This window comes from Tyto alba, unplaced genomic scaffold (assembly GCF_018691265.1).
Source record: "Tyto alba isolate M040663 unplaced genomic scaffold, T.alba_DEE_v4.0 Super-Scaffold_39, whole genome shotgun sequence".
Taxonomy (NCBI): domain Eukaryota; kingdom Metazoa; phylum Chordata; class Aves; order Strigiformes; family Tytonidae; genus Tyto; species Tyto alba.
In genome coordinates this window covers 14,783,386-14,853,581 of record NW_024881314.1, presented here as the reverse complement: position 1 = coordinate 14,853,581, position 70,196 = coordinate 14,783,386, and the positions used below count along the sequence as shown (strand labels likewise).

General features: G+C 49.2%; 4 protein-coding genes and 2 pseudogenes across 4 annotated transcripts; 4 read left to right on the top strand and 2 right to left on the bottom strand.

Moving 5' to 3' along the window:
• Window positions 1–1,248, top strand: part of LOC122154359 — a 9,094-nt pseudogene extending 7,846 nt beyond the window's left edge.
• Window positions 1,249–29,043: 27,795 nt separating this feature from the next.
• Window positions 29,044–37,439, bottom strand: LOC122154380 (PHD finger protein 7-like). The gene is made up of 14 exons (XM_042802585.1): window positions 36,962–37,439; window positions 36,164–36,234; window positions 33,812–33,912; window positions 32,683–32,815; window positions 32,132–32,263; window positions 31,887–32,011; window positions 31,523–31,617; window positions 31,327–31,428; window positions 30,913–31,037; window positions 30,663–30,825; window positions 30,470–30,573; window positions 30,140–30,253; window positions 29,870–29,988; window positions 29,044–29,703 (listed from the first exon to the last, which is right to left on the bottom strand). Exons 6-14 carry the CDS (start codon window positions 31,936–31,938, stop codon window positions 29,126–29,128), a joined length of 1,452 nt encoding a protein of 483 aa, XP_042658519.1. The 5' UTR covers window positions 31,939–32,011; window positions 32,132–32,263; window positions 32,683–32,815; window positions 33,812–33,912; window positions 36,164–36,234; window positions 36,962–37,439; the 3' UTR covers window positions 29,044–29,125.
• Window positions 37,440–39,516: 2,077 nt separating this feature from the next.
• On the bottom strand, window positions 39,517–46,522 carry LOC122154358 (annotated as a pseudogene).
• A 3,185-nt stretch (window positions 46,523–49,707) lies between these two features.
• On the top strand, window positions 49,708–51,345 carry LOC122154357 (uncharacterized protein DDB_G0271670-like; the record flags this gene model as incomplete). The annotated part of the gene is made up of 2 exons (XM_042802314.1): window positions 49,708–49,799; window positions 50,505–51,345. Coding segments are annotated over 2 exons (933 nt in total), but the record flags the coding sequence as incomplete, so codon positions are not given.
• Window positions 51,346–61,708: 10,363 nt separating this feature from the next.
• On the top strand, window positions 61,709–62,566 carry LOC122154389 (uncharacterized protein DDB_G0271670-like; the record flags this gene model as incomplete). The annotated part of the gene is given in 1 exon segment (XM_042802590.1): window positions 61,709–62,566. A coding segment is annotated over 1 exon segment (858 nt), but the record flags the coding sequence as incomplete, so codon positions are not given.
• Window positions 62,567–64,080: 1,514 nt separating this feature from the next.
• On the top strand, window positions 64,081–65,206 carry LOC122154387 (uncharacterized protein DDB_G0271670-like; the record flags this gene model as incomplete). The annotated part of the gene is given in 2 exon segments (XM_042802589.1): window positions 64,081–64,279; window positions 64,410–65,206. Coding segments are annotated over 2 exon segments (996 nt in total), but the record flags the coding sequence as incomplete, so codon positions are not given.
• Window positions 65,207–70,196: the final 4,990 nt, after the last annotated feature.

Here is a 70,196-nt window from a genome sequence, read left to right as displayed (position 1 = left end):
TGACATGAGCATATGGAGAGGAAAAAAAGCCAAACCAAATTTGGGAGGGAAAAAAATGGGGAGAGTTATTCTTTTGAGTTAATTTCATTTATTTTTACTGTGTTGTGTTTTTCTTAAGGTCCAAGTTTCCCTGCAGTGCTTCATCTTACAGTAGAAGTTTGCATAGCTACTCCGAGGCAAGATCGGGTTCTTCCCGCACTCGCTCCTACTCTCGATCGTTTCGTCATTCCCGTTCTCGTTCCTACTCGCGATCGCCACCGTACCCAGGAAGAGGCAAAGGGAAGAGGCACAACCATCGTTCTAGGTCAAGGCCATGTGGTTATGATCAAGGTTCAAGGTCAAGATCACCCACATCCAGAAGGTCCCATTCACGGTCAAGGTCTCCAGTATTTAAAGGCCAGCCTCCCCCTAAACTTAGAAGGAGAGAGGGAGCATTTTAACAGATATAAAGAGCTCCACCATATGATATGAAAGCTTTTTATGGCAGATCTGTTGGCTTTAGCGATCCATTTGACAAAGGACTGACACAGAGAATGGGAAAGGAACTATAGGGAAAAATTTTACAAGGGCTGTGCTGTTGACACTCAAACTTGACCTCCAGTAAACAGAGAGGACTTTTCTCCAGCTGGGTTTGGTCCACTTGGGACGAGATGGGAGGGCTCACCAAATGCTCGGGAATGTAGGAAGGATTATTCTGGTGGGCAGAGCTACCAAAGTCATAATAGAGCTGGAAATTACGCTGAAAAACCGTCTGGAAGAGAGAGCGATGGCGTCAAAGACCCTACAAAATCCAAAGAGAAGGCGGTGGAAAAGCCACTGGAAGATGACGAAGGAAAGAAACATAAAAATTACCAGAAGAGAGGACAATGGGAGGAGAATTAAGGATTTCCCAGTCCTGAGTGGTATGGGAGATGGGAGACAACCAAGGGAACCAGTTACAGCAGCAGATGTTAAAACAAACTCTGTTCCCAAGCAGAGATGATGCCACCCCTGTGAGAGATAAGTTATGGAAGCAGATGCTATTGCTTTCAGACCAACCTCTGAAAAGGAGAAAAAAGAGAAGAATAAACCAAAAGAGAAGTATAAGCCAAACCCAAAAATTGAAGCGGCAGAGAAGAAAGTAGAAGTGGCCGTTCCTCCCAAGAAAGTCAATATAGTAACTCCAGCTAAAGTTCCCAAGAGCAGGTGGACACCGATCATGAAAAATCTCCTTGACAGGAACCTCCTGTGAAAAAAGTGGAGGAGTAGACAGCTTTAATTCCTTTATGTTCTTAATTCATCTTCATATGATCTCTTGTCAGGCATTTTTGAACTTGTGCATGCTCTTTATTTTGAAGAGAAGCACACAGCATCATTTCTCTTTTCTTGGTATTTAGCTACAGCTGCCAACCTTTCCAGAGCAGAGTTATGCTGTAAAACTTATTTTTTTTTTTTTTTTTTTTGTGGGGAGAGCAAGAGCAATCTCAGGAAAGGATCTGCCCTGTAACAGTCACATTAAGAAGAAGTGGTAATGACTGCAAACGTGACTTTCAAGTAACTCAGCTGGGCTAATAGATGTTCAAATAAGCTTACTGCCCTCAGACCAAAATCTTAATTGGAACAGATAATTAAACGGGCATCTTGCTCTCTAGATTTCTTATTTGTGAATTCATAAGCACTGATTATGTATTCATGTAGTGGTTTGGGTAGTCCAACATGTTTGTTAATTCTGACTTGGGGAATTGCTCTAATTAGATAGCACTTGGTCAGTGCTGTTTTGGTTCTAGTTTGATTTGAGTTTATAATGGCTTTAATCTTCCTAATACAAGTCTTGGGTTTTTTGTTGTTACGTTTAATACAAATATGAAGACATGACTTCAAACAATAAACAACATGTGATAGAAAGAAACCTGATTCGGTATGTCTTTAATTAGATGTGTTGTATATTACAAGCCATGACAGGTCACTGGAAAATAACTTGATTGGTCAGTCCAGTAGACAGCTCCCTTTTACGTTTGTTTTCTTTCTCGTATTGGATGCATCAAAAAACTCAAGAAATTAAGGAAATAGGCTTGAAAGGTAAAAATAAAAAGAGGCGATCGTTATTAAAGGCATAAAACTAAGAAAATTGGCGTCTTTGGTGAAGAAAGAGCAGAAGGTGGCTGACAAACTCAGGATGCAGCAAGTATATTCCTTCTCCATGTTTTAAGGTTTCTCAGTATTTGAAATGAGGCTTGAAAGGCCTCTATGTTTTTTTTCCTCCTTCAGCTCCAAAGTAAGCTTTTTATGACTTCATCATAACATTGCTGCCATACAGCTTTGAAGAACGAAGGATTAAGGGTGAACAGTGAATGAGTATTTTTTCAGGAGTGGGGTGGTGGGTGGGCGTTGAAGGGAAGAGCTTCTTCTTGATTCTCTAGCAGTCTTGGTGGACACTGGCAGGAGAAAGCATTTAATTGACTTCTTTATGTATTATTATCCAAGCTGACATAAAACCTAACTTGGAGGAAATCATACACATGCTGCATCCACAAGCCCCTTTGCACTAAACTCCAGAGGAGAAAGGAGTCCCTGCTTCAACAGCCGTACAGCTCAGGCAGGTGCTACCAGGGTTCCTCCTGCCCCTCCTTCAAGAGGAGCAGCCCCCCACGGCTTCCACTGGCGCAGGTGTCCATGTGGATGCTCCAAAGCAGGCCTTGGTTCTGGTGTGCAAAAAGGACAAGGCTAAACAAGTTGAGTTCCCTGAGTTTGTCTTTAAGAGTATATTTAATTCATTTCCTATCCCTTCTGTTATATAGCAGAACACAAGAATGACACAGCAGATGAGACACTGGCTTAAACTGATTAAAAGAAAAAAACAAAATAAAACAACAAAGAAAGAGAGAAAGTGAGGATTTAAAAGATGTGACTCACTGCCCAGATGTTGTTCATTTCTATCAGTTATCAGTATTTCTGTAAAGCTTGTGGCTGGGGATTGGGACATTCTTGCTAACCCTGGTTTTAAGGCTGCAGTGACATAATACGCAATTCAAGCAAATCCAGCCAAGGTGCTCTCAGGAGCAGCAGTAATGTGCGTTACAGAGCACCTCTATCCCGTGCTGAACAAGGGTGGGGAAAGACATAGCTCCCTTTGGGAGATGCACTCACATCATGTTGAAAATGTTGAATGCAAGACCTCGCTAAATTAGCTGCTGGTCTCACTTAAGGCTGAGCAGCTGTCACCTGCCTCTGTGAACAAGAAAAATTAAGTCAATGAGGTGGATTCAGCACACTGTGGAAGAGAATGAGTGCGGAGCCGCGGACGAACGACACGCCGAGACAGGTTCAATGTGGAAGATAGAGCATCAATCAACGCGTGTCTTTATTGGTCCAGGGTACATATATTTATACAGACAATGATAATTATTATGCCTACTAGTCACTAGCTGATTGGCTTAAGCTCTAAAGGTCATGTTTGCACGGTCCACCTACTTGCAGTTAGCTTACAGCACAAGCTTCTCATAACACTAAGTTTCTCATGCTACTATTTCTAATTCCTCTTGTCTTGTTTTCGATACACGACAGTACCATAACACAATGTTTCTCAGACCACCGTTACCATAACACTAGGTTTCTCAGACCACTATTCCTAATTCCCCTTAACCTGTTTTCGACACACCACGGTACACAGGGCTGAAGCATCCTTGACATTCTTCATGTATCAGCAGCTGCGAGCAGCTGCAGGCAAACCCTAGTGAGGCCCAGCATCAGCAGCTAGAGCAGGCTCTGATCATACAATTGCTCGGTGGGCTCAGGACCCTTGTCTCTGAGCCATTCTCCAATAATTCCCCCCTTTTTCTTTTTGTATGAGCAGAGCCTGCCCTAACGTTCGTTCAAAGATTTTCTTAATACATGACAAGGCACAATTTAAGCATGCAGGCTTACAATCTATTGGCTAAAGGCACTCATCACGCAGCTGGGAGTGCTGTGATAGGTCAGCATCGTTAGCACGCGTGAACAAACTAAACCTATTTTGCGGTTAGTGTATCCAGGCATTCAAACTGGAAGGAAGCACTAGCCTGACTTCCTCATTCTTGCCCTTCCAGGTGACCTCAAGGGCAGGATTACCACGTGGCAGTTTTCTGCTCAGAGACCCAGCCTGGATTGTCCAAACCCTGTAGGATCAGTGCATAACCCTGATCCCCCCCCCAAAAAAAAAATTCCTACCAGCTTTTCCTCCTTTTTCTTTTTTGGACAATCCAGACTCCTTTTAACATTTGAATCATAGCATTCATAAAGCATTTCCACACAGACCCCAATACCATCATGACAAGCATAATGACAATCAGCATTACCAGTCCATGCATCAACAAAGCTTTCAGCCACCCAGTAATTTCCAAGTTTTGTAGATTTATAACCATTCTGTCAGTCCATTTTCCAAATTCCCAAGTTTTGTAACCATTCTGTCAGTCCATGTTCCAGTCTTATGCAGTCTTATGTAGCAAGAAAACCATCCTTACAGTTTTAAAAGTGTCAGCAATTGTAACAACAGAGTATGCAATACAGAATGTAATACAGGTTTCTCCATGCTATGTTTTAAACATTGCAATGAACCCACGACATACAGTGGATCTGATACTACATGAACAAGTTTTTGATACCAGTGTTGATGTTGAACAACATACAATGACAGTTCAGAGTTCTAAAGTTCGTAAGGAGTCTCCAGACCCCCTGAGGAGAATCTTGTGATCTTGAGTTCCCAGGTGTCCCCCATTTGTTGTCACTACCAGGCAGGCCAACGCTCCAGCAGCATGCCAGTCCCCTTCTAACAAGGCATCACGAATCACCCCACTCCATCGGGACTGAGCTAAAAGCGGAGCTGGTTCTGGTGAGGGTGACGGGAGTGGGTGTGGCTGGGCTGCCGGCAGCGCTTCCTTTTCTTGTAATTGTAAATGCAGAGTTCTGTTCTGTAGCTTAACTTCTGTAATTTTCTTTCAAGTTCTCGGACTTTGTCCCTGTCCCTTACCGATGTGTGACCCTCTTGCTTTAATTCAGACAGAGCCGCTGTTTTTCTCTCCGAGTCAGACTCTGACGCGCCGTCAGGGGCGGAACCATCCGAAGGGGGTGGGGGGGGGCGGCCGGCAGAGTTTATGGTGGCATGCCACTCCATCCGGTACCCCCGCGCCGCCTGATTTCTCTGCGGCTTCTTGCACGGTGGAGCAAACAGGAATACTTGGTGACATGCCCTTAATAGAGCGCAGCTGCTGATTAACCCCGAAGAAGGTGGCTAATCGTGACGGACTGTTGCTTTCGGCAGGGACCGGCGGAGATGGTAGAGCGCCGACAGCCGCCGTAGCAGCGGCAGCTACTTTATTTTCTGCTGGCATCTCCCCCAGAGCTTTTACAATTGTTCAACAGACCACCCCTTGCTGTCGTGCTTCACTGCCTTTATTGCCTCCAGTGATAGTCTCGTCCCACAATAAATCACCTACTTCGCGCCACTCCTGTTGGCTAAATATTAGCGAGGGGCCATCGTCCCTCCACCCCTCCGCCTCCGAGGTGGGGGGGGTGGGGGGGGCATGACTGTAAGGGCACTGGGTGGGGCTGGCCTCCGGACTTCCCCTACTTATGTTAACTGAAACCAGCACTCCTGTTGATGGTACAGGAATACGATCAATGTCAAAAAGCATAGATCCGGATGCCTCACTATCTGGGGTAACAGTGGAACTTTCCCCCCCCAACTTTGTAGTTGCCACAGCTGCAAGGTTCTTTTCAAGCTGATACCGCTTAATAGTATTCACCATGTCCCACCACGGGTTCATCATTTTCCTTGCAGCTTTATCCTCGTCAATTACCATATCCCATAAAATATCACCTAATCGTCTCCACTCATCGACATCAAAAAGAGAATTAGGATCTTGAAAACATCCTTTGACCCGTCCTAACGCTACTAAACCCATGAGTGATTTTATACAATCCACTCCCCGCTTTTCTAAAAAGCGCTGTAATAAATCCAGGGCTACCTCCTATTCCATCTCGTCAACCTGGTGCTTTGATTAAGGCACCTTCGGTCCTGTGCTCCCTGGATAAGGCACAGTACCATTACTGCCGACCCACCCCTGATTAAGGCACTGTCGGCCCTTTGCTCCTTGACTAAGGCACAAAAATACTCCCGCCGGCCTGTGCCCTGATTAAGGCACAAAAAATACTCCCGCCGGCCTGTGCTCCCTGTTTAAGGCACTAAAAATACTCCCCGGCCTGTGCTCCCTGTTTAAGGCACTAAAAATACTCCCGCCAGCCTGTGCTCCCTGATTAAGGCACAAAAATACTCCCGCCGGCCTGTGCTCCCTGATTAAGGCACAAAAAATACTCCCGCCGGCCTGTGCTCCCTGATTAAGGCACTAAAAATACTCCCGCCGGCCTGTGCTCCTTGATTAAGGCACAAAAAATACCCCTTACTTTGATATGTTGCTGATGCTCCATGATTAAGGCACCAGTTGCAGCTCTTTCCAGCAGCCCTTGCGGAGAGTGACGCTCTATCTCGGTTCAGGTCCTCGGAACGACCCGTTGGAGGCCCACTGTCCGATCGTTCTTGATTCGGCTAGGCGCTGCTGTATCTGATGTTTCCCCACGTTCGTTTCTGCCGCCGCTGTATGCAGCACCTTTCCGCGTCAGTTCCGGCGCCCCTCTGCATCAGTTCTGGTGCCTCCCTGCTTCCGCTTCCGGGACCACCCTGCGCTCGCCTCCAGTGTCCCCTCGCATCCACCCCCAGGGCCGCTCAGCGTCCGCCTGTGGCGTCCCTTCGCGTCCGCCCCTGGGGCTGCCGCAGTCTGCTCCTTACCACGTCAGTTCCGGCGCCTCTCCACTTCCGGTCTCGGGGCCACTCACTTCCGCTCTTCGGGCCGCTCCGCCTGCGCTCTGCGGGGCCGGTCACTTCCACTCTCGGGGCCACTCCAGACGGCTTCTCTCCACATACTCTCCTGGGGCTGCTGGGGCCGGCGCCTCTCCGTCTCAGCTCGTGGACCCCAGATGCTGCTGTATTTGGTGTTTCTCTGGGTCCGTTCTCGAATTCCTCGGTCGTTGCTGTTTTCTCCGGGTCCGCCGCTCCGTCCGTGTTATTCTTCTATGCAGGTCCCTGTTCGGGCGTCCTTGCGGAGCCGTGGACGGGTTCAATGTGGAAGATAGAGCATCAATCAACGTGTGTCTTTATTGGTCCAGGGTACATATATTTATACAGACAATGATAATTATTATGCCTACTAGTCACTAGCTGATTGGCTTAAGCTCTAAAGGTCATGTTTGCACGGTCCACCTACTTGCAGTTAGCTTACAGCACAAGCTTCTCATAACACTAAATTTCTCATGCTACTATTTCTAATTCCTGTTGACTTGTTTTCGATACACGACAGTACCGTAACACAATGTTTCTCAGACCACCGTTACCATAACACTAGGTTTCTCAGACCACTATTCCTAATTCCCCTTAACCTGTTTTCGACACACCACGGTACACAGGGCTGAAGTCCTTGACATTCTTCATGTATCAGCAGCTGCGAGCAGCTGCAGGCAAACCCTAGTGGGGCCCAGCATCAGTGAGGCAGCATCAGCCCTTAGAACAGGCTCTGATCGTACAATTGCTTGGTGGGCTCAGGACCCTTGTCTCTGAGCCATCCTCCAACAAACGAGCACTTCAGGCTGAACCTCAGCAAGACATGAGACACTGAAAACAGATTCTTCAGTGATGCCTCTTACCAGAGAGAGCTGCAGGAGTTTCAGCACGTCTAGTGGAGAACGAACGCTCTGTGGGTCCAAGCATGCCAGTATCAGGAAGGAAAGGTGGGCTGTAATGGTTTAATGGTCTTTATTAAGTTAAAAAGGGGAAGCCTAGCAAGGCAGAGCAAAGCTTCAAGTCACCAGTGCCTGGGGAACTACTTCAACAAGGAGGTGACACCGAGCACACTCTCGGTGGTCTCAGTCCAGCCGGGATCAGGGCGACGCACTGAATAATGACAAGTTCTCTTCAGTTTGTGAAGGGGGAACACTGTCAAGAGGCAATGCTGCCATCCTGTATGCAAGCCCCCAACTTATTACCTCCTATTTACATCTTTCATTTCTGTTTTCCCATCCTACTGACCTTCAGATCTAGCCTCTTTACTGACCACTCACTCATCCCACGCTCCACAGCTGCTGTTCCGACCTGCAGCTTCTCACGCTCGCAACAGAGTGTTCCGCACTCTTGCTGCATTTACCCACAACCATCCTTCTAGTCTGAGGGTCAGTTTACAATTTTGCTAACCACCAATAATTCATTCCCACATATCCCCTTCTTCTTTGTTAAAATTTCATTTTCAAGGTGACTACTGCGGTCCATCACAGTTTGGCCTTCCACACTGTAGACAGGAGGCTTTGTGTTCATCGCAGGATGGCAAGTTGGCTGATTTGGTTGAAATTGGGGCCAAATAAGTGAAAGAAGTCATTGAAATCTGTCACGGTTTGATGCGGAAGTCTTGGACACAACATACATGATCAATGTGATCAAGTTAATGCCACTTTATTAAAGGATACACAGCAATTTATACACTAGCACAAAGCGCACGCGTTACGTTTTGAAAGCTGCTTGTTCACACGCCTTGCTCTGCCGTACCTACATTCTGTTTCTCCCTCTTGTTATCTTGTTTCTTACATTCCAACCTCCTTACCTCTTTGCAACATAGGCAGTTTCTCAAAACCCAACTTCCTTATCTTTTTCGACCTTGCATATGTCCTTCACAACAGCTGCAGATGTGAGGCCCCTCGGTCTGCATCGCTCGTAATGCGTCTATTTGCTTCCAGCCACTCCACAGAACTCTGTGCTTCCAGGGGACAATAAATAACCAAGAGAAACCTATTCCTGCAAGCACAAGCTTGGGGCAGGCTGCTCTGTCACGGGAGAGGTGAGAAGAGCCGAGAAGTGCCTGGTTTGGGGTGGGAAGTGCCTGGGCAAAGGGAACCCCAAAGTTAGCTGAGCTGTGTGACCATGCAGGGTAAGGACTTAAACCAGGGGGGTTGTGGTGCACAGCCAGGGATCACGGATTGGAGCCGAGACATGCAGGCAATGCAGAGAGGAGGCTGGACTGGAACGGTGTTTGCAGCTCCGTTGCTTGGCCATCCAAGTGACAGGGTGATGATGGGACCACAAAGCAGCATCCAGAGGGTGACAGCAAAGACAACTACAAAGAAGGAATTCATGTTCATTGTCTTCATTGTGCAGGTATGATTTGGGAAAGGCAAAGCTCACCTGGAGTTGCTTGCAAGCAAAGTCAAGAGCAAAATGAAGAGCTTCAGTTGCTCATGAGAGACCAAGGCTGAACAAGGAAAATGCAGGGCTGTTGCTGAATGGAGAGGGCAAGTGAATAACAGCAGCCAGGGGTGGGGCTGAGGGACTCAGTTTGCCATTACTGAAAAGGTCTCCAGGCCTGCGTGCAAGGTGGTCAGGGGTTAGAGCACCTGGCCTGTGAGCAGAGGCCAAGAGGCCATGAGGGAAGGCAGAGGACAATCTCATCACAGCTCACCTTTCCTATGAGAATATTCCTATTCATGGAGAATAAAGAGCCAGGCTCACAGTGGTGCATGCTGGAAGGACAAAAACAATGGGCAGAAGGTGAAAGAGGAGAGGTTCAGCCTAGACATAAGGAAAAACTTCTTCCCCATCAGCTCCATCAAGTGTTGGAGCAGGTTATCCAGATAGGCTGTGCAGTCTCTGTCCTGGGAGGTTTTCAAAATCCAGATCGTTCAAGATCGAGCTGAAACACCTGGGTGTTTTTAATAAAATGGCAATGTTTTCCCACCATGGCTGTTTTGCCAATTGACGGGGTTAACACAAAGGACACAGACACCAAGCTAAAGAAATAGGCTTATTTTACTTAGTAGAAATAGAAATTTTACTATAGTAGAAATAGCAGAAAGAATAAGCAAGGTAATGCACCTAGACATTACTATTAAAAGGTAACTATAGTGATTAAGAAAGATACATCACCAATTGCCCTCATACTTTACCATCATCCAGACCCGTGCATCAGCTGGGGAGCCCCGTCACAGCGAAGGGTCGGAGAGCCTTTCCCGGCAATTGGGAAGTCCTACGCAGTGCGTCCACTCGTAGGTGAGGTCTCCGTCTTTGCTGTGAGAGGGTCCAGCTTTTATACAGTTTAACAAACAAGTCTAAACAAAATGCACAGGAGATATCTGGTAGATTGATATGCCTCACTCAGGCATGTCCGGATCTGGCCAGGATCTGGGCATGTCTGAGGAGTTTCTGTTTTTCTTTACATTTGGGATTTATAGTTACTTCCTATTGTTTACTTATAGTTCCCAAGGATTGTTCCCAGGGTTACATTTTCATGCTGATAAGATACTGGTTGCTTCAGTCTGCTGATAAGATGCTGATTGCTGGTCGGGGAATTCACTCAGAAGTCAACTTTGGTTTGAGGCCTATTGTTTGGGCCCCTTTTTGTTTCAATCGGTCCTTTGACTTATGAGTGAAGATCACGACCCTTTTGAAGAGCCCAATATGTTCGCTCTATCCGTTTGATACGATACCATACATAACAATTATATAAAGTAATAATAATAATGATAACTAACAATATTACAAGAGGATGTATTAAGAAATTCAACACTTGGGTTGCAGAGGATGAATATCCAGTAAAGATGTCCCACCAGTGGTGTGCAGTCTCCTTTTCCATCTGGCTAGCTAGCGACATTAGTTGATTCTTTGTGATTACAGTCTGTATCACAGAGTCTGACAGAGTTTTTTTCGTCGTTCTAGGTGTCGTCGCAAATGTTCTGATTGTTCCATGATGGTTTTCAGTGGAGTCAGGGATAAGCTGATTCCATTAAGTTCTAAGCTTTGGGGATGCCAGTACATGTTTAGTCGTTCTTCATGTGTTGAATAAAAAGTATACATCTGTCCGTGCCAGATGAGATAGAATACATTTCTGAGGCATCCCGAAAATGGAGTACTTAGATTATACATTTCTATAATATTTTTATCATTTGTTACTATACAAACATGTTTAGCACTAATTTCTACTAACATATCAAAGCTTTTGGGCAAAATTGTCCATTTACACAGATTCACTGAATGTTCCAATAAACACGGTTCATATAACCGCAAGCTTTGTCCACACAATAAACCATTTGCTGTGGACGTACACAAATCTAATTTATGGGTTCGATTCCTAGAGTCTATATAATCTCCCTCCAAGTGGGGCAGCCATATTCTGGTTCAAAGGGTGGTTTTTTCCCCAAAAATTACAGGCAATACTAGAAATTTACACATAACTTCAGGTTGGCTAACATCGTAGTGGACTATTTGACCAGCACAGAATAAATCTGTGCACTGCACTGTCTGTGGAGATAATTTGACCCAATGGGTTTGAGGAATCCATTTCTTAAATACGTTTCTCCATAACAGCTCATTATTAGCTATTAAGTACTAGATATAGTGACATTTGAATTATCTGTAGGACAGGTTACAAAAAGACGTCCACGATCTCTCCATCGTGATGCTGGTCCTGAAGGCCACCAGTATGTACATGTTTCGTTATACTGAGTACTGAAAGTAAGATTGGCTATGATACAGGCAGAATTGGCTTTGCATCGGAAATCATCCTGTTGTCTTGTCTTGGTTGCATTTTCCATTGCCACCTAAGCGGTGTCTCTCGTGGACCTTCCAATGGCCATCCTGGTGTGAAAGCCTTTCCCAAATGGACCATGATGATACACAGGCAAATCCATCTTAGCAGGATCTAAAAGATAGAATCTTAAGACATCTAGTTATTCTCGCAGATAACATTTAGTCGCAGGAACATATTCCCATTTTTCCTGTCCAGGTTTCATGATTAAAACAGTATTGTCTTTTCCTGTGGCTATTACTTCAGCTGGTTCAGGAGGTCCGCTTGAACTCTGGACCCATACTTTAGCTCCATTATTGAAATTAGTTGATCCAAACCCTTTATCTCCACGAACAGTGGTAACTTGAGGTGGATCCCCTTTTTTCACAATTGCTTTCAAAACTGGCAATATCAATAGTTGTGCTATTCTGTCGTGGGGATGAATAATCAATCTTGTTCACCATTGTTTAACAGAATTACTTTAATTTCTCCTTGATAATCCGCATCAATCACTCCCCATGACGTGAATACTTTTCAAGGCTAGGCTCGAACGGGCAGTTATCAAACCAAAGTGTCCTGGAGGAATTTTAATTCCTATCCCAGTATTGATAACTTTCATCTGGTTTTGGTTTATCCTGATCAATTCCAATGCATAGAGATCTAGCCCTGCAGCCTCTGGAGTGGCCCGGTAAGGGGCCATCGCACCCGGAACAATCTCCCAGTAAGTCAAAGTCTCACTTACTGTCAGAGGTTTTATTTGTAAATTGGGTGTAGTCATGCGCATCAAAGGGGTTTCCATTTCCCCAATGGGCCTATTGTTAAGAATATGTAGCGCATCTGTGAGATGAGTTTTCCATCGGGATAGGTTCCCATCTCCTAACTTCTTCAGCTGCTCTTTCAACAACCCATTCATTCGTTCAATCAATCCTGCAGCTTGTGGATAGTACGGTATATGAAAAACCCACTGAATATTTTGCTGTTCAGCATACTGTTGAACAAATTTGTTTTGAAAATGAGACCCATTGTCAGTTTGAATCTGCAATGGTATTCCATAGTACAAAAGATTATGCCTATAGTACAGATAGTACTATGATGAGTAGCTTTCTTACAAGGATGGGCAATCAAATATCCAGAATATGTATCTACAGCAGTGCAGACATATTTACACCCTAGGTTCTGGGGTAAAGGTCCAATATAGTCCATTTGCCAAATTTGTCCAGGCAATTTTCCTCTTCCCAGTTGTCCTTTCACAATATTAGGCACTGGACGTTTGTGAGTATGTTGGCACACGGGCACTGGGCGATTATAGTTTTGATCATATCAAGTGACATTGTTATGCCACGCTCTTGGGCCCACCTGTAAGTGGCTTTCTCTCCAAGGTGCCCACACTTTTGGTGTGCCCATTTTGCCAAGCCTTCATGATCATCCTTTTGAGGGAATTCTAATCCAGCTTGGGAAATCTTTGCCCGGTTGTCTACGACAGAGTTATAAAGTCGTTCTAAAGTGTTCACATTACTATGAGCATCAACATGAAACACAAACACCTTAGTCCTCTGTACTATTTCCCAAATATCCTTCCACAATTCCTTTCCCCAGACTTCTTTGGAGTATATTTTCCAATCTTTGGCTACCCATGTTGGCAGCCAAGTAGCTAACCCATTAGCTACTGACCAGGAGTCAGTATATAAATGACATTCTCCTAGGTCTTCTTGTTTCAAGGCCATATAAGCTGCATATAATTCAGCATACTGGCTGCTTTTCCCTTCTCCTGTAGTTTCTAAAAATTTTTCTAGATGGGGATAGTAAGCTACTGCTTTCCAAAACCTCTTCCCTCCTATATACTTAGCTGATCCATCAGTGAACCAAGCATGTTCCTTTTCAGAGGGTGTCAATTGGTCAAAAGCTTTTCCCCATCGTACTGGGGATTCCCGTTCAACTGTGAAATCAGGGTTCATTACTTGATCACCAGTGGGGGCAGTAGCTACTCTCTCGTGGAGAGTCTACTCCACCAACCCCTACCTTGGCCCTATCCTGAATATACCATTTCCACTTTATGATACTCGATTCTTGAGCATGCCCAATTCTATGGGTTTTAGGAGAGCTTCTAACCCATTGCATGATAGGAATTTCAGGACGAAGGGACACTTCATGTCCTATTGTAAGCTGCTCTGTTTCTACCAACGCCCAATAACATGCCAATAGTTGTCTCTCAAAAGGTGTGTAATTATTTCCTGCCTCTGGCAGCTTTCGTCCCCAAAAACCTAAGGGAACTTTTTTCTTTCCCTGTTTTTGCCATAGGCTCCAATTGGCATGTAATCCATTTACCGACACATTTAACTCCACTTCTCCCTCCTGCAATGGCCACAAATCTAGGGCCTTTTGAATAGCTTCCTTTGCTGACTCAAAAGCAGCTTGCTGTTCATTTCCCCATTCAAACACTCATATTTTTTCCTTGTTACTTTATGCAAAGGAGTCAGAATCTGTCCTAAATGGGGAATATGCTGCCGCCAGAAGCCAAACAATCCAATAAATCTCTGTGCCTCATTTTTATTTTGTGGCACTGCAAAATCCAAATTTTCTGTCGAGCTTTGGGTAATATTTCCCGATGCCCACAATGCCATTGAATTCCTAAGAATTTTACCGTTTGGGATGGTTCTTGAATCTTGTTAGGATTAATTTCCCAACCTTTCTGTCTCATATGATCTACAACCTGTTCAAGTATTTGTTGTACTTCCTTCTCATCATTTCCCTGAATTAGGATATCATCAATGTAATGCACTATTTGCATATGAGGAGGTAATTTTATCTTATCCAGATGCTCAGCCACTGTCCGATGGCAAATGGTTGGACTATGCAGCCATCCCTGAGGCAATCTGGTAAAGGTATACTGTCTTCCTTGCCAGGTGAAGGCAAATTGGTCCCAATGCTCCTCTGCAATTGGGATAGTGAAAAAGGCGTTAGCTAAATCTATTACAGCATACCAAGTCCCTGAATGCTTTTGAACCTTTTCTATTAAAGTAATAGTATCTGGTACAGCTGCTGTAAGTGGTGGGGTGTGTTTATTTAATTCCCTAAAACCACTGTCATTCTCCATGACCCATCACTTTTCTTGACAGGCCATACCGGATTGTTCCAAGCTGTGGTAACTGGTTTCAACACTCCTGCATCTAATAAATCTTTAATTGTCTGTGATATCTCCTCATGCCCTCCTGGAATTCTATATTGTTTCATAGTCACTAATTTAGTAGCAGCAGGAATCTGTACAGGAGGCATTTTCACTTTTCCTACTAAAATTGTTTTAATACTGATATGATTTTTTACCCCAAACTGGTACTGACCGTCTGGGAGATTCAAAGTTAGTCCCTTCAATGTCTATTCCGATTATGTATTCAGGAATGGGGACAATCATGACTGAATACAGTCGTTTTGGGAGGTTTCCTATTTTCATTTCAATTTGAGTTTGTACAGCTTCAATTTGTTTCCCTCCCAGACCTGTAATGATTACAGGTTGTCCTTTAAATTTCTTTGGATTCCCATATATCAAGGAGGCCTCCGCTCCTGTGTCAATTAAGGCTTTTACTGTTTGTGAGGACCGGTTTTTCCAAAATATTTGGAGCTCCACATGGGGCCATCGGTCCTTCCGTGCCCATTGCACTGGAGCTTGGCCATAATTTCATTCCTGTTTACTGCTCTGGACAATTTCCCTAGTTTTCCTTCCATGGGTATAAATCAGAATACAGCTCCCAATCCCCCCTTTCCCCGGAACAACTGATCTGCCCACGGAGGGCCCACCGTGTGCAGATGGGAAGTCCCGTTGAGGCTCAGGAGGAGGTGCTGTAGGCTGAGTTACCCCTGGCTTCTTAGTTTCAGAACTTTGCACTCTCCTGCTAGGCTTATTCAGCCCTCTTTGTTTGTATATTCGCCACATCTCGTTAGTTGGAACACCATCAATCTTTTCACGAGATAGGCCATCCTTCAGTAAAGCTGTAAACATTTCTTTGCGAGAGACTCTGTTCTCATTTCCTTTAGGACTGTCCCGAGTATCTCGGTTTCCTGCGCTTCCTCGGGGGCCCCATTCTCCAAGATCACCTAGTTGCTGTATCTTTTCAATTATTTCATCAATGGGATTTCCGGTCTCATTAATTAAGAGAGTCATTATTACATTTTTATATGCTGGTGGGCAGTTTTAATCAATCGGTTTCTATGAGTGACAGACAAGGCAGCTTGCATCATTCTGTCAGGGTCTCCTATAAAGATTGCCAATTTCATCCCTTCTTCCTTCATCCGCTGTATACAGTCTCGCAAAGTATACCAGGGACGTTCCCCACCTGGCCAATCATTCTCCGTGGGGTATTTATTATTACATCCCCGGGCAGCCAAGGTTAACAAATTTGTATCCTGAGGATTATTTCGGAATGCATCTTGCACAAAGGAGTCAGAACTCAAACTAAAAACTTCCTAGAGTCCTCTGGATCTAGGGTTACCCCTGCTGCTGCCCCTGATCGTGCAAACGCACCATCCAAGAGAGCAGGGGTTCCCCCGGTCTCTGCTTAAATCTTTCAATTATATCATTTATTTCATGCTGAGTATAATCTTCAATCACATCCTTCCTTACTTGTTGCCCGTTAGTATCCAATTCTATTTTCCGTCTCCACACTGGTTTTACATCCACAGGTTCATCTGAGGAACCAGCCTCATCAGAACCTGTAGAATCCCAAATATCTCCATCCCATCTGTCAGGATCCCACTGTACCCCTGCTTCTGCAATCACAGCATGCACTTTCCTATGGTTTACTCGTCCCCTTCTTTTCTTATACTTATACTGTGCAACTCTTACTGCAGCTTTTTCAGCTACAGTCTGATAAGTATCCAACTTATCGGCAAGCAACTTGTTTGACACTGTAACATTACAATTTGATTCTGCAAATCACACATCTGTCGCTCCATGTGGGAGCGCTCTAACAACAGTTTTTCTTCTGTTGGTGCTGTTTCCGATATGCTGTTAACAAAACCCATCCCCGTCTTCCCAAACACACAATTTCTTTCCTTTTTCGATAGATAATTTTTGGATACATTTAATACATCCAGTGGTTCAGCTTCTTTTAGCCGACTTCCCACTGTTCACATGGTCCTCCGACCTTAGCCCACTCAAGAGCCAGTGAACTATAAGGAAGGTCTTCCCATCCAGGAATTTCAGATGGAGCTGATTCATTACGTTTAGATTTAAAAAATGACATTTTGTTCTGATCCTGTCCGTGACGCCAAATTTGTTTTGCCAATTGACGGGGTTAACACAAAGGACACAGACACCAAGCTAAAGAAATAGGCTTATTTTACTTTAGTAGAAATAGAAATTTTACTATAGTAGAAATAGCAGAAAGAATAAGCAAGGTAATGCACCTAGACATTACTATTAAAAGGTAACTATAGTGATTAAGAAAGATACATCACCAATTGCCCTCATACTTTACCATCATCCAGACCCGTGCATCAGCTGGGGAGCCCCGTCACAGCGAAGGGTCGGAGAGCCTTTCCCGGCAATTGGGAAGTCCTACGCAGTGCGTCCACTCGTAGGTGAGGTCTCCGTCTTTGTGTGAGAGGGTCCAGCTTTTATACAGTTTAACAAACAAGTCTAAACAAAATGCACAGGAGATATCTGGTAGATTGATATGCCTCACTCAGGCATGTCCGGATCTGGCCAGGATCTGGGCATGTCTGAGGAGTTTCTGTTTTTCTTTACATTTGGGATTTATAGTTACTTCCTATTGTTACTTATAGTTCCCAAGGATTGTTCCCAGGGTTACATTTTCATGCTGATAAGATACTGGTTGCTTCAGTCTGCTGATAAGATGCTGATTGCTGGTCGGGAATTCACTCAGAAGTCAACTTGGTTTGAGGCCTATTGTTTGGGCCCCTTTTTGTTTCAATGGCAGAATGTGGAAACTTCCAGGAAGTACATTAATCATAAGAGAAGAAATACTGATCTCCTTCTGCCCTTGCATTACCCTCCTCTAGTACACTATGTGTTTAATCTCTGTCCCCTTTCAGGTGTTCCCACCTCTCTTGATTAAGTGACCATGGCTAAGGGCATCCTGTCAGCACACAAGCCCTTCCCTTGGCTCTCCAGATTTCCCCCTCACTCTTTGGTGATTCAGACACCTCTCAACTATTTAGTTGCTGCTTTGAGCTTCAGGGAATTAGACATTTGCCTTATCTCTGAGAATTCTAATCAACTCTAGAGTCAGCTCCTTCATTATGTTTATATCTCTGCATTCCTAACCATCTGTCTAAAGCAGTTTCATGTACAAACATGTCTTGTGAATGGTGAACCTCATTAGATACAACTTGGACTTGGCATACAGTTAGGCAGAGTGTTTTAAAGCTTATTGAATCACATCAGGTGTAACTTCTGTTTACGGCAATGAGGGGAATTCTTCCTGTGCCTGTGTGCAGCCAGTTTTCTGAGGAAAGCAGGTGGGAATTGGGGCCAAGGAGCTGTAACAGTCAGCTGTAGACTTCAGTGGAGAAGTCTGATGTAAGGAAAAGTGATGCAAGGCTCAGGGGGCTGATCAGAGAAATGAGGGGGCTGGGGAGGTGAGGAGCAAGGTTGTCCATAGAGAGCCTGGCCTCAAGGGACTGCTTTTCCTACCTGCCCATATCAGCCTAGCGACCGTCTGCATCACTATCACTTGGAGAACGCTGCTATCACTTCTTCTGTAAACAAACATACAAAAATTTACAATATTACAAAAAAATACAATATTATCTTTTATCTGAAAGGCTCATCTGAACTCTTCCTCTTTAACTACTGTCCTGAAACCTCTCCAATTAGGTGCAGAAGTCTTGAAGACTTGAAGAAAATTGTGGACAGAGATAAGGCACCTGAGGGCTCTCTGCCTTTTAATGAGCCCCGTGGTGGTTTTAGTGCCGAGTGTGTGGATGTGCAAGGCTGAGAGGAGCTTGTTTAAACTGCTCAAAGAGTCAGAGTCAGCAGCAAACATTGAAGTTTCTTGGAGTATTACTGATCCCCCCTGATGGCCATTACCAACAGAGGCTCCCCATGGACTCGTTAGAGCAGGAAATTGCAGGCAGTGATGCCAGTCAAAGGCAACGTGCTGGTGGCTCTGATGCAGTGTAAAGCCTTGGTGTGTTTATCAAGCCAAATGCCAAGCCCTGACCCCAGCCCCTCAGAAGAGAGATCCTGTCCATCGCATGAGTCTCAGGCCTCTTCCTGGGATGTGTTTCAGGGGGTGAGGCCAAGTGAGGGACAACAGTACGGCACCTCCTGTGGGGGAGACAACGTGGCCTTGGTGCCATGAGGACAAGGTATCTCCTCATAGGCTGTGGTGGCAGAGACATCAGCCACAGCCAGGGGCACAAAGACCTCTGTTCTGTCAGGGCCTTTCAGCCTTGCCAGTACCCTTGGCCACCTCTATGAGGGTTGGTCCTCCACTGTCCCAGGTCTGCGCCTCTTTCCCTGCGGGCTGTAGACACCCAACACACTTCCTCACCGTGTTCTCACCCCCCTGGCATGTCCTTACCCTCACTGACAACTCCCCATCCCCACTGGCTGTTCCTTCAAACAGAAAATCATGGGCTAACCCAGAGTGACCTGTCGTGCCAAAGCACTACCCTTCAGGTGACTTCTCTTCCTCCTCATATCCATCTGGACATCCAAAACTGCGTTTTCCTGTAGTTTTATTTTCTTGTGCTCCTTCCCACTACCAAAAAAACATGCAATCATCTCTGAAAGTACCCATCAAGCTTTCTCACGGTACTGCTACACTTCCGAGCCTCCACTTCACCAGGCCAATGAAGCCCCCCCCCCCCCCCCTCAGCCTTTCCACACATGGCCCCTAACCCCATCTTGGCAGACCTCATATGGGCCCGCTCCACCCCCTCCCCACTCCTCCAGAGCAGGGAATCCCACATGAGGACACACTATTCCAGATGTGGCCCCAGCAGTGCTGAGTCGGGGGGGTGGGGTGATAACTCCCACTGTCTGGGTGCCCACGCTCCTCCCAATGCAGCCCAGTATGCACATGGCCATATTCACGGTTAGCACCACTGCCCTGTATGGCGTCCTTCGTAACGCCCAGGCCCTTCTCCTTAAGGTTGCTCCTCCTCCCGTTCAGGTCCAAGCCTGCATTGATCTACAGGGTTGTTTTACCCCCTAATGTAGATGATCAGAAGATCAGAAGGAGAAGATCCCTTCTCCTTGGAAAACTTCTCGAGGTTTCTGTTGGCCAAATCCCTGAGTTTCTCAAGGTCTGCCTGGACTGATACTCCACTGTGTCAGCTCTTGTTCTGTGCGTGCATGTGACTCACCTGATTTGTGGTATCACTAGCAGCGTCACAGCATCGGGAATTTAAGTAAGGATATGACAGATAATAAGGAGGAGATTCTAGTTAAAGTAAATTGCATGCCAAGATAGGTTACAGTGGTGACCATTCCAGAAATGCCAAATCAGGGTACAAAACAAGCATGGACATACTGGAGAGAGTCCAACAAAGGGTCGTGAAGATGATGAAGGGACTGGAGCATGTCTCCTATGAGAAGGGGTTGCGAGACCTGTGACTGTCCAGCCTGGAGAGACATGTCCATTTCTGGAAAGGGGGGATGGAAAGCCCTGCTGGGCATATCTGTCCCCCTTGAATCCAGGTCCTTGTGCAAGGCTCGGGTGGTGGAGCTCGTCTGGTGCCCACATTTGTCTGAGGGATGGCTGGTCAGTGCCATTCCCAAGCAGGGAGTGAGAGATTTGGTGCCGGGACAAGTCCTGCCCAAGGCGGTTGCAGCTCACAGCTGTGGTGTCTCAAGTCACTGACCCATGGATGGGGCCTGTGAGAAATAAAAGCCCACAGATGTCAATCACCACAAGTAATGTGGCTGACATGATGCCAAGATGCCAACATGGAAATTTCCAGCCCATATAGTATGTTCAGGAGAAGAAATCCTGATCTTCCTCTGCATTGACCCTCACTAATCTTTCACATCGATCCACATGTCCTGCTTAAACTGACCCCTTCTCAACTTTCTGCAGCCTGCCAGATACTCCTCCTAGCCAAATCCTTGATTATGTTCCTACCTGTCCTTTCCCATGTATATCACTTGGGATTTTCCACTAAGGTTACTGACTGTGGGAAGTGGCTGGTGATAGGAATGGCACGGTGCGTGGGAACTGGGGATGGGGTGGGACACGATGGACAACAGAGCTTACACACACAGTATCGTACAGAAAGGATCCTACTTTTCCCACATATTCAGACTTCATCAGGAGTCACTCTGGATCAAGAGCAATTGGGGGAGGCTGATAACTCTTGTTCTGGAAGCAGAAACAGACGGAAAACTGGTAAAAGCAGGTATCTTGTTCTATTGTTACTTCTTACAGAAATCTTCTGTTTGGCTACACTCCTGGAGTCTCCCAAATCAGCCACACGAGACCTGAAGAATTAGGGAGAATTATGCAGGGAGCCTTGGATTGTTAGGGCATTTTGCATGATAATGAGCTCTCTGGTGCCAAGTTCCTGAACTGCAGATACTGAGAGAATGAACCAGCTTATATTGGGCTAAAAAGACAAATATTTTTTTTTTTGGGGGGGTGGGGGTGTGGAGGACAGGGGGGAGAGGGCAGGGGGGGACAGGAACAAAGGTGGCTTCTGTGAAAAGATGTCAGAAGCTGCCCCCAATATCCATCAGAGCCAGTTCCAGCCGGCTCCAAGGTGGACCCACAGCTGGCCAAAGCTGAGCCCATCAATGACAGTGGTAGCACCTCTGCGATAACATCATTAAGCAAGGGGGGGTGGGAAATGTTGTGCAATAGCAACTGGGGGAGAAGAGTGAGAATATGTGAGAGGAACAACTCTGCAGCACCAAGGTCAGTGAAGAAGGAGGCGAAGGAGCTGCTCCAGGTGCCGGAGCAGAGATTCCCCTGCAGCCCATAGTGAAGACCACGGCGAGGCAGGTTGTTCCCCCACAGCCCCTAGAGGTCCACGGTGGAGCAGATACCCACCTGCAGTCCTTGGAAGACCTTATGCCAGACAAGATGAGTGTCCCCCAAACGAGACCGTGGCAACGTGAAGAGCCCGCACCAGAGCAGGCTCCTGGCAGGACCTGTGGACCCATGGAGAGAGAGGAGCCCATGCTGGAACAGATTTGCTGACAGGACTTGTGACCCCATGGGGGACCCATGCTGGAGCAGCCTGTTCCAGAAGGTCTACAGACCATGGGAAGGAGTCCCGCTGGAGAATTTCATTCAGGACTGTCTGCCATGGGTGGGATTGCACACTGAAGCAGAGGAAGAGTGTGAGGAGGAAGGAGCAGCAAAGACAACATATGATGAACTGACCACAATGCCCATTCCCCATCCCCCTGTGCTGCTAAAAGAAACAATTCCCAGGAGCTCAGTTTTACATGCGAGGTATGCAATGCATGCACCCGAGGGGCATTTTACACAGCAGTTCTGTATGTTCCCAGCACAGCCCCTGTGAACTTTCTGGAAAGCTGACAGTGTGCATCCCGGCCACAAAGGCTCGGGCTGAGGAGCCAGAGAGGAACGTGGCCAGAGGAGGATGAACGAGAGCTCCTAAAGTCTATCCAGAGGAACAGCACGGCCAAGGGACTGACAGGAGCCTTTCCACATCACCGTCAACTTCCTGAGTTTTCAGGCTGCCCCCTCCTCCCCCGGCGTGCATGTCCAGGCCCCTTACTGCACCTGAGATGAAAGCAGGGCTCCCAGGGACAGCCTTGCTTTTTGATACAGCCGACTCATTCTCAAACCAAGGGCAGGGGAGGAGCGGACCACAAAGATTCTTACGTGATGTACAGCCACTGGGGAAAGGAACCAAAAGCTTGTCTTCAGCATTTCCATGCTGCATAAGATAGCATTTTAGAAGGCGCTCAATAACAATGTATTTTAAAATTTTGGCTTGTAAGGCATCCACTACCATTATGAGTCTTTAACATGAACACTCTTACTGTAGAAGTTGCACAATTAATAGGGAAAGAGTTTACTTGCTCTTAGATTTTTTAATTTCCTCCTGCTGCTTTAGTTTTTCGAAGAACAACTGAAAAAAATCCGAACTTTCTACGTGTCTAGGAGCAACACAAACAGCACCTATGTCAGCACCTGCAGAGAGATTCCATTTCTTCTGTTATTGTTGGAAGTCACTTTCAAACATCAGAACTATGACCAGACAATAAAAGTTGTACCTTTAGTGTGTACTCGAAGCTTGTAAGAACCACATGTAAATATTCTGACACCAACATTTGCTGCTGCTGAAGGGGGAAGATTCTGTGGGTAGAAGAGAAAGTGTTTACTTTATAATATAAGATACACATTGACCTGTGTGCAAGTTTAGGTGGCATATGGGCTCTTTAGAAAGACTACAACAGCCTCCATAAACAGTGTGTCCTGGTTTGGGCTGGAATAGAGTTAATGTTTCTTTTGGGTAACTAGATGAGTGCTGTGTTTTGGATTCAGCATTGGGTTTGGTATGAGAAGAATGTTGATAGCACACTGATGTTTTCAGCTGCTGCTGAGATTTCAGGGACTCTCCAGCTCCCCATGTCCTGCCCGTGCGCAAGGTCACAGGGAGCAGGGAGGGAGCACGGCCACAGCACCAGACTCTAATTGGCCAATGAAATATTCCAGATCATGTAATGTCATACTTACTATATAGAGGAGGGTTAGTCGGGAAGGTGGGGCTCTCTCTTGCTTCCAGGATTGCGGTTGTGGAATCTTGGTATTTTGGGATCTCTAGCCAGGAACGGGCTGGGTAGTTAGCAGGTGGTGAGCAATTGCATTGTGCATTGCCCGTTTATAATTTCTACTACTGTCATTGTTTTTATTTTATTACCATTATTAAACTGTTTCTACCTCATGCTGCGAGTTTCCCTTTACCCCTCCAATTCCCTCCCCCATTCCCAGGTTGAGGGGAGGGTGTGTGAGCAGCTGTGTGCTGTTTGGCTGCCGACCAGGCTCAAACCACAGCACAGTGTCTTCTCACTCCCATACTGAGTTGTTAGTCTAATAGCCTGCTACTGTTTTTCTGAAGTGAGTGCTTGCAACTTAAAAAAAAAAAAAAAAAAAAAAAAAAAAAAATTATGAGTAATGTAGCAGTCTTTTCATTAATTTACACAGATTAAGACCTGTTATTAGTCTTCCCCACAGCAGATGCAAATAAATGAACACAGTCTCTGCAACCACAACAACGGGGATCAGGGATCACTTCCCCCCTCAGGGTCCTGACCTCCTTTAAGTGCAGACGCCTGTCCTGGAGTGGGCTCCTGCAAGGGGTTTAGGTTGGCCTCTACGCCATCGCTGACCCCTGTGTGTGGCAGGGTGGGGGGCCCTGCCATCTCCTCATGGGATACAGCGGTCTCTTCTCTGGTGCACCTCCCTCACGTCCTTCTCCTTCCTTCTGCTGACCGTGGTGTCCATCCTTATTGCAACTGCTCCTCACAAGTCCCAGCCCCCTCTGAGGTTCCCCTTCTTAAATACGTTACCACAGAGGCGCAGCTGGTGGGCTTGGCCCTGGCCAGAGGCGGGTCCCACTTGGAGCGGGGGAGTTTTCGAGAAGCTTCTCACAAGGGGTACCACTGTAGCCCCCTCCCCAGCTACCAAACACCATGCCACAGAAACCCAGCACAGTAGGGGAAACTACTTTTCAACTCTGGCAGAAATACTGATGCATACCTACAGTACAGAAGCATCACAAAATGAAGGAATGACGTATCTGTAATTCTACAAGATAAAAAGATGCTCAAAAGAATTCTCATTATGCACAGTTCACAATGTGAAGCTGGTTTCTTTTCCTGCTACTATGGTAGATCCACTGACTGACAGGTTTTCAGATCCAAGATGGCTGCTTTTGTCAGGTGACCCTGGATTAGATCGATGTCTTGTGAATGCTTCAGGAATAATCACATTATAGTACGCAGGATGGAGGAGCTGTTCTTTTCTAGTGCATGCCAATCTTGGTATTTTTTTTTTTATTTACATAATGAGATGTGGAACATTCACTGTTGCAAAATTAGACTTGTGCTAATAGCAAGTGAGTTCTGACTTGAAATGCCTTTCGTTGTTTTATGGTATATATTTGATAGAACTTCTTCAATAAGCATGAATGAATTGCTTTACAATATGGGAATACGGTAGTTAGTTAAGCAACATCTGCTGGGAACAAGATCTCATCTACCATGATCTGGCAGCTGAAGGTGTAATAGCGGCTCCTTTGTTTTCTTGCTACAGTATTTACCTGTTCAAGTGTTTGTACGTCTAAAAATGTCGCAGGCCCCATGTTGTTTGGGAACGGTATGCTAGAATGCTGCCTCCAGTCAGGTAGCCCAGAACTGCATTCTGCTTTGGGCTGGATTTGTCCATGAGAGCTGAATTTTTATCCTTGTTTGCTTCACCGGGAAAGCAGTGCAACACATTTGGCCGTGCCTCAAGGGAAGGACAGAAACAGAACTGCAGGCAAGTCACAGGACTGATCTAAAGAGTTGTGGCACAGCCCTGCAGAGGAGGTGGCCACAGGCCGTTTGCCTCCAGTTGACAACAAGGGCTCTTTAACTTGCCGTGGGGCAGATGGTGAACAGTCGCATGAACTTTTCCACCAGCTGAGCTGCGGGGTTGCAACAAGTAGCCCCCGGGCAGGAATATCTGCTAGTGACACTGCGGCTTCTCTAGGGAATGTCTCAGTGCAGCCCTGAACTAAATGCAGACGGAGCTGGTGATGTTTGCTCCTAATTTCAACAAATGCTGAATTCACTCAAGTTAGCTCGGCAAGCTGACAGCTTGTGTCAGTCATTCCAGCTCCCTGGAAAGTGAGGTTCAGCTCTCAAGAGGTATCTGAAAAGTTTTCCGACAAACCATGCTTTGTCTGGAAAAGAAAGATTGCTAAACAGTAAATATTCCATAGCAATGGATTGATTTTAATTTGTTTTATTTTGTTAGGATCCTGTCTTGGGTTTGTGTGTGGCAGGGTTCTGGTAGCGGGGGAGGGGGATATAGTGGTGGCCCCTGGAAGAAGCTTCTCAAAGCCTCCCCAGCTCCAAGGCGGACCCACCTCTGTCCAAGGCCAAGCCAATTAGCAACAGTGGCTGTGCCTCTGTGATAACGTACTTAAGAAGGGGAAACTGCAGTGGAGGAGGAGTTGCAAGGAAAATATCTCTGCAAGCACCAAGGTCAGTGGAAGAAAGGAAAAGGGGGGGGAGGATGGCCGGAGCAGAGACCTCCCTGCAGCCCGTGGTGAGAGGGCAGGCTGTGCCCTGCAGCCATGGACGTCACTGGTGGAGCAGATGCCGACCGGCAGCCCTTGGAGGGCCCCACGCCGGAGCAGGGAGCTGTGACCAAAGAAGGCCAGGACTCTGTGAGTGGCCCACGCTGGAGCAGTCCATTGCTGCGAGGATTGCAGCCCATGGGAGGGACCCACGGTGGAGCAGGGGAAGAGTGTGAGGAGGCCTCCCCCTGCAGAGGAAGGAGAGGCAGAAACAGCGGGTGATGACCTGAATGCAACCTCCATCCCCTGTCCCCCTGCACCACTGGTGGGGAGGAAGAAGAGAAATTGGGAGCAAAGTTGAGCCTGAGAAGAAGGGAGGGATGAGGGAAGGTGTTTTTAAGATGTGCTTATATATCTCACTGTCCTACTCTGTTTGATTGTTATCTTAAGTGTTAGCGGTGTTCTTTTTTTTCCCCTGAGTCTGTCTTTTGCCCGTAACTATAATGAGTCATCCCTCCCTGTCCTTATTTGGATCCCTAAGCCTTTTGCTTTATTTCCTCCTCTCCATCACTGAGGGGGGAAGGAGTGAGCAAGCAGCTGCATGGTGCTCAGTTGCCCTCTGGGGTCAAACCACAACAGATGCTTAAAACTGGGATGCGAGTTGTGACTTGAAATGACCCAAACCAAACTGCATACAAGCAAGCTTACTAGTTTAATAGGGCAACGCTTCCAGCTGAGACAAGCATTCATTAAGCTGACTCCTCAATCTGATTTGTGGTGTACTGACAGGCCATTCAGCCTTGTCATGCTGTTGGCTTGCCTGTAAGCTGTGACAAATTCAAAGACATACAGACCTCCAAAGGTGTTAAGCATACGGGTCTGCAAAGTAGGTGCCTCCAAGTATTACAGGAAATTAAAATTACATATTGTGCAAAATGACAGAGCTTGGTTTGGAATGGTTTTGGGGTGTTGAATTATGATGGCTTTACACACCATCACAATTAAACACAAGTAACATCTTATTCTGGCAATGCGATGAGCATGAACCGTGAAGAATCAATATAGTCTTATGGGTGTGACTGTGTTGGGATGTAGGAGACCTTAACTTTGCTCTGCTGTGCTCTGCATTGCTGTGTTGTGTGGAGTTGTTGCTGCTGCTCTGTTCTTCCTTGGGCTTGTCTTCCCCTCCATCAGCTGCTACAGCTGCACTGTTGCACATACAGCAAAGCAAGGTTTGACTACAAGGCAATCACTTTAAGCTATAAATATCTGTAGCCCCCCCCCATTACATCTTAATTGGTAAAATGACCAAAGGAGAGCTGTGAAAGAATGCCAGGAATTGATAAAGGAACTGATGAAGCCGACAGAGTGAACCTGAAGAAGCAACACTGTAATTAAAACAAAGATATACTGAGATAAGCACAAGGGATGACACCATAAAACCATCAAGCAGGGAAATATCAAGATAAGCACACAGGAACAAAAGCTGTTAGTTGAACAAAGGAGAACAACTTGAACTATGAATGAGATTTCCTCATTAACATAGTAAAAACCCACCCTTGAGTTGGAAAAAGCCCCCTACCAACAAAAGTCCCTTTGTCACTGAACATGCACAGTTAAAAAAGAGGATATTGTGACTTTAAATGGAGACAAGATGTTGCAAGGACCAATGTGAGCGAAGGTGGCCAAATTTAACAGTAAAAAGTACTGATAACTGTCACTCGGGATGTATAAATGCTTACTGTGTATTAACACAGGTGTGCTAGCTTTGTGGAATTAGCACATAGCACCCATCTCTGTGAAGATATGGATTAAACAAATGTCTCAACTCTGTGTATTTTTGGCTTATTGCTCACCAGGTGAAAGTACCCAGATTTTTGGACAACACCCCCATTGAGCCCAGCGACACCTCCTGTATGGCAGCAGACTGCAAGGCAGTGATCTCCCTGTTGAACAGGGATCTCTCTCAAGGTCACTCATCAAACTTGAGAGACCTCTTACCTGGCATCTGATATCTATAATGACATAAGCAACATTTTACATTAGGCCTAAAAATATATTGTATGCTAGTGACATTTGTATATCCAGACACAGTATGATTATTAGAAGTGTAGTAAGAAGTAGAGCGTAACTGCTGCCTACATCGTTATTGAAAGTGCATTTAAAACACTGTGAAACCACAGTTTGGAACTTCTGGGCGATGTGGTGGTTGAAGGCTGTCTTGTGTATAGTGTTCATGAAATTATAGAGCTCCTTCCTTTCCTCATTGCCTCTGTTGACAGAAAATCCCCTGCTTGCCTGAGAGAGGACAGCAGCTCCCTCCTCTAAGGCATCAACTTCCATGCGGCAGGAAGGCCTCTCAGGAAGACACTTAATGCACACAGCGTAAGGCCACCTGTAGCTCGCCCAAAGAGCAGAGGGTTGTTCAGTCTGCCCAGCCACCCCACAGGATTTCCTTCACGCTTTGATCGCCTTATTTCTTGATTCAGGCTTCTAGCTCGCTGCCAACTTCTACAGAGCTCTTCAGCAGTTACTCTGCAACCAAATTCTGTCTCCTCCCTGCACAAGAGAGGGGCTTGCTGGTCTCCAACAGGTGGGAAATTCTTTCTGATAATGGACATTGCCCAGGTGCCTTGTTACACTCCAACAGAGCTCCATGTGAATTTGTTGCTCTCAGAGGTGTATGATGCGACTCAAGGCCTCAGGAACAGGTGCTGCTCTGGCTCACCTGAGCTCTGCGCAACATGTCCCTTACCAAGTGTTTACAACCTCTATGCAAAAAGGATTTATTGTCTTCTACTGCAAGAACGAAGACTTCAGCTGGTACAGCAGCAACCATGGTGGGCAACAGGAGCTGGAACTGGGGAAGGGCAATGCCCTTTGGCTACTACTGCAGCAGCACCATCTGCAGCAACCTTCATGTCACACCTCCAGAGGTGACTCTGAGGGGAACTTTTAAAGCAGAGGCGCTTTGCCGCTTGTGTGATCGAACTTTCCCCGGGGAAGCGGAGCAGGCTGCGGGGCCAGCGAGGCCCGAAGCCCACGGCCATGGCGCTGGGCAGCCGGCCAAGGCCAGCCCGCGAGGAGGGAGGTCTGGGGAAGGTGCTGCCGAGCCCCGGGGAGAAGACAACCCTGTGGGCCCAGCCCCTAACGCTGCCCCTCGGGAAAGGGAGGGGAGGCGAAAGCCGACAAAGGAGCGTGGAATCTCCCCGGGCAGAGATGAACGGCCAACTTTATTGTAACACTGGAGGGGGATCAGGGCCAGCAGGCAGGGCCGGCGCAGGGCTGGTCGCGCGTCAGCGTCCGGGCCGGCTGTAAGGGTTCTGGGCCCGACGTCGCAAGCGGGAACGGTCTCGCCCCCGCACGGGCCCGGGGTGGCTGGGGCGGCAGCTGCTCTGGAGCCGTGCAGAGCTGGGGGAGGACCCCGCTGGCAGCTGGCTGGCGGTGCTGGGGCTGCCGGTCTCGGGTACCGGGGAGCCACGGGAGCATCCCGGCACCGGCTGTGCGGGGCTGCTGCTCTCAGCCCTGGGTGCTGGCGCACAGCTCCTGCCACGGCCTCTTGTGCGCCGGCTGTAGGGCTTTTGGGCCCGACGCCGCGAGCGAGAGTGGTCTCGCAAGCGGTCGGGCCCAGGTGGGCTGGAGCAGCTGCTGCTCTCAGGCGCTGGGGAGCTTTGGGATGGCCCCGATGCCGCTTGGCCACCAGTGCTGCTGGGGCTGCTGTTCTCCCCTGCTGCAGAGTGAGAGGAGGACCCCAGTGCCGCTGTGCTGCCGGTGCTGGGGCTGCTGGTCTCTGGTGCTGGAGAGCTGTGGGACGGCCCCGATCCTGACTGGCTCTCAGCGATGGGACCCGCGACCTCCGAGCTGCCACTGGAGGCTGTAAGGGGAAGCAGGAAGGTCACGGGCACGGCCCCCCAGGCCCGCGGCAGGAGAGGCCAGAGTGGTGCCCCCAGCCCCCCTGGAGCAGAGGGGCTCTGCCAAGCCCAGAATGGGCACCCGCTGCCAGGCCTCACCCGGGGGCACCCGAGTGCTTTGCCTCTTACCGGTGCCCAGGCCAGCACAGCTGTCACACTCCCATATGGCCGTGTCGGTCCCCAAGTGGGAACAGCGTCTGTGGGTGCCCTCGGCAGCGCAGGAGCAGCACAGGAGCAGTTGCCAGGGCCTGGGGAAGCAAACGGGTGCGTGGCTGTGAGGACAAAGTGACCGCAGCACAGGATTGTCCGGCAGAGCTCTTGTTCTCCGTCCCTCCGCTTTGAGCCCTTGGTGAGACAGAGATCCTGGGCAGAGCCCAGGGTGCAGCTCGGGCAACTTACCCCTGTTGCTCTGCGTGCTGCCTGCCTCCTGTGCAAAGGCACTCACGGGCATCGCAGCGGCTGTGCCTCTCATTTGGTGCTGCATCTGCAGGCTCGTTCTCCCATGCCGGCAATCTGAAACACAAGGGAAAATTGCTGAGCCCCTGCTGCCCCGGCACAAGGCAGATGCAGGGCGCCCCTGCTCTTCCCCCCCTGCCCGCTTTCCGACTCCTGCGGGAAGCTGAAGCCCAGGCTGAGGGGAGAGGCCGGAGGGCCGGGAGCGCAGGGGCAGTCCCTGGCATGGCAGAGCGCTGGCACCCTCCTGTCTGGTGCGGCGGGCAGGACACCAACCTGAAAGGGACTCGGATGCCCATGGTGAGCATCTCCAGGAGAAATGCACACCTGTCTCTACAGAGAGGGCACTGGAAGCAAATGCCAGCGCGCGCAGCCTGTCCCTGCAGGGGAAACATGAGGAGCAGGCGTGAGGCCTTGGTGCTGCTGGGCGCCCACCGTGCCCCCCCATGGGCGAGAGAAGGGCTCCTACCTGGATGCAGGCCCTGTGGAACCAGGCGTGTTTGCACGCTGGGCACACCATGGTGCCGTAGGACTTCCTGTCCTCAACAGTGTCCAGGCAGATGAGGCAGGCGGTGTTCTCCCCCGGAGCCGCCTCCACTGCCTGCTCTGGGCGGTGCTGCCAGCAGAAGGACCTGGGGAGGCAAGAGGAAAGGGAAGGGTGAGGAGGTGGGAATGGCTGGGTCCTTCCCCGGTGGTGGCGAGAAGGGGAGAGGAGGTACCTGTACTGAGGAAGGAACTGTGTGACGCATTCCCCCTCCACGGCGCAGGGGAGGTGGAAGCTGCGGTCGCAGCCCTCCTGGCAGCAGGTGATGGTGGCCCCACTCTTGCCACAGACGAAGCAGCGCTGGAAAGAGCAGAGCAGCCCCCATCAGCGGCAGCCACAGGGCCTCCACAGCCAGCCCCACGCCTCCAGGCTGGGCGCAGGATGTGGCCCCACTGCTGGGTCAGAGCCCGCGGATGCGCCCGGCACACGAGGCTCCTGTGCTGGGTGGAGGCTCTGTGGAGCTGCTAGGCACGAGACTTTTGTCCCAGAGCTGCTTGGAAGGGCTGGGATTTCTTTCTTGGGGTCTGGGCTAAGCTCCCACACCGCTCCCGTGGCACCACAGATCTCCCTGAGCTTGTCCAGTCCTCACCTTCTGTGCTGCCCGCTCGACTGTATGGCAAATATCCTCTATGAGGAATCCCATCAGGCCCACGTTTTTGACCCGTTGCTGGAAGAGGCCGTTGGCAAAATACTGTGCAGGAGAGACGATATGAGGAGGTGATGAGGAGGAGAGCGTGGCCGGGACTGCCTGTCGGCAAGCTGGAGGGAGCCCCGGGGGCACTCACCAGGCAAAAGACATGGGCACAGATCCCTTGCAGATCCTGCAGTTTGTACCCACAGATGTCCGGGTCAGCCTCTGCTCGGCCACACAGCATGCATGCTGGAGGGGAGAGAGCAAATGACAGCGGGAATGAGCAGCTCATCTCTGCAGGGCCGGGGCAAGCGTCCCTGAGGGCTGGCCTTGCAGGCACGGGTGTCCCAGCAGCAGGTGCCCACGGCCCAGCCTGGGCCCCGCTGGCTGTGGCACGGAGGGGCCCTGCCCCGGGGCACTTGGGGAGCTCCTGCCTGCCCCTGCCACCGCTCTCGGCCCCACGCTGAGCGCCCCGACAGCTCCTCTGCTATGCTGCGGGAGGGATGCTTTGCTCTCACCTGGCTCCATCGAGTCGTCGACCTTCTGCTTCCTCGCAGACATGGTGCACATCAACGGTGAGCGCTGGGAGAGTCGCTGTCCCTGCAGCGCTGGGGTGTCTCTCCCAAGTGCTCCTCGGCTGACTCTGGGGGAGAAGCAGGGCGCGGGTCAGCTGGCAGCAGAGGCCCAGCGCCCCCAGGCATGGGGCCGCCCTCCTCCCTCGGCAGCCCTGCACGAGCCCCGTCCCCCCCTGCCCTCCCCTCACCTCACCAGGTTGCACTGAGGCACAGCCTGAGCCCAGCGATGATTTATGTAGGCTTGTCCCCCGCGGGTCACAATGGCCACAGTGACATCAGCAGGGTCCCCTTTAGCATTGACTGCTCGTTCCCAATGAGTGCTGGTTTTGCAAGGCAATCCCAAAAGCGGAACACGGGTTAAAACTCTTTCTCGAGGGACCTTTGGGCAGGGGGGCCAGACAGCAGAGCTGCCCGAGTCTCTGGAAAGTCTCTCTGAGCTCCTCCTGGGCAGAGGCAGCACTGGGAGGAAGCCCCAGGAGCTGTGGGAGGGAACAGCCAAGGGCATCCTAAAGGCTCTCCTGGAGGGCTGCAAAGGCAGAAGGGCCAAAGGTGGAGAAATGGGATGGATCTAGGTGGGGTGCTTGGAGAGGGAGCAGTGCTGCAACTGTGAAGAAAGCTGCAGCTTGTGGGAGGGAAAAGAGATCCCAGAAATAAGTCCACTGTTCATCTGGTGCCCTGGCCACCTCCCCAGAGCTGCCTTGGTCAGGCAAGGCAGACCCTGTGGTCCCACAGAGCCCACCTGCTCGCTGCCGGCCGCCCACTGACTGAGGAAGAAATGGGCGTAGGACAGTGCCGGTGGGGAATAAGCTCTTTCTCCAGGTTGCAGATCTGAGCACCTCCTCTGGGGTTCAGTCATTTTCTTGGAGCCGTTTCTACAACAGACAGAAGACATAACCAAGATGACAATGGGAAACTTGACTGGTGTCGAAACAAGATCTTGTCTTTATGCCCCTGACATCCTCCATTTCAGAGAAACATAGAATCATAAAATGGTCGGAAGGGAAATTCAAGACTGTCTAGTTCCAACCCCCTCCCATGGGCAGGGGCATCTTCCATTAGACCAGGTTGCTCAAGGCCCCATCCAACCTGGCTTTGAACACTTCCAGGGAGGGGGCAGCCACAACTTTACTGGGCAACCTCTTCCAGTGAAGGGGTAAAGGGAGTCTCATAGGTTGAGATAAAAACAGTTTAGTAACTGTAATAAAATGAAACAATAACAATAATAGAAAGTACAAATGGGCAATGCACAATGTGATTGCTCACCACCCACTGACTGCTACCCAGCCCATTCCTGGCCAGCAATCCCAAAATCCCAAGATCCCACAATGGCAATCCTGGAAGCGAGGGAGAGCCCCCCTCTTCCTGGCTGCCCCTCCTTTCTACACTGAGCATGATGTTACATGACAGGGAATATTCCCTTAGCCAGTTTGGGTCCGGTGCTCTGGCCGTGCTCCCTCCCAGCTTCCTGTGCACGTGCACACGGGCAGGACACGGGGAGTTGGAGAGTCCTTGATGCCTCAGCAACAGCTGAAAACATCAGTGTGTTATCAACATTCTTCTCATACCAAATCCCACACTGAATCCAAAGCACAGCACTATTCTAACTACCAGGACCTCGACATTGGACAGCTTCAGATAGCAGACAGGTAGCAGTTTACAGCAGGGCAGCAGCCTAAAGCCCGACAAGGAAAGACAAGGACTGGCAAGGGTTAGGTCAGATTTGACAGCTCTGAAGGATGAAGGTAGTAATTGTTTCCTATGACAGAAAGAGAAACACAGAAAGAGAAACAGAAAGAGGCTGAGAAGAACAAAAAGCAAAGCCAGGAAAAGGAAACCCATTCCAAACACATTTTGTGACTTGTTTTTACCTGACATAAAACAGTAAGTAGGCTTGCTGCCTGAGAGCTGTGTCGATGTCTCAGCAGTTCACAGATGTATCGTCCATCTTGTGTCACCGTCCATTGCTGGCCTGTGAAAAAAGGCATCGATATGTGGAGATGAACTGCGTGGTTTCTCCAGAAGAACACAGGCAGAAAACTACAGAACCAAGAGTACACACACCAAATCAAATCCACTCCAGCCCCTAAGGAGACCTTCTTTCCCAAAACCTTGGCTGCCAGTAACCTTGCCATGCAAATTTGTCTTCCCCAGCACACATTTTTCCCTTCTTTGGAAGGAAGTTGCTCTTAACCTTTGTGTAGCAGTAGTAGTGTCCTTCCTGACAGCTGTCACCACTGTGTACCAGGACAGCATATAAGGAGTAGAGGAGCGGTTCTCCAGTTGTCTGCGACATGTATGGGTGGAGATCCAGATACTCGGGATACTCCACGACCTACGGAGAGACCAAGAGGGCTCCGAAATGATCCTGAAATACTACACGAAATAGCCCTCAAAGAGCAGGGGCCAGAGGTGTATAAAAACATCTCTGGGGCTCATGAACACTTGGTTTTCCCTCAAGTGATGTCTTAGGCTGGCAGGAAAGTGTTGTCGGCCAAAGCAGCTCAGTTGGAGCAGAGTACACGCTTGTCTTCCCACGGGAACTCTCCTCTCCCCAGAAGGAAGCATGAAAAATGCAACATGAGGGCACTGCTTCGGGAAATCCGCTTCAGGAAGAGAAACTTGCACTCCAGTTGTGTACGCATGTTGCTGATCTTCCCATCGGTGAAATCTTCAAACCTTTTCAAACAAAATGTGAGAACCCTGGGCGCGTGGTGGACGGTAAACCTCTTGGTGGCAGCAACCATCTTGTGACACCTTGAAGCCAAGCACAGAGCCCAGTGCTGAAATGCACCCTGCCTTGCCCCGGGTGGCCAGGCAAGCTCTCCTGTCTCACACAGCCTTACGCTATTTTACGGCTATTTAGTACCATAAGGCCATACGAAAAAGTGCTGTGTCTCATTATTGTCCATTAAACCTGTGTGAAAAGGTGACTTATGATGGATGACATGCAGCACCTTCCCGCAGGATCTAGTACTAATATGTCGTTAGTAATCATCTTACTGGCTATTTATCAAGCACATATAAATTATATATGTTTCTTTTCTGAGTTAAGTAATGGTGGCCCATCCACCTGGGTCCAAATTGGTGAAAATTTAGTCAAGTCCAATTATTAGTGTCAATTTCGGTTTTAAAGACGCGTCATAAAAAGAACAAGTCCCCACCTACTATGTTCCACCAATTTAGTGTGGTCTCTGATGGTACGAGGGACCACATCGCCACGCAAGTCCAAAAGACTTGTTCGCGTGCCCACAGACACAAAAGCTATCCGTGCTGATAGACACATTTTGCCAGTTCCAGGTAAGGGTAAAATTTAAGCTGGACAGCACTCCCTTACAAGCTGTCAGACTGCGCCCAACATAGGCCCGTGGGCCAGGCTCTGGGTAGTCAATTTAGACTCCGAAATTTTGTACCACCAATTAAATACTATCAAGTGGTTGGTGAAGTCACTTGATAGGGAGGAAGTAACCATATCTCATCACACTGGGGCAGAGGCCACTTCAGTTACCCAGGAGGGTATCCGGCGGGACCACGGGGAGGCATGACCTCTGCAGCTGAGCCCAGTTAGTAACTATGATCCCGTCTTAAGAGAGTCAGTTACTCCCGCCATCCAGCTGCTTGGGTGTCACAAATTCCTCCAGAGCTGTGGTGACAGATGAGGCTGCCTGGAGGAGTGAGAAAGGAGAGCAGTGACCTGCGGGAAATACCCTCGCCCAAGCACTCACTAGGAGTTTACACAAAAACCCAGCTAGATGACGCTGAGGAGAGCCACTGCGAACCCCCAGGCAGTGTCCAGGAGGAGGCAGAAAGAGGGTATTATGGTCGACATTTCCCTCATTTCCTGGGGATTCCTGGGGCTATCAAGAGCTCCATCCCTGTGCCACCGCTCAGTTCAGCTCCCGATGGTGTGAAGGATCGTCGGTAAGGAAAACAACACAACCCATCAGCCTAGGAGCCAGATGGGTGTTGAGGGAGGGCAAAAGAAAGAGGGATGAGAGTCTATCAAGGGTGCAGTGAGGATAATGGGTGCTTGTCCAGCTTAAAGCCAGCACCTACAGGGAGAGCAGTGCCATGGCCTCCCAGGAGGACACCGTCCATTCCACACCCCACCCACCACCAAGCGCTCCTGTGTTCACAGTATGCATTTTTAAGTCAACCATGTTCATTCTGGAAAGCTACAGGGGCCTTGGGACGTCTTGAAGCACAGTTGCCAAACCTCTTACTTTTATATCCAGTGGAATATCCAGGAAGGGCTCGTAGGAATCAGAGACCGCGTTGCAGCTCAAGCACGTGACTGGAAGGCAAATCAAAATGGTTGGTGGTAGGGGAAGTCAGCATAAGAACTCATGGGTGTCTTCCTGCATGCCAGGCTCAGAATGTTCTCCTATTCCTAAGAAAGAAGTTAGTAGTTCTCTCCTAAAAGAATGGAAAAAATCCTGTAAGAGCACCTGAAATGACTTACGTGAGAGCACACTGACGACAGCCCAAGGCTGGATGGCACTGCCTGAGGAATACCTGACCTTGTTAACGTGTGCTTCCATCGTGCACATCATGCAGAAGCCTTGCTGGTGACCTGCAGAGGGAGGGAGGGAGGGAGGGAAGGAAGCTTCTCAAGTTAGCAAAATACCCATAGCCATGGGAAACCTGATGGAGATCTTGAAGTTATAAGAACAGTCTCCACTCCTCCCAAGGTGCCAGTGTCCCAACAAGGCCAGGACATTTTAGTGCATAGAAGACATTCTTCATAGGGCCACTAAACTGACATAAGTTTCTGTGCAATAAACAAAGAGAGTTTGACTTGCAGGAATAGGGACCAAGACCCGGGGCTAGGAAGAGGTGCCTTTCTGAAGATGAACACACCTACATAAGACAAGCAGCTTCTCGGCTTCAGTGTTCCAAGAACACCCACTATAGGACTGACAAAGAAGGGCTGCTTTTCTCCTAAATCAACTTGCAGATTCTGGGAAACCCTGGGAAGCGCCCAACCGATTTCCAAGGAGATATTTCATAAAAGCACTCACCTGACTGGCTGTGCTCCCGAGAGAGCAGGTAGCTGGCCAGAGGGGGTGTGTACGTCAGGCACTGCAGGACGGAGTTGAGGAAGCACGTGTTCCCCAGGTTGTAGAGTCCTGCTCCAGCTCTCTGTCGTTGCTGCCAGTCCATGCAACATGCTGGAAGTCCAGCAAACCCACACCCGGATTTCTGTGCGTCGGGCTATCTTCCTTTCCCTCTTGAGTCTTGAACTGGAATGGCATCTCAAGTTTTCTCTTTTGCTGATTGATACTTGGTGAAAACAAGCAAATATCCAGCCCAGAAGGTAACTGTACTGATGTCGGCTCTTTCTGCGAGCAACGACAACTTTCAAAGTCTTGTGCTAGGGGCAGGGGAGTGATAAAATGTGTTTTCCTGTGTGTAACCAGAAACGGGGAGGTGGAGAGTCCTGGATTCCTTAGCAACAACTAAAACCATCAGTATATTATCAACATTCTTCTCATACCAAATCCCACACTGAATCCCAAATCCAGCACTATTCTAGCTACGAAGAAGAAAAAAATTAGCTCTAACCCAGCTGAAACCAGGACAGTGTGGCAGCAGGCAATAAACAATGTAGTATTTTGAAATGCAGGAGAAAAAAACGTCTCTGAAAAGCAGGGAGAAATCAAGGATAGGGCAAAATAATTATTCACAGTTCTTTATTAAAGCAAATCTTTAAATATTTAAAAAGTGATGTTGTTACAGTAGGACAGAGCAAGTGGTGAAGACATTGGGGCTTAAATGGTCACCTGGCCTATTGTGCAAGAAATAAGTGCCAAAGAAATTCTGTCTTGCTGATGTGTATTAATTGCTATGCAATTGTATACTTTTTATATTCTTCATGCAGCTCAGGGCATGCAAATACTTACATCTTCAATGTGAGAAGAGAAATATAACTCTGTGGGTAATCTTTATGCTGCAGAATAACAGGGAGACCAAAAAAAAAACCAAACCCACTGAAAAATCCTGAATGCTATGCAGAAAGCATTTAACAACTTTGGCCTGAAAATATTAATATCAGGTTTCAGTCTCATGCTAATAAAAGCATGAATTTAGAAACCCCTCAAGAATCATGATTTTAATAAAAGCACCCCCAAATATTTTTTTGCAAAGCCAATAGAATGCTCCCTTTTACACAGCACCAGTAAAGATGCTGGGATCCAAAGGGCACTAAGCTGCAGCTGTCAGCGGCCTTTCTCTATCCCCGCTTGCTTCCCCGATCTGAAAGATGCTCAACGTCCTTCAGTGCCAGGGCTGAAACTGCCACATGCCGTCACTGCCATGGTATTCCAACATGGTGTGTTTAAACGAATAGGACTCTTGGGGTAGCATTTGATCTATTGGGTTGTAGGTAAGGATCCCCTTCTTTACTATACATTCCCCCTGTTATCTTAAAGGATTTTTTTTTTTTTACACCTCTACTATCCCAGACAGAGGTTTCCATGGGGCTTCTGCAGGGTTCCATGGCTGCCTTGGAAGATCCTTGAAAAGCTCACTCCAAAGTCCTGCCACACATTTCAGTTCTGCTAAGCTACTGCTGTTGAAGTATGCAACCACGATTCGGTGACGCTCTTCTCATTAATGGAAAGTGAAAGTCACTGCATTTTGAGTATCTTAAATAAGGCTTCAATAGTCCCTTGAGTGTCCCTGTGTCTGGTGGAGTGCCGTGTAGAATTGTACCTGCAGAGGAGTGCCAGACATCATGGAGCTGCTCACTGCGGAGCATTCCTGCCCAGCTGCTTCAGCGTTCAATCTTTTATTTCTTTTGGCACACCGGGGCCTTTTTGCTTGGACACCTGATGTCTTGTGGGTTGTTCTGTGTAGTGTTCTGGTTCCATGGGCATGGCCAGCCCGAGTGGGAGCTGCTCTCCTGGCTGCACCGCTGCTTTGGCAGCTGCCCCCGGGCAGCGGGGGGACAAATGCTCCGGCTCCCCAGCTGGAGGCTGGCAAGTTCCCGGGGTGAGGGGGGGACCCCAACGTGTCATGTGAACCCGGCTTCCTTCAGGAGTGGGAAACGGGGTGTAGTGTTTTCTGGGATATTGTCGTGGGGTTTTTTTGGTTTGTTTGGTTTTCCTTTCATTAGATCTCTGGGGTTCATGTGACCTTTAATAGCCAGTGGGTGGGCTTTAAAGTTAAAGTTAAGCATGTGCTAACTGCTACCCTGAGGTGTAGCTGGAATCCACTTGTGAGCTCCTGTTCCCACCACCCTGGAGAAAGCAAGTCTGGTTTATTTGGTGATGAAGGCAATGCAGGGAGTTGCACTGATGTGCAGTTTTTGAACCTCAGGGCTAAAGTGGCACCGGTCCTACCGCATAGTGCGTCCTTCCCCAGGCTTCTAGAAAACAGAAAAGATACGTCAAACTGACCCCACAAACACAGCCAGCACTTTCTTTATCTGACCTGGAACGTCGGGACATGACCCTGCTGGGCCATCTCTGCCACCCTGTGTGGGAGCCAAGGTGCTGCCTTCACATTCCAGGATAAGGACTTACGTGTTTGTTGTTTTTTTTTTTTTTTTTTTTTTTAAGCAACTTCAGTGACATCCTTAGACTGGCCGTGTTAAGTTGGTTCACTGCACAGTTGGTCCAGTGGAGGAAACCAGTAAGCTCTGCTATTGCCTTGAGCATCTTCTCGCTACTGTTTAGCCCATTTAAGTTATCTTCTCGTGACGTGGAAAGCAGAAGCAAACACTTAATTTTCTGCCTCGGTCTAGTATTCACACAAATCAATATTGAAAGTCTTTCTGAGATTTGGATCAGGTGGATTTATAATCTGCTTCTCGGCCACTGTTAACTTCCTACAATTTTATTTCTTCTGTTTATCTCAAGTGTTGAAACTCTGAAAGGGGCTGATGAGTTGCCCTCCCTCAGTTTGCTCCTCCCCTTTTGGGAGTGCAGTTATTGTTCTCCTCTTGGCTTTGCCTTTCTTGGCATTTGGATAGAGTTGACCTGTTCTTGCTACTAGCACTGCCCAGGAAACCCCACCAAGAAATCCCAGCACACTGGAGTAAATGCCATGTCCTAGAATGGGTACGTGTCATTAGCCTGCAGTCCTTCAATACCCAAGGACCTTCCTTCAAATTTACAGCACCAACTTCACAATCTGTAGAATACTCAGTACACTTTAGCCTCCAAGTCAGTTACTTTTGCAATGCAATGAGGCCAAAATTGTTGGTCCTTAACAGTGATGAGCAGAAGAATCATGACCACACCACTTCCCAAAATACTGCTACTCTGGAATTTGCCTACACTGCTACAGCTATTGCTTCACTCCAACTTCCCTTACAAAAAATTCTGCCGTTCTTGTAGCACTTGCTCTAGACACATACGCAATCAGTATTTTCTTATTCCTTACGTATCAAGTTTATATACTTAACTTGCCTTTTTATCACCTCTAGTCAGGTTCCTGATAAGCAATGCAGCACCTTGTCTTGTAGGCACTCCCCTCTTCTCCCCACTCTACCCCCATTAAAAACCACACCGAATCAACCCCACGGACAGACCGTGAATCTAAACTGAAGAACAGGTTCTAGTTTAAAAGCCATCATTTAAACAGCTATCCAAAGGTGAAGTACTACTAATGGTCTTATTTTTTCAGCACGAGGTGCCTGTGAAAAGTTTAAAGATCACGAACAATCCCCTTACTCACATTTTGCCCACAGTTTAATTGCACAGAGAGTGAGCTGGAAGTTCTCTTCATTTGGCTCTGGATGCAGTATTTCATCAGTAGCTCTGCAGCCTCTAAGAAAAAAGTTGAAGTGCAGCAGTTCCTAGTAACGGGTACAAGTCAGTTTTATGCTATCCTGGCTCAATAGCTCACAGTTCATTGTTCAAGCCTATGAAAACAAGTTTGGATTACTTGCTTTGTATTTCCTTAAAAATTACAGATTACACGCAACATTCAGTATCACTCCAGGTAACTGATGCCCTCAGCAGCTTTTTCACAGTTTATAGAATACAATTTTTAATAAGGCCTTTCTGGAGGATTCCAAAAGCTGTTTCTTTCGACAGCAGGGAACAATCAAACCAGTCAGTGTTAAACGGTGAGTAAGTTAGGCTTCAGGTATTTTAAATATATATATATATATTTTAATGAATCTCCACAAATTCTTCTCTATCAAATGCTCTACCTATTCATCTGAAGCAGTTTCTATGGTGAACTGGAACAGTGCACACCCCCTGATCAAAGAAACATGAGATACAGGTCTATCTAAACACACAACTCCTTGAAGCATCTCAGTTTAAGCCCACTCGCCACCTCCTCAGATCTCAAGTAGACAGGAGATCAGTTTCTGCAACTTGTACAGAAACCGATGGGTTGTGCCATGTGCATTCTATACCAAGCTCTGTAACACTTTCTTTTTAAAGAAGTGTAAATATGCTTACCATTTAAGCTCCGCATACATCTCGTATCCAGGCTTCAGAGACACGAGTCACCTCTGAGATCAAGATTATCAGAAAAAGTTTGCACAGATGGTCTGGCAAACATGAGATCCATCTTAAGAGGGGAAAAAGTGCCAAGTGTGAGTTCGAATGCTGCATCATTTTCAAACAGCACATTAGTGGGGGAAAAGCTAGTCAAGACTACAGAGTGGTTAACATTTGTATTTAGACCTATGTGACTACAGATACATGTCCCGAGAGATTTACTTGCCAGAAAACTCAAGAGAATTGCTAGAAGTTCCATATTTTATTTACAAAACCGTCACTGTATCCCGCCTTTTTAAGCTAGGGAAAGGAAGGGGGTTTTAAGTTGAAAAGATTACTCTCAATTTCCATCTTCCATTAAAAGAGAACATAAATCATAAAATTAAGATGCAAGTTCAGCCACCTCAACTACACTTCAGCAAAGGAGAGAGCATTTCCTTTCTGCGGTAAGCCCTTTTGATCCCAAAGCATCTGGTCTATAGTAGAGTCTGAGGCAAGAAAATTATTCTGTGAACGTCTGTACCAGAGAGAGGCCACAAGAAGGTCACTGAAGGTCTTGGCGATAGTGACACCAAGCAGTAACGTGCTGAGGTACTACAGCATGCAGGTCTGCGCTCACGGTGTGAGATGCATTCAAGATACAAGGATTCCTGCAGCTGAAAAACCTGGGCAAGAGTCAAATGGGGGCTTTCACTTTTCATCTTCCATACCATTTGTCTCACAACCACTTCATTTTTGATTTGCAACAAAACATTTAGTCTGCTCACATGATCCATACGGTGAGCTACACTATCCCCGTCCCCCTGCAGAAAGCTGGTTTGTCAGAGCTCAGGAGGGTTGGCAAGGACACTGTCTCTACTCCCATGCTGCACAATCCCTGTGACATAACTGCTGTTCCAGTGGGCTACCCTGGCCTGCAGCACAGGCTTAGCAAGAGGTGTCCCTGATGTTCCCGTGCCCGCCAGGCTTCCTAGGGGCTTCTTTTCCTATCAGCTCCCATTTTACTGCAGTGCCTTCTCCTGGGATAGGCTGTGGTCAGGCTGTTTAATCAGAGTTTCCTAAATACACTGTAAGGTACCAAAAACCTTGTAAAATAGCAAGGTCACAAGTCCCCGAAAAGTTGTTCTATTCCAAAGCAAGAAAAAAAAAATCCTTACTTAAAGAAAAAAAGCAAAATTCTTACCTCGATGCCATCAAACTCAAACTTGACAACTGATACACACGTATCTTCAACTGCCTGTAAAGGAGAGGATCACTGTGTAAGAAAGTATTTCTTGCTACTTTAATCTTTTCCCTAAACTGTGATAAAATACAGAATTTACACTGCTAAACTATTTGGTATAAAGACTGACTTGCTTCCAAACCAAAAAAATTGGTAGTAAGCTGCAAGCAGTAGAGCACTAATACTGTACTAATACTGGCTTTAAAAAGCTATTTAGCCAAGAGATTCTGAGGCTGATCATGGATTGAAATGAACAAACAGTGCCAATGAGCCACCAGGATCAGTGGCTGTAAGGTACTTACCCTGGCAGTGAGGAAGAAAGAGATTTCTCTAGCTATCTTACTGCTGGTTAACATCCAGAGAAATCTAACCAACTCTGTCCACATTTGACAGCGCACACTAGTCTTCTCTATTTTTATTTTCTACCGTGCCTGAGATGCTGTCAGCTACCTTCTGGCACAGTCTTCAGTTTTGCAGAGCACTTGTCAGAACTGTGCCACAGCCCACTGAGAGTCTGTTTTCAGGTGACAGTCACCTAAACAAAGGCTCCGTAGCTATGCACATGAAGTCTTTCAAACCGTCTGCGTGAGGAAGCCCAGGCTGAGAAGCACTTCCCAGGAGCTCAGTTTTACCTGCGAGGTACGCAATGCATGCACCCGAGGGGCATTTTACACAGCAGTTCTGTGTTCCCAGCACAGCCCCTGTGAACGTTCTGGAAAGCTGACAGTGTGCATCCCGGCCACAAAGGCTCAGGCTGAGGAGCCAGAGAGGAACGTGGCCAGAGGAGGATGAACGAGAGCTCCTAAAGTCTATCCAGAGGAACAGCACGGCCAAGGGACTGACAGGAGCCTTTCCACATCACCGTCAACTTCCTGAGTTTTCAGGCTGCCCCTCCTCCCCGGCGTGCATGTCCAGGCCCCTTACTGCACCTGAGATGACAGCAGGGCTCCCAGGGACAGCCTTGCTTTTTGATACAGCCGACTCATTCTCAAACCAAGGGCAGGGGAGAAGCGGACCACAAAGATTCTTACGTGGTGTACAGCCACTGGGAAAGGAACCAAAAGCTTGACTTCAGCATTTTCATGCTGCATAAGATAGCATTTTAGAAGGGACTCAGAAACAATGTATTTTAAAGTTTTGTCTTGTAAGACATCCTCTACCAATATAAGTCTTTAACATGAACATTCTTACTGTAGAAGTTGCACGATTATCACGGAGAGCGCTTACTCACTGTTAGGTTTTTTATTTCCTCCTGATGTTTCAGTTTTTCAAAGAACAACTGAAAAAATCCGATCTTTCTACATGTCTAGCAGCAACACAAACAGCATCTATGTCAGCACCTGCAGAGAGATTCCATTTCTTCTGTTATTGTTGGAAGTCACTTTCAAACATCAGAACTATGACTGGACAAAGAAGTTCTACCTTTAGTGTGTACTCGAAGCTTGTAAGAACCAAATGTAATATTTTGCCACCAACATTTGCTGCTGCTGCTGAAGGAGGAAGATTCTGTGTGTAGAAGAGAAAGTGTTTACTTTATAATATAAGATACACATTGACCTATGTGCAAGTTTAGGTAGCATACGGCTCTTTAGAAAGACTACAACAGCCTCCATAAACAGTGTTTTCTCACTCCCAGACTGAGTTGTTAGTCTAATAGACTGCTACTGTTTTTCTGAAATGAGTGCTTGCAACTCAAAAAGAGATGAGTAATGTATCAGTCCTTTCATTAATTTACAGAAATTAAGACCTATTATTAGTCTTCCCCACAGCAGATGAACATAAATAAACACAATCTCTGCAAAGGGCAAGTCTAGTGCAATAGTTTCAAACCACACTGGGTGCTGCAGGCTGTTTGGGCGAGATTAGTGCCCATTTCCCATCTAGCTCACCCCACAATCCCTTGTTTCAGCTTTGTTAGCTGCTACAAGTCAACCCACAGAGCCACTTCACACATTTATTCAGTGCCCCAGGGACTTCAAGATTGTGAACTGTAGTACCTTTTCTACCTTATTTCAACGGCAGTTACTACAGCTCTCCTCAATACTTTAGAAGAAAGTTGAAAGTTCCACTTCAGCATAAATCCTAGTAGTATGGCCTTTAAAAGAAATAAAAAGGCATCAGCTGTTTTGACAAGAGCATATAAAAAACCCTTACCTTGCTCTCACCAAATTCTGAAATCCATTCTTTGACCAAGTTATTCAGTTTACCAAGAACCACCAGCTTGTAAAGGAAACTCATGTTAAGTTTGTCCTGAAAAACTCAAGAGGTTAACAAATTTTACATTCTTGTTTACTGGTGATTCAGTTCTTCTTCCTCTTCAAATACCTGAAACGGCTTCGTTGCTGCAACTGGCTTCTGAGTATGGATGCAATCTATATCCTTAGGAGGAGCCCAGCTAATGGGAAAAGTAATTCCACCGTGCCTTTCAGGCTGGTTCTGCAGCCTGGAAATAATGAGGGAGAAAATATAATATTGAGGACTTCACAAAAGCAAAAAGAAAATAAACAAACCAAAACCTCACTGGAAAACACCCTTCAGCTTACAGGTTTCCAAATCAACTTCTGCTCTTTTACCCGAATTAATATAAATGAGAAAAAAAAAAGTCCTGCTTATGATTTTTAGATAACTTGACCTAAATTAGAAATCCAATGACTTTTTTAAAAAACATTTGTGGATATAAGAAAATAATCAAGTTGCTACCATCTTAATATAATTTATTGCATTGCTCTAAACATTTATAACCTATCACCAGGAAATTAAAGGGTTTGAAATCCACTAAGGGTGACGCTACACACAGCAGACGCTTAGGACACATTTCTGTTTTGTATCAGTTTTGATTTAAGGATATTCCCATCAGCTTCCTGCTAACATTAAACAAGACAATTTAACATTGGCTTCTTTTAGTTAGGTGTTTTTATGCATGTCTTAAATCTAAAGAAAAGACATCACTGCTGCTTGGTTTCTCCTTCCTTGCCTCCATGGACAGTAACTAAGCCAAGAAACCAAAATCTATTCTCCCATGCAAAGAAAGACTCTGCACGGCCCAAACACCCATTAGTTTTCATCAGTTTTCAAATTATTCCTTAATTAAATGCACAAAGGGGAAGGTCTGGGACTACTGAATTGCTGAGGTCCATCTTTGAAGCCTGTTGCAGTCATCACAGCGACCAAAAACTGTTCAAACACCAGCCTGATTTCTGCAACTGGAGTTTGAAGAAGAGCACAACCCCAAGCAGCCCGGATGAAGCTGCGGGCTGCTGACTGGAATTGGCGGAGCAGGAGCCGCCACGGGCGCGGGGAAGCAGCCCCGACCCCCCCGAGCTGGGATTTTCAGCGCCAACTCCCAGCGCTGCGCAGGCCCCCGCTGCCTCTTGCCCCAAGAACGAGGCCCCAGCCGAGCAGCTCGGGGCTGCCCCCCCAGCCGTCCTCGGGGCGGCCAAATCAGCTCCCTGAGGGGCTTCGGCCGGGACCCCGGCTGGGGCCTGGGGCGGGCAGGGAAAGGGCGGGACCCCCCCGGCTCGCAGCCCCCCCGGGCTCGGGCTCCCCAGCCCTTGCTGGCGGCTCCCAGCCCCCGCTCCGTTCTCCAGCCCCCCCCGCCAGTCCCCCCAGCCCCCCCCGCCCCACTCCCCAACCCCGGGGCCGCCCGCAGCCCCCCCCCCCCGCTCCTCGGTCCCCCGAGGGGCTCTGAGCCTTTCCACAGCCCCACTCCCCGGCACCCCCGGGGCCCACCCCCCTCCCAGGCCCCCCGGGGGCCGCAGCCACCCCCAAGGCACGGAGCCCCCCTCAGCCCCACTTAGGGGCTCCACAAGACCCTCCTACCCGTCCCGCTGCTTTGCTGACACTGCCAGTGGGCGGGCCCCGCCGCGCGCCGTGGCCCCGCCCCCTTTGCAGCCAATCATCGCGTGGCTCCACTGACCGCCCGCGCGAGGCACGTCGGGAGTTGTAGTCCCGGCCCCAGTGTGCACGCGTGCGCACAGCGCCTGCTGCGAGGGCAGCGGGCATGCAAAGAGCCGCGTGCGACAGGGATGCGCGTTCAGGGCCCTCGTGCAATAGTAATCTGAGGAAACATTAACCCAATAGCCCCCCCTCAGGGGCTGCTCACCAGGTGGCCTCCATCAAAGGCCGGCAACTCCCGTGTGAGTGAATGGAAGGAAGACAGGACGGGCCATCGCTGGTACCTCTTGTCCCTGAGATAAGAGGGGAACTGAAACCACTGAGCCAGAAATACAAAGAGTGCAAATTAGCCCAGACCTGAAGGACAAGGTGTACGTGACCACAGGACTGAGTTGGCGCAGAAGTAAGGGTCAGCTAGCGAACACAGTGAAGGAGACTACGGGCCTTCATCTGCAGACCCCTGCCCACGACCTCCAGGGAGCACTGCGCAGGTGTGACATGGAGGGACTTGGGGTGGGGTATGTTAATGATTTCTCGAACTGATTGTAATATTCCCTCCCTATTCCCAGAATTGTGATGCATGTGTATTGGAGTTAATGAATATGTAACGTTTTACACAATAAAAAGGAGCCTCTTTTGGCTCCAGGGCACGCACGTTTCTGGAGGAATGATTCCCCCCTGTGCCCAGTGCTGAATAAACATACCTACTTTATAACCTTACTGGTTGTAAAGTCATGATTCCGCTCGTCAATAGGCGCACGTGTGCAGGGTCCTCGTGCAGCGGGTGGTTGTGCAGGCCCCCGTTGTGCTGCTCTGCCAGGCACAGAGTTATTCTATTCGGAAGCAAAACGGCCGGTGTCTGATACTGCTGTTATAAATGAATGAAGCCAATCTTTATAAAAATATATAATTTCCTCATCCTCCTCCTCATCCACCTCCTCGTCCTCGTCCTCCTACTTATCCTCCCCCTCCTCGTCCCCCTCCTCGTCCTCATCCACCTCATCCTCCTCCTCCTCTTCCTCCTCCTCCTCCTCCTCCTTGTACTCTCCTCGTCCTCCACCTCGTCCTCCTCCTCCTCCTCATCCTATTCTTCCTCATCTTCCTCGTCCTCCTCCTTGTCTTCCTTCTCGTTCTCGTCCTCCTTGTCCACCTCCTCATCCTCCTTGTCCTCGTCCTCCTCCTCGTCCTCATCCCCCTCCTCCTCCTTCATCTTCCTTGTCATCCTCATCCTCCTCCTCCTCGTCCTCCTCCTCCTTGTCGTCCTCCTCATCCTGTCCTGGGTTGAGTGAGTGGTGGAGTTTTTTGGTGGCAGGGGAGGGGCTATCGGGGCAGCCCCCTGTGAGAAGCTTCTCAAAGCTCCCCCAGCTCCACGTCAGCTCCACTTCTGTTTGGGAAATTGAGCCAATCAGCTGCGCCTCTGCGATAACGTATTTAAGAAGGGACGTGGTGACGTGCTGTGGGACTTGTGAGGAGGAGTCGCTGCAGCTACATGAACACCAAGGTCAGTGGAGGAACGGAGGAAGAAAGGAGGGGGAGGTGTGCCGGAGCAGAGAACCCTCCTGTATCCTGTGGTGAGACAGCAGGGCGGCCCCCCCTGCCACCCATGAAGATCTACGGTGGAGCAGGCATTGATTTGTGGCCTGTTGTTCCTGCTCGGATGATCAAGGTTCTGTGCCCGAAGAAGGCCGGGGTCTCATGGAAAAAGGTAGCCCCGCTGCTGTAATTCAGTGCTGGGAGGATTGCAGCATGCGGGGGAGTCCACGCCGGAACAGCTCGGGAAGGGCTGCAGCCGTGTGAAAGAATCCAGTCGGAGGAAGTTAGTGACCCATGACGGAGCAGTGTGGGGAACGCTGCGGCCCATGGGAGGAATTCATGTCAGAGAAAGTTTGTGGAGGACTGTCTGCTGTGAGAGGGGGACCACGATGGAGCAGGGGTAACAAGTTTTGGACACTCCCCTCACCGAACATGAAGGAAGTGGCAGCACTGACTGCACCCCCCATTCCCTGCCCCTGCACCACTGGGGGAGGAGGTAGAGATATCGGGAGCAGAGCTGAGCCCGGGAAGAAGGAGGGGTGGGGGGAAGTGTTCTCAAGATGTGGCACTGCTTCTCACTGTCCTACTCTGTTATGTGTTGTTTGTGTCTGTAATAAATGTATGGATTTTCCTTCCCCTAAGGAGTCTGCCTTTTGCTCGTGATCATAAAAGGGGGATTTTCACCGATCCCAGTCCTATATTGAACCCCAAGCCTGGCTCTCTGTTCCTACTCATTGCCGGAGGGGAAGAGAGAGAGGTGCTGCATTGTGGTTGGCTGTCAATCAGGCCTAAACCATGACAAATCCTCATCCTCATCCTCCTCATCCTCCTCGTCACCGTCCTCATCCTCATCCTCCTCATCATCCTCGTCCTCCTCGTCCTCCTCTTCATCCTCCTATCTGTCCTCCTCCTCATCCTCCCCCTCCTCCTCGTCATCGTCCTCGTCCTCCTCCTCCTAATCGTTTTCCTCCTCCTCCTCGTTTTCCTCCTCATCGTTTTCCTCCTCATCATCCTCCTCCTTGTCCTCCTCCTCATCCTGGTCATCCTCCTCATCCTCTTCCTCCTCCTCCACCTCCTCATACTCCTCCTAGTCCTCCTCCTCCTCCTCGTCCTCCTCCTCGTCCTCCTCCTCGTCCACGTCCTTGTCCTCCTCATCCTCGTCCTCGTCCTCCTACTTGTCCTCCTCCTCGTCCTCCTCCTTGTTCCCCTCCTTGTCCTCATCCTCCTAGTCCTCCTCCTCGTCCTGCTCCTCGTCCTCCTCGTCCTCGTCCTCCTACTTGTCCTCCTCCTCATCCTCCTCCTTGTCCCCCTCCTTGTCCTCATCCTCCTTGTCCTCCTCGTCCTCCTCGCCTTCCTCCTCAACTCCTCATATTCCAACTCGTCCTCCTCCTCCTCCTCCTCCTCCTCGTCCTCCTCCTACTCTTCATCTTCCTCCTCCTCCTCCTCATCCTCCTCGTCCTCCTCCTCCTTCTCATCCTCGTCCTCCTCCTCCTTGTCCTCCTTTTTCTCATCCTCCTCCTCGTCCTCGTCCCCCTCCTCCTCCTTCATCTTCCTCGTCTCATCATCCTCCTCCTCCACCTCCCCTTCCTTCTCCTCCTCCTCATCCTCCTCCTCCTCATTGTCATCCTCCTCATCCTCCTCATCCTCCCTGTCGTCCTCCTCGTCCTCCTCCTCGTCCTCTTTGTCCTCGTCTTCCTCCTCATCCTCATCCTCGTCCTCCACTTCCTCCTCATCCTCCTCGTCCTCCTCCTAGTCCTCCTCCTCCTCCTTGTCCTCCTCTTCCTCCTCATCCTCGTTCTCCTTGACCTCGTCCTCCTCCTTATCCTCCTCCTCCTCATCCTCCTCGTCCTCCTCCTCCTCGTCCTCGTCCTCGTCATCCTCCTTATCCTCCTCCTCCTCCTCCTCATCCTCCTCCTAGTCCTCCTCGTCCTGCTCGTTCTCCTCGTACTCCTCATTCTACTCATCCTCATCCTCCTCCTTGTCCACCTCCTTTTCCTCATCCTCCTTGACCTCCTCCTCCTCATCCTCATCCTCGTCCCCCTCCTCCTCCTCCTCTTCCTCGTCGTTCTCCTCCTCATCGTTGTCCTCCTCCTATTCGTTATCCTACTCCTCCTCGTCGTCCTCCTCGTCCTCCTCCTCATCCTCGTTATCCTCCTCATCGTTTTCCTCCTCTTCCCCTCCTCCTCCTCGTCCTCTTCCTCATCCTTGTTATCCTCCTCATTGATTTCCTCCTCCTCGTACTCCAACTCCTCGTCATCATCATCATCCTGCTCCTCCTCCTCCTCCTCATCCTCATCCTCCTCCTAGTCCTCCTCGTCCTCCTCGTTCTCCTCCTCGTCCTCCTCCTCAACCTCGTCCTTGTCCTCCGCCTTTTCATCATCCTCCTCGAACCTCCTCCTCCTCCTTCTCCTCCGCGTCCCCATCCTCCTCATCCTCGTCCTCCTCATCCTCCTTGTCCGCGTCCCCCTCCTCCTCCTCCTCTTCCTCATCATCCGCCTCCTCCTCGTCCTCCTCATCATCCTCCTCCTCGTTGTCCTCCTCCTCCTCGTCATCCTCCTCCTCCTTGTCATCCTCCTCCTCCTCCTCGTCCTCCTCCTCGTACTCCTCCTCTTCTTCCTCCTCGTCCTCATCCTCATCCTCCTCTTCATATTTCTCGTCCTCGTCCTCCTCCTCCTCTTCCTCGTCATCCTCATCCTCCTCCTGCTCGTCCTCCTCATCCTCCCCGTTATCCTCCTCCTCCTCCTTGTCGTACTCCTCGTCTTCCTCCTCGTCCTCCTTTTCCTCCTCCTCCTCCTCCTCCTCATCCTCGTCCTCCTCCTCATCCTCCTCGTCCTCCTCCTCCTTATCATCCTCTTCGTCCTCCTCCTCGTCCTCCTCCTTGTCCTACTTGTCCTCGCCCACCTCCTCATACTCAGCCTCGCCCTCCTCCTCCTCATCATGCTCCTCATCATCATCCTCCTCCTCGTTGTCCTCCTCCTCCTCGTCGTCCTCCTCCTCCTCGTCGTCCTCCTCCTCTTTGTCGTCCTCCTCCTCCTCCTCCTCGTTCTACACATCCTCGTGCTTGTCCTCCTCATCCTCCTCATCCTCCACCTCATCCTCCCCATCCTTGTCGTCCTCCTCATCCTCATCCTCGTCCTCCTCCTCATCCTCACCCTCATCCTCGTCGTCCTCCTCCTCCTCATCCTCCTCGTCATCGTCCTCCTCGTCCTCCTTATCCTCGTCCTCCTCCTCGTCCTCCTTGTCCTCGTCGTCCTACTCATCCTCGTGCTCGTCCTCCTCTGACGTGCGGAAATAGACTCCACAATCTGATAGATTGTAAAGTAGGTATGTTTATTCAGCGCTGAGGTACACAGGGGATAACTCCTCCTATTGTGTACCCAACGTGTGATGCTGTTACCTAAGATTTATAGAGCAAATGATTACATATTCATAATATTTTGCAATACGCCTATACATATTCAACACCTATCCCCGCTTCGTATTATAATTAGCATTTCCATAATCTCCTCCTAGTTGAGTCTGCGCAGTGTCTTCTGGTGGTGGTCGTGGGGGTCTTTGGGGATGAAGTCAAGCTCCTCTTCCTCCTGTCCGCTCTGTGACCCCAGGTTTTGCGCATACTCAGTTTCTTACTGGCTGTTGTCCAAACCGTGGGTCTAGTTCCAACCGGCTTGGTACTGATAAAGCCTAGAGAGCTCACCGTGTTTTATAAACTGTCTGCTCACTAAGCAGACAGTTAACCGTTATCTAAACTATTTCCCTTGAACTATTTTCTTTTGTTATCCCCTTCTTGCTATTATCCCCTTCTTGCTATTCTCATGTTAACCCTTACATCCCCTGTTCCTATCTTGGCCCTGTATCAATCCCCCCTTTTCTTATTATACTGAGTAAATTCTTTTACTTCAGCAATCCCCCAAATAATATAAAGCCTCATGCATCGCTGTTATTCTTTTAAACATTCTCCAGACCCATAAATACAAAATGATGGTTAGTACTAATAAAATTCCTAAACTACCTAGTAGAATCACAATGGGGTGTATCATAATGTTAAGAATCCCTGTTGCAGAAGGCGACCAGCCGAAAAGAGTATCCCACCAGTTGTGACTTGCATCTTGTTTTGTTCTTTGCAAAACCCTGTTTATTTCTTTTGTATCATGGTGTATAGTAACTAAAGTTTTCTCTCCGTTTCTTTGAATTTCTCTCAAGATCCCTAACAAATCTTGATGTTTAATCAATTGCCTTACTAATGTAAGGTTCATTCCAATAGGTGTAGGTGATAATTCGAGATAATTTATGATTTTAGATTTTATCAACTGGTGGGAAACCACTGGTGCCCAATATACAAAGTCACACCCAGTAATCTTAACAAAGTTACAAATACAAAAATTAGAATGATTCCCAGTAAACAAAGTTACATTGTCAGGATCTATCTCTACGAATACACAAGCGGTTCTTAAACATATACAGCCTTGACCAGCATATATAATCACAGTTTTCTTACTATTATCTGGGTGAATTTCGAAGTGACAGATACTTTGCTCAGTGTCAAGGCATATGTCTCTGGTGTCAATTGTATTACTTTCACAGATGAACCCCTGTTGTTCTCGAGTAATACAAGATTCCACGTTTACAGTCTGCCATTTCTCATTCTCCTTCCGGGCCCATGCTCTATGCTCTGAAGGATAGAGCACTGTATCCTCATGGTTTAACCCTAATGCGATGATGGGATGGATTACATAAACTGTAGCATTACGTATGGTGAGCACAAAGGCAGTAGCCATGTTAGTAGTGGAGTCATAGGTAAAATTCACCATAGTCCACCAAGATTGGAATCTTCTTTCAAAATTGGTAGCTTCGTCCCAAACAGCCTTTCGGATTTCAACTGGAAAAATTCCTTCATTCCCTTCCCTTATGATCAAGGCAGCGGTTGCCTGCAGCCATAACTGTGCCTGTATACAACTAAAAGCTAAAGACACATTATTCTGGGCCATATTAAGTGCATCTAGTATTAATCTGTGATCTTGGTCCTCATTCTTTTCCCATATTGGCAATATTTTTGAAACTTGCCACTGACTAGTTCCCAATGCCAACAAAGATGACTGCAGAGGCTGCTTTAGCCTTGTTAAATCACTTGTTGCAGTGACCAACTTGTTCATTAATACTTCTGAATCGATTCTATTCAAGACTCCCAACCCCGTTCCTAATACTCCAGTTAAATCTCTTTTTGTTCTGCTTTCAAGGTGCATTTGTTTTTGTATCCATCTCGTCCAGCCCTTGAAAGATGTTTCTACGAAAGGAAGACAGGCTGGTTGGATTTCGGAGATATTAGTCTGTATTATCAATTCAACACGCTTAAGAGACCAATCTGGGTTAAATAATAATTGTTGTTGGCCCACATTCCTAATCATATATGGGCCAACTTTATAAATCTTAGGCCCTGGTTTTGTTTGGGGTTGAGTTGTTTGAGTTGTGTTTGGCGCTGTTGTTGTTGTGCTGGTTGTCTTTTCAGTTGTTGGTGTTGTTGTTGCGTTGTTTATTATTATATGAAATCTGAAGGATAATCCCAATATCGGCTGCCCCTTGACCCAGAGACATACTACAGAAATTGATTGGTTAAGAGTAGAGTTATACCAACAATCTGATTTTGTTGTATCACAGACTTGGTTTGCTAAAAGGGCGCCCGGTTCCCCAGTTTCCATACGTGTTCTTACTGTGATCTGTTTTGCTGCCCAGTGAGTAGACTCATTAATTGCTCTGCATCCTATTTTAATTTCTTGTCCCAATGTTCCCTGCAATTGTTGTACTCCTTGATAGGTGTGATTCCATTCTTCTTTTGAGCTCACATTTATCCCCTGTATAACTGTAGTAGCCAAATTTAGAGTCGTGTGTGTGCTGCCTATCCCCATACTTCCAGTATACCCAATGTGGGCCTGGGACCATGGCCATTCACTGAACCTTTGACTATACATTAAAGGAAAAATGATTATCAGATTTATCGTGAGAAGCGTAATCTTCCTGGTTGAACTTGGGTAACTTTCCATGGAGATTTATGGGCTTTCTTCACTCGGGTGTGATGTATCCAGGCCGAGTATTCCTTAATCTTGATGGCTGTGAACGTCGTGAGCAGCACCTGGAATGGCCCTTCCCACCGTGGCTCCAAGGTTTTTTCTGTAAGAGACTTAACATATACATAGTCCCCAGGTTGTATATTATGTACAGGTCCATCCAGCCCTCTACCTCGAGTACCAATTACATGTTTTCTGATCTTATTGAGTTGTTTCCCTAACGCCACCATGTAGGAGCTCATAATTTCATCTCCAATTTGTGTGGATATTCCTTTTTGTACCCCGTATGGTTGTCCATATAAAATTTCAAAGGGGCTCAGCCCTTCCCTTGCCCTTGGCCTTGTCCGTATGCGTAAAAGGGCCAAGGGCAAGGACTGAGGCCATGTCAGGTTTGCTTCTTGCCCCAATTTTACAATTTGCTGTTTGATTAAGTGGTTCATCTTTTCCACTTGACCGCTTGACTGAGGGCGATACAGGGTGTGAAGCTGCCAATCTATACCCAAATGGTGGCTAATTTGTTGTACTACTTTTGAGACAAAGTGTGGTCCTCTATCTGAGGATATGATTGCCGGAACCCCAAATCGTGGTATTATTTCTTGTATCAGTACTTTAGTTACTTCCCGAGCCTTAGCGGTTCTAGTAGGGAATGCTTCTGGCCAGCCTGAAAAGGTATCAGTCAGTACCAACAAATATCGATACCCCCCTTTTCTTGGTAATTCTGTAAAATCTACTTGCCATTGTTGCCCAGGTCCGTTGCCCTTCCCAATCTGACCCATTTCTAGTTTGGGGGCGTTTTGGGGATTAGTCCGGAGGCAGATGTCGCATTGTTGAGTCACCTGCCTTACCGTGGTATACAAATTCCTGGCTACAATCTCTTTTATCAAATGACTATACAAAGCTTCTGCTCCCCAGTGTCTCTTTCTATGCTCCTCTCGTGTAAAATGCCATAGTAAATGAGAGGGGATAATTAACTTCCCCTGTGGGGTATAAGCCCATCCTTCCTTGTTATATGTCCCTTCCAGATCTGCAATAAGTTTCTGATCCTCCCTGGTATATTCTGGTTTACTTTCCAAGGAAATTTGCCTATCGGGAATAAGTGCTCCTTCAGTCTGTATCTCTATTTTGGCCGCCCGTTTTGCCTCCCTATCCGCCAGCTCGTTTCCTTTTTCCAATTCAGAGCTCACCTTTTGGTGTGCTTTAATATGCATAATTGCCACCTTCTCAGGAAATTGAACAGCTTCCAATAGCTTCAAAATTTCTTCCGCATGTTTAATGTTTTTCCCTTGGGAGTTCAATAGTCCCCTTTCTTTCCAGATTGCTCCATGTGCATGCACAACTCCAAAAGCATACTTGGAGTCCGTGTATATGTTTATGATCTTACCCTTAGCTAGTTCCAGGGCTCGGGTTAAAGCAATTATTTCTGCCTTTTGCGCAGACGTATTTGCAGGCAGAGGTCCTGATTCTATTACCTTTTGACTGGTGGTAACGGCATACCCCGCATATCGATTACCGTTCAGGATGTAACTGCTTCCATCCGTGAACCAGCTCTCTTCATCCTTCATGGGGCTTTCTTTTAGGTCAGGGCGACTTGAGTATGTCGCCTCAATTGTTTCCAAGCAGTCATGGTGCACTGGTTCTCCCATGTTACCACTGAGGAAAGAAGCTGGGTTGATAATATTAGTGACTATTATCTGTACATCATCTTGTTCTACTAGTGCAGCTTGGTATCTCAGAAATCTTTGTGGGGAGAGCCAATGCCCTCCCTTTGCTTCCAGGACTGCCGACACTGTATGTGACACATAGACAGTCATTTTCTGGCCCAGAGTGAACTTCCGAGCTTCCTGTATGTTCAGTATCAGGGCAGCCACCGCTCGCAGACACCCAGGCCACCCTTTTGCAGTTGCATCTAGTTGTTTAGAGAGATAGGCGACAGCTCGTCGATATGGACCTAGGTCTTGTGCCAGTATTCCCAGGGCAATGCCCTGCTTCTCATGAGAAAAGAGAAAAAACGGTTTACTCACATCTGGGAGTCCTAGAGCCGGGGCCGACATCAAAGCCTTCTTCAGTGAATCAAAGGCTCGCTCAGCCTCCTCATCCCATTCGAGGTGCGTCTGTTCGGTATTTGTTAGCGCATACAGGGGCTTAACAAGCAGTCCATAATTATAGATCCATAGCCTGCACCACCCCGTCATTCCCAAAAAGGTTCTTAATTCTTTTACTGTCTGAGGTTTCGGGGTTTGACATATGGCTTCCTTACGGGACTGTCCCAAAGTTCTTTGCCCTGCAGTGATCTCATAGCCCAGGTAGTTTACTTTACGTTGTATCACCTGGGCTTTCTTCTTAGAAACTCGATACCCCCGCAGTCCCAAAAAATTTAACAAGCTCACCGTCCACGTTGCACAGTCCTCTTCTGTCTCAGTAGCGATCAAAATGTCGTCCACGTACTGCAATAATTTTCCTTTCTCGGATGGGGCTTCCCAGGATTCCAAGTCCTTTTCAAGCTGGTTGCCAAAAAGAGTAGGGCTATTCTTGAACCCTTGTGGCAACACCGTCCAGGCGAGTTGGGTCTTTCGACCAGTTTTAGGATTTTCCCACTCAAATGCAAACAACTTTTGGCTGGCTTTATGGAGAGGAAGGCAAAAGAAGGCGTCCTTCAAATCTAAGACAGTAAACCAAATCAACTCTGGTGTTAATACAGTTAACAGGGTATATGGGTTTGCTACCACTGGGTGGAGATCTTCAACTATTTTATTCACAGCCCGTAAGTCCTGAACCACTCTATACGACCCATCAGGTTTCCGAATGGGCAGTATAGGGGTATTGAACTCAGACTCACACTCTTCTAATAACCCTAATTGCAAAAATTTTTCTATTACCGGTCGGATTCCTTCCCTATCCTCCCTTTTTAAAGGATACTGTTTAATTCTCACCGGTCGTTGACCTTCCTTAATCTTGATCTCAATCGGTAGAGCGTTTTTCGCCCTTCCAGGTACATCGGTAGCCCAAACTCCCGGATATACTTGGTCTAAAATTTCCTCACTAATTTCTCCTCCTGACGAAGAACTAGTTAGAGTGAGACTCAGCACTTGAATGTACTGCTGATCTTTTACCTCCAAGGTGACTTCCCCTTTCTCAAAGACAATTTTTGCTTCCAGTTGTTCCAGCAAATCCCTCCCCAGGAGAGCTTTTGGGGAGTTAGGCATATAAAGGAATTTATGAATTCCCCATTGCTTTCCCAATTTATACTCTAAAGGTTTACAAAAATACGCCTTTTCAGATTGGCCGGTCGCTCCCTTTACCATAACATAGTCATCCCCCAGTGGTATTAAAGCTTGATTCAAAACCGAATACGTTGCTCCTGTGTCTACCAAAAATTCTACTTCTTCTTTTTTTCTCCCCAGCTTAATTTTAACCAGTGGATCCGCCAGGGTAGATCCCCCAGGTCCCCGTCAGTCCTCTGTTACATTTGCTATTTTTACATTCCTTGAAGCCTTCCCATTCTCCCTCCTATTCCTTGGACATTCCTTTTTCCAATGCCCGAAGCCCTTACACAAAGCACACTGATCCCACCCCAGCCGCGGTCGTTGCCTGGCCGGTCTCTGAACCAGAGTGGCCATCAACTTCATCTGTCCTTGTCGACATTCTTCTTCCCTGTTGCTAAACACTTTCCACGCCTCCTCTAACAATACCTCCAGATTCCTACTTTCCGTAGGGCGCAGCTTCTGAAGCTTTCGCCTTATGTCTCTTGTGGATTGGCCCATGAACAAGGAAACTAGTTGTTGTATTCCTATTTCTGATCCCGGATCCAACGGTGTATTACGGCGCATTACATTCCTCAGTCGATTCAAGAATTCAGATGGGGACTCGGAAGGACCCTGTTTTACTGCATATAAAACTGACCAATTTATAGTTTTAGGGATCGCTCTTTCTATCCCCTTTGCAATCCATTCTCGATACGCCCGTAACCTTTCCATATGTGCCGATCTATTTGGTTCCCATTTTGGGTCTTGGAGGGGAAAATATTCCTTAACGTCCCCCCCAGTGATCTTATAATGATCCTCCGCCAAGTCTCCTGCTGTTTTTAAAATCAATTGTTTCTCAGTTTCAGTCATATATTCTAATAGCAGTTGTATATCACTCCAATCCGGGTTATGCTGTCTTATAATGAATTGGAAGTGTTTAGCTACATCATGTGGATCGCGTCTATAGTTTTTTGCAATTCCCCTCCATGCTTCCAAATCAACGGTGGTGAAGGGTACCCTAATCAACATTGTACCACCCTCCGGTCCCACGGCTTCCCGAAGGGGTGCCTGTAAAATACTTGTTGCAGTTTTTTGTCTAGTGTGGGCAGATACCGGACTATCGGGAGAGTCTGCCGTTTCTTCCGAGTCACCATCCCGATTCTGTGATCGGGGGGGAGGTTTAAACAAATCATCATCTTGTTCTGAGGTTTGGTGAACCTTATCTACCTTTGTACATCTCTGTCCAATGCTACATGACGAGCAACACCTTTTCAACTTACCCCTACTTTCCTTATTTTCTCGTTCAAGTGCGAGCACCATAGGGTCCTGTGGGGGTACTAACCCACAGTCCCTTTGCCACTCTGGGTGATTTCGCAAAGTAAAAAACATATCCGCATATGATATCTCATCCCATTTTCCTTCTCTCCTTATAAACAACATAAGTTGTAACAGAGTGTTATAGTCCAGTGTTCCATTAAGCGGCCATTTAGCACCATCCTCCAGCTTATACAGCGGCCACCACTGATTGCAATATTTTACAAGAGTCCTTTTGCTTTCCGTACCTCCGCTCCCTGCAATATCCCGCCAATGGGCGAGTATACAGCCGAGAGGGCTCTTTTTTAATATCCCTCCCTGAGTATTACCCATCTTGTTTTTGTAAAACACTCACTCCAAACGCTCACACTTAACACAATCACCACACAGCATTCACTCACAATCTCACAATCTCACGGACGTCCACGCACTTACAAATCCACACACTTACAACACTTTCAGCAAGAGAAAAAAAAACACAACAGAACAAAGGCCTTTTCAATCACTCCTGCCTGTGGCCGCCCTCTCGGCCAACAGGTCCCCGATTGGAGCCGGCGACCGCTCTATCGGTCTGTGGCAAGGTGTAATTGCCCCCTAGACTCCCCTAACCCGCACGAATTCGCGCCTTTTCGGTGCACCTACCCGGCTTAGCTGCACGCCAGACGTCTCTGCGCGATTTACCAGCTGCCCCAGCCACGCGTACGACTTACAGGCTCCTATCCTTAAACATACCGTTTGGTCCGCGGCTTCAGGAAGTCCTTGTCTGCCCCCCCACGGTGAGCGGCTGGTAGCGGAGGCTCCTCCGAGGAAAGTGCTCGGGGCGCGCCTGGGAGAGTCCGCCCCGCAGTCGATCCCGTAGTCGAGCAGAGAGTCTCCTGCCTGGCTCGCCAAAACTGACGTGCGGAAATAGACTCCACAATCTGATAGATTGTAAAGTAGGTATGTTTATTCAGCGCTGAGGTACACAGGGGATAACTCCTCCTATTGTGTACCCAACGTGTGATGCTGTTACCTAAGATTTATAGAGCAAATGATTACATATTCATAATATTTTGCAATACGCCTATACATATTCAACACCTATCCCCGCTTCGTATTATAATTAGCATTTCCATAATCTCCTCCTAGTTGAGTCTGCGCAGTGTCTTCTGGTGGTGGTCGTGGGGGTCTTTGGGGATGAAGTCAAGCTCCTCTTCCTCCTGTCCGCTCTGTGACCCCAGGTTTTGCGCATACTCAGTTTCTTACTGGCTGTTGTCCAAACCGTGGGTCTAGTTCCAACCGGCTTGGTACTGATAAAGCCTAGAGAGCTCACCGTGTTTTATAAACTGTCTGCTCACTAAGCAGACAGTTAACCGTTATCTAAACTATTTCCCTTGAACTATTTTCTTTTGTTATCCCCTTCTTGCTATTATCCCCTTCTTGCTATTCTCATGTTAACCCTTACATCCCCTGTTCCTATCTTGGCCCTGTATCACCTCCTCATCATCATCCTCCTCGTCCTCCTCCTCCTACTCGTTTCCCTCCTCCTCCTCCTCGTCCTCGTCCTCATCCTTCTCCTCGACCTCCTCCTCATCCTTGTCCTCCTCCTCCTAGTCCTCATCCTCCTCCTCATCCTCGTCATCTTCCTCCTCCTCGTCCTCATCCTCCTCCTCCTCATATTCCTCGTCCTCCTCCTCTTCCTCCTCATCTTCGTCCTCCTCCTCGTCCTCCTTGTCCTTGTCCTCCTCCTTGTCCTCATCCCCCTCCTCCTCCTCCTCTTCCTCGTCAACCTCATCCTCCTCCTCATACCCCTCCTCCTCTTCCTCTTCCTCGTCATACTCATCCTCCTCCTCTTCCTCCTCGTCCTCCCTGTCGTCCTATTCCTCCTACTTGTCGTCCTCCTCGTCCTCCTCCTCGTGCTCCTCCTCGTCCCCCTTATCCTCGTCCTCCTCCTCATCCTCGTCCTCGTCGTCCTCGTCCTCCTCATCCTCCTCGTCCTCTTCCTTGTCCTCCTCTTCCTTGTCGTCCTCCTCATCCTCATCCTCGTCCTCCTCCTCCTCCTCATCCTCCTCATCATCGTCCTCATCCTCATCCTCCTCATCCTCGTCCTCATCCTCCTCGTCCTTCTATTTGTCCTCCTCCTCGTCCTCCTCCTACTCCTCCACCTCCTCTTCGTATTCGTCCTCGTCCACCTCCTCCTAATCGTTATACTCCTCCTCCTCGTTTTCCTCCTCCTCGTTTTCCTCATCCTCCTCCCCCACGTCCTCCTCCTCATCCTCGTTATCCTCCTCATCGTTTTCCTCCTCCTCCTCCAAATCGTTGTCCTCATCCTTGTCCTCGTTATCATCCTCATTGATTTCCTACTCCTCCTTCTCATCCTCCTCCTCATCCTTGTCATCCTCCTCATACTCATCATCCTCGTCCTCCTCCTTCTCATCCTCCTTTTCCTTAATCTCCTCGTCCTGCTCCTCCTCCTCGTCCTCGTCCCCCTCCTCCTCCTCCTCGTCCTCCTCATCATCCTGCTCCTCGTTGTCCTCCTCCTCCTTGTTGTCTTCCTCCTCTTCCTACACATCCTTGTGCTCGTCCTCCTCCTGCTCATCTTCCTCGTCCTCGTCGTCCTCCTCCACCTCCTCCCCCTCGTCCTCCTCCTCATCCTCATTGTCCTCGTCCTCCTCCTCGTCCTCGTCCCCCTCCTCCTCCTTCATCTTCCTCGTCCTCCTCGTACTCCTCCTCTTCCTCCTCCTCGTCCTCGTCCTCCTCCTCCTCCTCATATTTCTTGTCCTCCTCCTCCTCCTCTTCCTCGTCATCCTCATCCTCCTCCTCCTCGTCCTCCTCATCCTCCCTGTTGTCCTCCTCATCCTCCTTGTCATACTCATCATCTTCCTCCTCGTCCTCCTTTTCCTCATCCTCCTCCTCATCCTCGTCCTCCTCCTCCTCATCCTCCTCATCCTCCTCCTTGTCCTCCTCCTCCTTGTCATCCTCTTCATCCTCCTCCTCATCATCCTTCTCGTACTCCTCCTCGTCCTCCTCCTCCTTGTCATACTCTTCGTCCTCCTCCTCGTCCTCCTCCTCGTCCTCCTTGTCCTCATCCTCGTCCTCCTCATCCTCAACCACCTCCTCGTCATCGTCCTAATCCTCATCCTCCTCATCCTCCTCCTCATCCTCCTTGTCCTCATCCTCATCCTCGTCTTCCTCCTCGACCTCCTCCACCTCCTTCTCCTCCTCCTTATCCTGGTCTTCCTCCTCGTCCTCATCCTCCTCCTCATCCTCCTCATTCTCCTCGTCCTCCTCCTCCTCCTCGTCCTCCTACTCATCCTCCTCCTCGTCCTCCTCCTTTTCCTCCTCCTTTTCCTCATCCTCCTCGTCATCCTCGTACTCGTCCCCCTCCTCCTCCTCCTCTTCCTCGTCATGATCCTCCTCCTCGTCCTCCTCATCATCCTCCTCCTCGTTGTCCTCCTCCTCCTCGTTGTCCTCCTCCTCTTTGTCGTCCTCCTCCTCCTCCTCCTCGTTCTACACATCCTCGTGCTCGTCCTCCTCCTCCTCATCCTCCTCGTCCTCCTCCTCATCCTCCTCCTCCTTGTCGTCCTCCTCATCCTCATCCTCGTCCTCGTCATCCTCCTCATCCTCATCCTCGTCCTCCTCCTCATCCTCCTCGTCATCGTCCTCATCCTCGTCCTCCTCATCATCCTCATCCTCGTCCTCCTCGTCCTCCTTATCCTCATCCTCCTCCTCGTCCTCCTTGTCCTCATCGTCCTACTCATCCTCGTGCTCGTCCTCCTCCTCCTCATCCTCCTCCTCCTCATTCTCCTCCTCCTCCTCGTCGTCCTCCTCCTCTTCCTCGTTGTCCTCCTCCTCCTCGTCCTCCTCCTCTTCCTCGTTGTCCTCCTCCTCCTCGTCCTCCTCCTCCTATTCGTTTCCCTCCTCCTCCTCCTCGTCCTCCTCGTCCTCGTCCTTCTCCTCGACCTCCTCCTCATCCTTGTCCTGCTCCTCCTAGTCCTCATCCTCCTCCTCGTCCTCGTCATCTTCCTCCTCTGCGTCCTCGTCCTCCTCCTCCTCATATTCCTCGTCCTCCTCCTCTTCCTCCTCATCTTCGTCCTCCTCCTCGTCCTCCTTGTCCTCGTCCTCCTCCTCGTCCTCATCCCCCTCCTCCTCCTCCTCTTCCTCGTCAACCTCATCCTCCTCATCCCCGTCCTCCTCCTCCTCTTCCTCGTCATCCTCATCCTCCTCCTCATCCTCCTCATCCTCCATGTCGTCCTATTCCTCCTCCCTGTCGTCCTCCTCGTCCTCCTCCCCGTCCTCATCCTTGTCGTTCCTTATCCTCGTCCTCCTCATCATCCTCGTCCTCGTCGTCCTCGTCCTCCTCATCCTCCTCGTCCTCTTCTCGTCCTCCACCTCCTTGTCGTCCTCCTCATACTCCTCCTTGTCCTCCTCCTCCTCCTCCTCATCCTCATTCTCCTCCTAGTCCTCCTCATCATCCTCCTCCTCGTCCTCCTCCTCATCCTCCTGCTCATTTTCCTCCTCCTCCTCCTACCCATCCTACTCGTTATCGTCCTCGTCCTCCTCCTCCTAATTGTTGTCCTCCTCCTCCTCGTTTTCCTCCTCCTCCTCCTCGTCCTCGTTATCCTCCTCATCGTTTTCCTCCTCCTCGCCTCATACTCCTCCTCATCCTTGTCATCCTCCTCATACTCATCCTTGTCCTCCTCCTCCTCCTCCTCATTCTCCTCCTAGTCCTCCTCGTTCTCCTCCTCCTCGTTCTACTCCTCGTCCTCCTCCTTTTCCTCATTCTCCTCGTCCTGCTCCTCCTCCTCGTCCTCGTCCCCCTCCTCCTCCTCCTCTTCCTCGTCATGATCCTCCTCCTCGTCGTCCTCATCATCCTCCTCCTCGTTATCCTACACCTCCTTGTCGTCCTCCTCCTCGTCCTACACATCCTCGTGCTCGTCCTCCTCCTGCTCATCCTCCTCGTCCTTCTCATTCTCCTCCTCCTTGTCGTCCTCCTAATCCTCATCCTCGTCCTCCTCCTCCTCGTCCTCCTCCTCGTCCTCCTTGTCCTCGTCCTCCTCCTCCTCCTTGTCCTGCTCATCTTCCTCCTCGTCCTCCTATTTGTCCTCCTCCTCGTCCTCCTCCTCCTCCTCCCCCTCCTCCTCGTCATCGTCCTCGTCAACCTCCTCCTAATCGTCATCCTCCTCCTCCTCGTTGTCCTCCTCCTCCTCGTTGTCCTCCTCCTCATTATCCTCTTCCTCCTCGTCATCCTCCTCCTCATCCTCTTCTTCGTCCTCGTTATCCTCATTGATTTCCACCTCCTCGTACTCCTCCTCGTCCTCGTCATCCTCCTCATCCTGCTCCTCCTCTTCCTCATCCTCCTCCTCCTAGTCCTCCTCATTCTCCTCGTTCTCCTTGTCCTCCTCCTCCTCCTCGTCCTCCTCCTTTTCCTCATCCTCCTCGACCTCCTCCTCCTCCTTCTCCTCCTCGTCCCCATCCTCCTCATCCTCGTCCTCCTCATCCTCCTCGACCTCATACCCATCCTCCTCCTCCTCTTCCTCATCATCTGCCTCCTCCTCGTCCTCCTCATCATCCTCCTCCTCGTTGTCCTCCTCCTCCTCATTATCCTCCTCCTCCTCGTCGTCCTCCTCCTGTCATCGTCGTCCTCCTCCTCCTCGTCCTCCTCCTGTCATCGTCGTCCTCCTCCTCCTCGTCCTCCTCATCCTCGTCCTCCTCCTCCTCCTCCTCGTCCTCCTTGTCCTCGTCCACCTCCTCATCCTCAGCCTCGCCCTCCTCCTCATCCTCATCCTCGTCATCATCCTCATCCTCGTCCTCCTCATCCTCATCCTCCTCCTCATCATCGTCCTCCTCCTCGTCCTCGTCCTCCTTGTCCCCATCCTCGTCTTCCTTCTGCACCTCCTCCTCCTCCTCCTCATTTTCCTCCTCCTCCACCTCTTCCTCCTCCTCCTCATCCTGGTCTTCCTCCTCGTCCTCATCCTCCTCGTCCTCATCATCATCGTCCTCGTCCTCCTCCTCCTCGTTTTCCTCCTCCTCGTTTTCCTCCTCATCCTCCTCCCCCTCATCCTCCTCCTCATCCTCGTTATCCTCCTCATCAATGGCCTCCTCCTCCTCCTCATCCTCGTCATCCTCCTCATCCTCGTCCTCGTCCTCCTCCTCCTCCTCCTCATTTTCCTCCTTCTCCTCATCCTCATCCTCCTATTTGTCCTCCTCCTCCTCCTCCTCCTCCTCCTCGTCCTCGTCCTCCTCCTCCTCCTCATTTTCCTCCTCATCCTCGTCCTCCTATTTGTCCTCCTCCTCCTCCTCCTCCTCGTCCTCGTCCTCCTCCTCCTCCTCATTTTCCTCCTCCTCCTCCTCCCCATCCTCCTCGTCATCGTCCCCCTCCTCCTCCTCCTAATCGTTTTCCTCCTCCTCCTCCTCCTCCTTTTCCTCCTCAACCTCCTCCTCCTCGTCGTCCTCCTCATCCTCGTTATCCTCCTCATCGTTTTCCTCCTCCTCCTCCTCGTCCTCCTCCTCATCCTCGTTATCCTCCTCATCGATTTCCTCCTCCTCCTCCCCCTCCTCCTCCTTCTCCTCATCCTTGTCATCCTCCTCATCCTCGTCCTCGTCCTTGTCCTCCTCCTCCTCCTCATTTTCCTCCTCCTCCACCTCCTCCTCCTCATCCTGGTCTTCCTCCTCGTCCTCATCCTCATCATCGTCCTCGTACTCCTCATCCTCTTTTTCCTCCTCCTCATTTTCCTCCTCCTCCTCCTCCCCCTCGTCCTCCTCCTCGTCCTCCTCCTCCTCCTCGTCCTCCTCCTCGTCCTCTTCCTTGACCTCCTCCTTTTCCTCATCCTCCTCCACCTCCTCCTCCTCCTTTTCCTCCTCGTCCCCATCTTCCTCCTCCTCTTCCTCCTTCTCCTCATCCTCCTCCTCCTCCTCATCCTCCTTCTCATCCTCCTCCTTGTCCTCCTCCTTTTCCTCATCCTCCTCCACCTCCTCCTCCTCCTTCTCCTCGTCCTTGTCCTCCTCCTCGTCTTCCTCCTCCTCCTCCTCCTCTTCCTCATCCTCTTCCTCTTCGTTGTCCTCCTTCTCCTCGTCGTCCTCCTCCTCCTTGTCGTCCTCCTCCTCATCCTCCTTGTCCTCATCCTCCTCCTCATCCTCGTGCTCGTCATCCTCCTCATCATCATCCTCCTACTCCTCCTCCTCCTCCTCGTTTTCCTCCTCCTCCTCGTTTTCCTCCTCCTCCTCCTCTTCCTCGTTGCCATCCTCCTCCTCGTCCTCCTCCTCCTCCTCCTAGTCCTCCTTGTCCTCTTCGTTCTCCTCATCCTCCTCCTTGTCCTCCTCCTTTTCCTCATCCTCCTCCACCTCCTCCTCCTCCTTCTCCTCCTCATCCCCATCCTCCTCATCCTGCTTCTCGTCCTCGTCACCCTCCTCCTCCTCCTATTCCTCATCATCCTCCTCCTCCTCGTTCTCCTCATCCTCCTCCTCCTTGTCGTCCTCCTCCTCCTTATCATCCTCCTCCTCCTCTTCCTCCTACTCATCCTCCTTCTCCTCGTCCTCCCCCTCATCCTCGTGCTCGTCCTCCTCATCCTCCTCCTCCTCATCATCATCATCATCCTCCTCCTCCTTCTCCTTGTTTTCCTCCTCCTCCTCTTCCTCGTCCGCCTCCTCGTCCTCATCCTCCTCGTCCTTCTCGTCCTCCTCCTCGTCCTCCTCCTCGTCCTCCACCTCATCCCCCTCCTCCTCGTCCTCATACTCCTCCTCCTCGTCCTCCTTGTCCTCGTCCTCCTCCTCAACCTCGTCTCCCTCCTCCTCCTTCATCTTCCTTGTCATCCTCCTCCTCCTCCTCCTCATCCTCCTCATCCTCCTGTTCCTCGTTGTCCTCCTCCTCATCATCCTTCTCGTCCTCTTTGTCATACTCCTCCTCCTCCTTGTCGTCCTCCTCGTCCTCCTTGTCCTCGTCCTCCTCCTCATCCTTGTCCTCGTCCTCCTTCTCCTTTTCGTCCTCCTCATCATCATCCTCATCCTCCTCCTCCTCGTCCTCCTCCTCGTCCTCCTCGTCCTCCTCCTCATTCTCGTCTTTATCCTTGTCCTTGTCCTCGTCCTCCTCCTCGTCGTCCTCCTCCTCCTCGTCCTCCTCCTCATCTGAACAGAGAAATATAATAGTAGAAAGAGCACTGCTAATAAAACAACTTTTACAAGTTCTAAGAAGAGAACATGGACCCAAACAGATGTAGAAGACTGAGACTCATGACCCCTCGGTGGACGGACACCTCCACCGCCATCTGCTTCCTCCCAGGACTGAGCGAGTCTCCTCCTTTTATATGCTTTCTGAGTCTAGATTGTGATTGTTATATTGATACGGCAAACCATGTATTAAGATTTGACCTGATCTGCCGAGGGTCCAGTTGATTAGGAATCATAAGTTCAGTTAGGATCCTCTTGATAGTTGTATTATAAATTCTGTATCACGCTACTTATCAGTTGTACTACATTGATTCTGCTTGTAGAAATCCCATGCTGTTCTAAGCGTAAATTCTGTGCTATAACTAATCATAGTATCTTGTTGAGAAAATAAAACTCATAACTGCAATTTAGTGTCATTAGCATTCTACCAAGTATCCCTAAAGGAACCTGTCTGTCCACTTAGTGCCAGGGGACACACTCGCACACAGTTCTCCACCACGTGTCACAGGCAGAAGTTGTCTCATGATAGCTGCTTGTACTTCAGGGGCTTGATCCTGACATCACCTGCAAGGAGGAGGAACTGCCTCTGCCACAGCAGGCCACATTTCCATTTAAGTTTCATTACATAAATCTAGAGAAAAGGTTGTTTATAAAAACAGCCTTTAGGGAGTGGTTTGTTTTGGGAGAGCTCAAGCTGTCCCCCAACCTTCAGAGGCATTTACCTACTTCTCCCAGCCCTTTCCAAGGAGCAGAGAGCACGTGAGCCCCTAGACATGGAGGAGGAAAGGGGAGTGCGGCCACTGCCTTCTCACCAGGGATAGTCACTGTGGCGAACGCACGCTCCTGGAGCCATAACTCATCACTGTCCAGCTGGAAGACAGGTCTTTCTTTGAACCACAAGCACCTCCCATTTGCCACGGAATAGCTCTTGGACCATAGCAAAGGTTCTGAGTCCTGCAACCTGGACACGCTGCCCAGGGAAAAGACAAAAAGACATCCTTGGCACAGGCCCAGCATCACCCCCTGTCTCTGCTTAGTCCCTTTACAGGGAAGCGTGAAGCCCTGGGGTGTGCTGAATGCTTTCTCAGGCTGGCTCTGGACTTGGTTGCTCTCCTGCTTGGCCAAGGAGCTGCTCTGGGCACACAGGGTGGTCTTGCCGTGTTGCTGCAATGCTCAGGGAGGGATTTCTCCCTGGGGCCCAGGCTCTCAGGGTGAGGGGCACCAGGGCGCCAGCCCACCTTGCCCAACTTCAGCTGCCTCAGGGCGTAATTGGACACAGCTCTCCAGATAGCCACAACCGCTGGAAAACAAGGGAAGGGAGTGTCAGGCTCTGGGCTGTCCAGCTCACACACTCAGCAAGCTCCTTGCCTGGGGATTGACAGATGCTGGGGTACACAAACAGCCCAGAAAAACACTGCCATGGCTGTGGAGCTGGGCTGTGCCCCCAGTGCAGACTGCCAGCTCCCAGAGGAAGCTGACCCTGAATCATTCCCCCTTTTGGGGGCACCACCCTATGCCCACGAGAGACTTGGTCTTCAGGGCAGTGCAGGCACCGTGACCTGGCAGTGCTGGCAGCCACATTGTCCCCCTGCTTTTGGCAGCTGACAGCCCACGTGTGACTCCTCAGCTCGGAGCTCCCGAAACCCTCCCCCTTGGGGGAGAGCTGCAGGAGTGTGGGGAACAAGCAGCTGAGCTCTGAGCTGACGGCCATGGCGCAGCAGTCCTCCATCGCACTTGCTGCTTACACTCGGCTCAGGAAATGGGACGCCCTTCCCAGCTCCTTGCCCCAAACTCCTCTCTGATGTGCTCCTCTTCTCCCGCCTGTCAGCCAGGGTCCCCCAGCACCTCCCTGCTGCCTCCCGATCCTGCTCCTGGCTGTGGAGCAGCAAAAAAGGGCAGCGGTGGGGAGCCCCTGCGCAGTGCCCAGCAGTGCCCAGGCCTCCCCAGGACGTGCTGGCACTGCCGTGGTACCGGGGAGCCCTCCCTGTGACGCAGTGCCTCCCCCTGTGACATCAGCCCAGGTCATCTGGAGGTCCATTAGGACACCTGCCTGCTCCTACCCTATCAGCACCTCCGGCAGAAGTGACCTCACCAGCCCCCGCCCCAGCCATCACCTCGCTGCCGGCCCCTCGCTGGCCCCCCAACCCGCCTCTCCTCTGCCCCCCCCCCCCTCCTCTCTCTGTGCTGGCACCGGTGGGCACCCAGCACCTCAGTGCCACCTGCTGCTCCTGACCAATCAGCTTCCTCCCCCACAAGTGACGTCATCACCCCCCGGCACACACAGCACTGCAGGTGCAGAGAGCTTTGCAGATGCCACGGCAGATTCAAAGGACGTTGCAGATGCAGAGGCCGTGGCAGACACTGATCCCACCGCAGCTCTCGACAGCATTGCACACACCGACGGAGGTACCGACACCGGTACAGCTGCACACACAGCACGGCGGGGCATCATCCCCCAGCTAATGCCCTGAGCCAGGCAATATCTAAACCAGTAAAGTCAGCACACCCCCCGCTGTCCCTGGCTCTAGGAAATGGAGTGGCCAGAGCATAAGAGTGTAGCTGATGGGAAAAAGTAAAAGTCAAAAGAAAAAAAGCTTGTGGAATATTAAGTTCTAGTTAGAGTGACACCTCCTCTCTCAGTGCACTGAGACCCTGACAATGATTTCTTCTGATGGGGCGGAATAAAAAGGAAAAACAAAAAGAAGCCAAGAATCGTATGCTTATGTTCCAAGACTTGGAACTTGTAGACAGATACAGATGCAGATGCCACTGCAGATGCTAACTACCATTACAAATGTAGATACCATTTCAGATGCAGATAGCATTACAGATTAAGATGACATGGCAGTGGGCAATGCCACTGCAGATGCAGATACCATTGCAGTTATGGTTGCACATACCATTATGCCAAACATTTTATATTCCAAGATTTTGTAACTTGCATCCAAGCTCTGTCCTCCCAGAATATTTTTCTGCATTTTTTCCACCATCTCTTTCTGAGATCAAGACTCATACAAATGCCTGCTCCGTCGCCTGCCCGGCACTGGGCACACTCAGCTCCCAGGGCTGCCGCATCCCTTGGCACTGCAGGGGCCCGGGGCCCTTCATCTTCCCCTTTGGCTCCTTACCTGCATGGCTTCTGCTCAGGCACCTGGCCCTTGAGGCACAGTTGTCTCCAGCTGCCCATGGGGGAAAGCAGCCTCTCCTCGCCCAGCGTTTCACTGGCCCACCTCAGGAGGCTGGGAAGGAGGTGGGGAAGCACTTGCTGGAGCTCCTCTGTGCTCCATGTTGGAGATGGCACGGCTGATCTGCAGAGAACCATGACCAAGAACCACCTGCTCAGGCAAGGCCTTTTCGCACCAGCCCGGTTCCCCCACCTGCCT

Bases quoted from the DNA above. Each gene is read 5' to 3' on its own strand.
- LOC122154380 (XM_042802585.1), bottom strand. From the start codon at position 31,938: ATGTGCACCATGTCTGCGAGGAAGCAGAAGGTCGACGACTCGATGGAG. The intron at 31,618-31,886 runs GTGAGAGCAAAG...TCTCCCCTCCAG, and splicing joins CGACGACTCGATGGAGCCAG to CATGCATGCTGTGTGGCCGA. The intron at 29,989-30,139 runs GTAAGTTGCCCG...TTGCTTCCCCAG, and splicing joins CAGCACGCAGAGCAACAGGG to GCCCTGGCAACTGCTCCTGT.